Source organism: Cavia porcellus, unplaced genomic scaffold (assembly GCF_034190915.1).
Source record: "Cavia porcellus strain 051 isolate PalLab524CR breed Dunkin Hartley unplaced genomic scaffold, mCavPor4.1 scaffold_23, whole genome shotgun sequence".
Lineage (NCBI taxonomy): Eukaryota > Metazoa > Chordata > Mammalia > Rodentia > Caviidae > Cavia > Cavia porcellus.
Genome location: NW_026947506.1, coordinates 58,721,372 through 58,793,460, shown reverse-complemented (window position 1 = coordinate 58,793,460; position 72,089 = coordinate 58,721,372). Strand labels below are relative to the sequence as shown.

Below are 72,089 nucleotides of genomic sequence, written 5' to 3'. Positions count from 1 at the left end.
GACTAAGACCAGTGGTGATGCAGTAGGCCCCCACATGCTCATTCTGTTCTTCTAGGGGAACTTGAGGAGTTTATTTCCATTTCTGTGTACTGCTTCATGTAGCAATCACTAACACGGACAGGAGGCTGAGGACGGTATGCACCCAGGGCTGTTTTGGAAGCCTCACACTGAGGCCTCCGCTCCACCCACAAAAGGTGCAAGCAGTACTGCTTTACAAGTACTTTGAATCTGAAAAGTGCTTCACTTTCACTCTTTACAGACTATTTTACTATAACTAAAGGGATCTTCTATTGAATGCAGGGCTGACATAGCAGCCTGGGCCAACTCGAACAGGTATAATAGGTGTGTGTGCATCACCTAAGTGATTTTAATGTTTTCCCCCACCTCTAACTCTACAAACACTGCTTAGGATGATCATCTGAGTAAAATAAGAGCAACAATGGTGGTGTGATGACTAATCTGGATTTTCAGTTTAACTGGATTAGAGACTTGGAAAGGAGATGGGATTGGCAGGGCACTAACTCATCATGAATTTACCCATTAACCAGGCCATAGCTAAATGGGCTGACAAGGGGTGGGGCCGCCTGGAGCAGTAGGGTGATAATGATGTGACCTTGGGAACTGCACCTGCCCCCTGGCCTCTTACTCTCTGGCTCTTTCCAAACCGCTCTATTTTCTTTTTTCTTTTTTTTTTTTTTTTTTTTTTTTTTTTTTCCCCACTACAAGTTGAGCAACTTTTCCCCACCGTGCCCTTCTGCCACGATGTTTCTGCCTTTGACCCGGATGGCCATGCACTGAAATCTCTCAACCTCTTTCTCCTTTAGGTTATCTATGTTGGGTATTTGGTCCTAGCAGCAAAAAACTGACTAATACAAATCTTAATAAAGACACCTGTGCTTTAGCTGTGTGATTTATCACTTTTAAAACCTCCATTTGTTTATATATTTTTACAGTTGATCTTCGTGAAAATTCTTATAGAAAAAAGAAAACAACTACTCTCATATTTCAGTTGATAAAGTGTGTCTCCAAAAAAGTTGACAAAGAACTTGAAAGGAAGTCTCCTGACTTGTACCCTTTTGCATAGCATGCTGTCTACCGGCTAACTCATTTTGGGGGTGATATATTCACAATAAGTGGGACATTTTGGCTGATTTGCTCTCTCTAATGTGAAATTCAACTTGATGCAATTCTTCCATCTAGCTAGAATGATTTTCTATTGTCTTCAAATACATTGCTTCTATACTAAATATCCTTATCTCCAGAAGCAAAACATTAAAATGATTGCTTTTATGTATAATGCATATAATTAGTGGTAATTGACCCCTGATTCTCTTTGGTATTAACACTTCACTTACCTGTAAGTTGGGACAGCCATAGTGGGATAACTGGTGTGTCCCCCAATAACCAGAAAGCGCATTTATGGCAAATCCTTGCAGGGCAGTTCTTTTCCACATAAAGAACTATGGGAAGGAAGATTTCAGACCTCTCATAAGTATCCCCTCCCTCAGGTCATATTTCCCTGTGTGTTCACAGCCAGCAAATCCTTCCTCAAATCCCAGTAAATCCCACTTTCTCTCCTCTAAGCCCTCATCTTGTTCCATTTTCCATGGGGAAGAGGAACAGCTGGTTTTTCCCAGGAGAAGCAGCAGTGCCTGAACTCTATCCACTCTAGCATGTTGTGGATTCCAACTATTTCAGTGTCAGACATCTGAGTGTTAATTACCTCCCTGTGCAAAGCCAAGCTGGCCAGGCTCTGCATCCCAAGAAGAGAAAGCAGAAAGCAGTCTGATGACTCCCTGGAGTGTCCTAACCTCACACCACAGATTCTCATACACTGCCCATTACCACTCTGTATCCCTGCACTCAGGGTCCACCCACCACCGGCCTCCCAGGTGCCCACACAGCCACAGACTCCTCCCACACGCACATAGAAACCCTTGGCGTTGCCTTTTACCCCTTCTCAGTTATCTGCCCCACTGCTCCTCCCTGTCCTCAGTCCTCAATCCACTTATTTCCTCTTGGGTGCATTAGAATGCCTCCACCCCTCTTAGTACAGAGCTAAAGCCTCTCCATTACAGCGGCCTCTCTTATCTGTTCCCTTGTCCATAGCCAGGGTTTCTCAGGACAGCTTTCCACAATAAATCCTTTCTCATACCGTCTGTGTTCTTTTTCCCTGGTTCAGAGTGACTGATAGAGGCAGAATCTGCATCCCTTCTTATTGCCACAAACCCAGTGAGGCTGAGGGAGTAATAAATACAGTGTGAGGGTTCTGGGTAGTCGCTGGCCAGGAATCCAAAAGTAAACCTGAGGAGCCAGCACTGGCCCTGAGTCTCTTCTCAAAAAATCTGCTTAGGTTAGTGAGGCATTTAGCTGGAAGCATATCCCAACTGTGATCACAATAATATAAACACATCAAAATGAATATATGACCCCAAGTGGTGGTTCATTTACTGTTGCTATAACAAAATACCTGAGGCTGGGTAATTTATAAAGAATAAAACTTTATTTAGCTTGAAGTTTTGGGGCTGAGAAATCCAAGAGCATGGTGCCATCTGCTTAACATCTGGCAAAGTTGTCTTGCTGCAGTGTAAGAGAGCAGAGGATATCTTATGATGAGGAAGAGCAAGCATGCCAGCTTGGATCCATCTTCCGGTCCTTAAAAAACCACAAATACCACCCTGAGGTCCCACCCTCATGACCTAATCATAATCACCTAATCATCTAATCATAATCATAATCACCTACCAAAGGCCCCTCCTCCAAATGCCATCAACACATGACTTGGGGATTTAGTTTCAACACATGAAATTTTGGGGGACACATTCAAATCATAGCATCTAATTATATACAAAATAAGGAATCATCAAGAAGCACCAAGAGTGTTGAGCTTTTCTAACATATTTATTGTAGTAAAAGATAAATTGCCATGAGTCTCCCTCCCCCTTGCTTCCAACAGACTTTGCTCATTCTGACCACCTTCTGAAACAGTTGCCAGAAGATCTCATTGTGAACATCATTTTTTTCCTTTCCCATAGCTTTACTTATTTACTAGTTTACTTTTTTATTTATCATGTTTATTAGTACATGTTTATAGCACACAATGATTATATTCACTCTAGGAGTTGGTGTATATACACAATGCACCTTAATGTTTTTTCATCTTCTTCCCCTCCCCTCTCCTCTCCCTTAAAAGGTAGGACCAAAATTTTGGCAAATGCTTCTTCCAAGTGCCATCTAATGGAAAGGTAATAAATAAAGAAGAAATTTGTATCTATACATAGTAGAATACTTTATCATAAAGTGGACAACCTTGAGTTACTTGTAGGAAAAAGGATGCACACTACAGTAAGTGAAATTAGGCAAACAAATAAACTTAATTATCACATGACTTCTTCTATATGATGAACACAAAATGTAAATTATAGAACAAAATAAAACATAATACAAAACAAGAAGATCGATCTTTTGCAAAAGGGAACAGAACAAAAAGACACAGGGAGACAAATGGAAGGAGGGAGAGAGTTAGAAGAGAGGAGGGTAAAAGAAAAAAATTAGTATGTGTCCCATACATTAACAACTCCCCATAACAAACATAATCATTATGTACTACAAATACACAACAAACATATGTTATGGATTATGCTTAGATGTCCCCCCAAAGCTTCGTGTGCTTATAGGTGGGAATTTCCAAAGATAACTAGATCTATCATTATGTAATTTCTGGCTCTTCCTTGAAGTTGAAATGACCATGAAAGAGAAATGTTCTGAAATGATTCAGGTTATCAAGGAAGGCACAGCAGTACAACTAAAGACAGTCAAGGAAAGAACTTCCAAATCTACTTCAAAAAGAGGCAAAATAATGGAATAAGTATATCTGAACTGAGGTGTAATGAAGAGGATTAATAGTAATGTCTCATACTGTAATAATTTTTAAAATTTAAATATATATGATGTTTTCAATCAGATCTTATACCATGGTTTAATAGACATAGTTCATGAATTTTCAGAACAAAATTATGAAAAACTGTCTGCTAACCAGATCATTCTGGGTCCCAATTCATTCATTATCACTGCTGGGATACTAAAGTCTTTTGAGGACTTGAATCTACATAACCTTGTGGGTTAGCTAACCTTGTTTTTCATTATCCCTATAGGCCCTTCATGAACCTTACAAAGTCTCCATTCATCTTGTATCACTTAGGTTTTAGTAGATAAACAGATAAAACACAAGATATATAAATGTATAATAAATTACACGGTTGGCTTACAATGATCAGCCACAGATTCGGATGAGGAAGTGTGCGGAGGGTGTCTGCACACTGGATGCTGAAGAGTTAAGTCCAAGGTCTGGAGTTCAACACAGTGCTCCATGCAAGTCTGCATCAGGAGGTAGATGGATCTGTAGTAGAAGGCTGAAGAGTCTCAGGCAGAAGCCAGTCTTCACCAGAAGCCACGAAATGTTGTGCAAGCTGAAGGCGAATGTCATGGCTCCTCCAAAAAACCAGCAATCAGTCCTTCCTCATTTCTCTTTTTATTGTATGCAGGCTACTTGCCCTAGAAGCGGAGGTTCTTTACATCCATGCCATCTCCATGCCTGTGCCTTCTTCTTGCACAGGCTGAGAATGTTTCCAAAGTGAAGACCCTAGTCCCCTGATGAATCACTTAAACTTCTAAACTTCTCAAGCTGACACAATGGACAACATCCCAGAATAGTAAATGCATGTCCTCTACATTCTAGGATAAGAGTGGCTGAGTTACTAAGTTAAGCTTCCAGACTTCTCAAGTTCACACAATGTATCAACCAGTACACAGTTCCTTTGGCAAATGGAACATCTTCAGGAATGCCAGAATACAGTCTCTAGGCTCACCTTACCTGGTCCCCATGTGGGAGATCTGTGATCCTCAGTGATGAGTTTAGAGCTGAAAACTGGCAAATAGGACCTCAGAAAAGATTTTGACCATTCCATAACTGATAGAGAGCGTAACCTCATATTCTCATATACAACATCTCTTAACAGCATGGGGAGAGGCCCCAGTGAGCCACCAAAGCTTTTCTATGTCATCAGCTTGGGCAGTTACTTACTGTTCTGCAATTAAATTAGCTCAGGAAAATGGAATCTTACTGTGAGGAGTAGCTAACCAGCAAAGGGTGAAAGTGATGTCAACAGAAAATTGCACATGAGTAACTGCGAGGCAAGCCTCATCCCTGGGAGAGGCCACGAAGTTTTCCTGTCAAAAGGAGAAGTGGGGAAGTGTACGAATAAAGTGAGGCTGTGTAAAGCCATCATTTTCATGCAAACATGGCAGACCTTCTGAGTCAAGTTGACCAATACCACAAAGTTCATAGAACTGATCGTCCCATTCTTTCTTAGCCAATATATTAAGGATGTGTGAATAGATTTTTAAATCAAAAAACCAAATTTTATTGAAAAAATATAAGAGCAATACTTTCAATTATCTGATAAAATATATACCTGTAGAATTGAAGGTGTACTAGGGCATCTTACTAGTAGAGTTATCTGGCCTTGAGGTCCCAGTTAGCAAGCTCAGTCACAGGCATAAAAAAAGGTATATCTTGAGTAGTGACTCTTCGATAGCATCTACCACATTTGATTCCTATAACAGCTCCAGCACAGCCACACTGGGACAGGGACACAGAAAGTGACTTATCCATGCTCATATCCCTGGGAATCAGTTGAGCCCTGGTCATTGAATGCACCATTGAAGCTCAGACTGTTTCCCCCCAACTCAAATTCCTTCTATACACACAAGACTCCTTACCTGCTGCCTAGATTACACTGCACTTAAACCATTTCTATTTCCCACTTTGAGCATAAACAACCATACTCCAGGCTGGCACTGAATGAAGGTGCAGCCAGTGAGTGCTCCCCACTGCATAGTGCATGCTTAGGAAAGAGAGGGCTATTTTTACAGTGAGCTATAGTAGTTGATGTATGGCAGCAAGAAGAAAAAGCAGGGTTACCAGGATCAAAGGCATCAACCCCCAGGTTGGACAAGAATCATGTCATCAAACTGAAAGGAATGACCCAGGAGAACACCAGTTCTGTGCCTAAGTCACAGAAGACAGGTCATGAATCAGTGGATTGGGATGAATCAAAGGTGTGTCCTTCCAATGGCCCACCACATCCATGGCTTCAACCTCGACTGAGCTTTAGCTTGGGTCCTCATAGTGAGCAGCCCACCAGCAAGCAACTTTACTGTATCATTACAAAACTCTTTTGGTTGCTCTAGCTCCCAGCATTACAGATAACAAACTTGAGCTTCACATGGAGGGTTATCCATTTGGATAACCAAGATTCATCTCAGTATTTTTTTCTCCAACACTAACTGTTACCATTTTATCTAGATGCCTCCCAAGAGTTTCACATGATCAAAGATGGGGTTTTGGAGGGTGATTGGATTATGTGGGATTATAGTCAACATATGTTAGGAGATGGGGTCCAGTCAGAAGAGGCAGGTCCCTGGGAGTGTGGCCTAGAAGGGTTTATTTCCCTCCCCAGCTCCTCCTTCAGTCTCTCTGCTTCTTGCTTACTGCTTCTTGAGCAGTTCTCATGTGCCATGCCAATCTAGTCTGGAGCCAGTCAACTGTGAAACTTCTACAAACATGAGCCCTAAAAAAGCCTTCCTCCTTTAACTTACGGGTGTTGGGTACTATGTCTCAGTGATGAGAAAGGTGACTAAGGCACTGTTGTTACCTTGATCCGATGTGGTATTATTCCCAAGGCCCTATCAGACTGCTCCCTTTAGTTCACTCCAAGGCCCTTTCCTGGAGGTCAGCCCCTTTAAGACTAATCCAAAGATTCTCAGTAAAAGCTCCCCTCAGCAATGTGTCATGCCTTTCTCTGTTTCACCTGAGACACCTGAGGCCTTGTTAAACTCTCTGGGCCCATGAATATTTCACTTTCTAAGGTCCTCACCAGTCGGGAAAGGACTTCATCCCGGTTCTACCAAAAGAGAGGCCGAAGGTCTAATGATGTTTTAGTGTCACTAAGAATGAGAAATTCTTTTGGTTAATTTTTCTAAAGTTAAGCAAGTGACAGAACTCTCAAACAAGGGGACAGAAAAGTGTTTCAGAGGTGGCAGCTGGAAGGGTGACAGCTAAATTGGCAAGGGCAGGGTGTCAACAGCAACTCCTCTTCACAGCCTGAGTTCTCCATGCAGTGCATTTGAAGCTTGTTTCCTGGTAAGAAGAGAACGTTGAAAACCCAAATTCGACAAGGACTTTAGCTATATGGTCACATAAAGTTTGTGAGAACAGAATCCAGAGCTCAGTTTAAAGTGAGGAGAGAGCAACAAATGCCACTGGGGAACTTGTGACCTTCCTTCATGAAAAGCATTGTGGTTTTATAGAGTGGACACGTGCAATAAATTGATGATCAATTTTCAAATCGTTTGCCTCTTTTTAAATGCACTCACCACTTGAAACCTCCTTAACCTAATTTAATCATGTGTTGGCACTTCAAAAGGCACTTCAGAATCTAGCATGGCTTAAGCTCTTCACTTGGAATTAGAAGTCTAATTTCACCGGACACTTGTCTCTCCGCTTCTCCCTTACCTCCCAGTGGGCTTTCTTCAAGCTGCCAGTCTGAGTGGTCCTTTCAAAAGTGACAGGTCACACCATTCTTGCTCCAAATCATCCCAGGGTTTCTCTGGACGAGTCAAAGCCAACTCACAAGTTGAGTGTGACTTTCCCAGGCCATCCAACCTCCTGGTCCCCTCCTATCTGACCTCAATTCCTACCTTGTTTTTTCTCCCTGCACACAGGCCACCTCACAGTTCTGGAAGCAAACCAGCACATATTCTGTTTGCACTGGGTGATCCCTCTGCAGAGGATGCTCACCCCTCCTGTTAGCACTGAAGAAGTTTGCTCCTTTGCTTCTTTCAGATCTGAACATCAAGGTCCCCTTAGTAGTGAGACCTATACCATTTCCACTACAATATCAATCAAACTCCACTCTGAAACACACACACACACACACACACACACACACACACACACACACTCCTTATCTCCTCTATCCTGAGTTCTTTTCTTTTTAGCACATATGTACTTCTCATTCCATGTATTCTCTGCATGAGGGCGGGAGTTTTGTTTTCTCTGATTCATTACTGAATCCTCAGAGAAGTGCAAGTAGCTAGAAATATTCAAATTCTGGCTTGTCTTGCATGATTGATCTGGGGTCTAGAACTTGACTGATTGTCTTGGGGAGCAGCATCAAGCAGTCACTAACCTGCTGTGTGAACCCTGGAACCTAGTCCCATCCCTGCTGTCAGCATCAGCCAGCTTATATTTTAACTGTGTCTCTACTGATCAGCTCCTCCTTAGATGATGAGCTCCTTGCTGGCAAGAATGGTATCTTCTATATTCAACATGTATTTCGTAAATGGTTATCGTATATCAACCACTAGGCCAGAGACACTCACAGAACCAAATGCACTGTTGATTCAGGGATGCAGCACACCTTGTGGGAAGCTGAGCCGCTCACATAAAGTTGTGCCCTGAACAGCTTGCACAATGGTAGAGAGCACCCTATAATGATGATCAGGTAAGTACTGATTCCAGTTGAGTGTAGCTTCCAATATTGTTCATATCTTTTTGCTGTACTGCTGATGACTGGTTAGTCTAATGAAGTTGCCTTCCTAGATCATTACTTTTACATTTCTATGATAGCTATGAGAATGTGCATTGTAGTCATCCAACTATAGGAAAAGTAATTAGCGAAGGTCCCTAAATGCTGGACCTTGAAATCCACTGTCTAACCCACACTTCCTGCCAATAATAGCACAGGGTAGAAAGAGACAACGAGGGGTTCAAGTCGTGAAAGATACACACTCTCCAGTGACACTGTCATCCCAACTGCCTTCTCTCTCTCCTTTGACTTTGGGCAACCTGGCATTATGGTCTGATAGTCATGTCAGCCTTTCCTCACTTTCTCCCCTGATAAACTCCCTGGGTTTTACCTAATAGAACCCTTGCTAATCTAGTCTCCACTTGGCTCCTGCCTGTTAGAGGACTTGGACATGTACCTTTTTTCTCAACTCTCTAACTTTAGATTTAATTTCCTGTAACATGCAACCCTAGTGAAGCAATTGCCCCAACAAGTGAATTGGATGGTGCTTCTCCCTCCTCAAAGTTCTTTGCTAGATGCCCTCAGTCACAGATAAAATATAGCATGCTTATGCACATATGAGACTTTCCTATTCTAGTTTTTCCAGCTTTTCAATCTCCCTCTGCAACCTTGACAATATATAGCTTTGCATTTTATTCTTTACCAGCTACGGTTCCCAGAAGGGTGATGCTACTCTATGCTGTTTTAGTTTAGCATATTTCCCCAATGCCTGAAAATTCCCCTTATCCCAACCTTCAGCTGAGCATATAGACACACATGCACGCATGCACGTGGGTACACATGCATGCACATACACACATGTGTGTGAGCACATGCGTACTCTCCCTTTACTGCAGTCAAGACTCAAGCCCAGTGGGGTTTGCTACATGCAGCTTTCTGCACACCCCTTTGTCTGACTCAGATTCTGGCACCTGGCAAAGCCTCCTGTGCAGAACCCTTCACAGCACAGCAGATTAGGCTCCTCTCTCTTTCAGACAAGCTCCACAAAAACAGCAACCATGAAGGTTACCCTAAGGCCCAATATGCTCAGCCCTTCTTTTCTCTGGGATCCTCCACCATCTCAGTCCATGGATGATGCCCTGAGCCATGCATAGCCTTCTCATTCAGCTTTGTCTGTCTCCCCTACCACTGCTCAGTGAGCCACATTTGATTACATAGCATTTGGGCTAGTCTCAGCTTCCTTTCTAGGAATGCAGGCTTTGAAGGAAAAAGTCAGGCTGTGTTTCAGAAGGTGGGCAGAATCATCTCCCATCATTCTGCAAACAGGAGAAAACCGATTCAGTAGACAGAAAGGAGGAGAAAGGAAAAGGAGGATCTAATACCTTGTTTCTCTTTGCTAAGATGAGACATTCCAAATTCTTTCTAAGAAACTTCTGTGTTCTGTTAAGCTAGCTTGGAAAAGATAAGCTGTACATTTCTTCTCAGCATGCAAAGCATGTAGCATATTTAAGGGAAAATGAGTGAGTGAGTGAATGGATGAATGAATGGATGAATGAATGAGCAGAAAGACTGTGAGTGAGGACAGTGATGTGAGATTCACCACTAAGAAAACTAGGAAACAGACTGAAAGACATTTGAAGGCAGCTCTGTGTGATAAGATGGCGACAGTGACACTAATAGGAAGCCAGGTGTGGTATAATCCTAGCTTTCTGGAAGGCAGGGGCAGGAACATCATGAATTTGAGCCCAGTGTGAGCAAGTGAGCAATGTAACAAGACCTTGCCTCAAAATACAAAATAAAAAAGGGTAGGGGATGTAGCCCAGCACAAAGGCCTTGGGTTTGACCCCCAGAAGAAAAGGATCCCTGGGAAAGAGTACACCACAAATGTAACAACAGGCACCCACATTCATGAGAGAGGAGACAGCAGCTCAGCCTAATCAGGAAGTAACAAGTACTGGCCCAGCCCCATGCCCTTGAAGCAACCTTACTTTTGACCAGGAAGCAGCCTTGCTACTCTGAATCAGGCCTCCCTGACTGATAAAGAGGTCTGTTGTGGATCTCTAGGATGCTTGTCACTTGACCCAGTGCCCAGGCCTTCAAATTCAACCGCATGGTCCTTCTGGGACAGGTGGCTTAGCAGCACAGAGACTGAAAGGTCTCCTAGGCCTCTTGGTATGCCTTCTTGATGATCCATCGCCCCCACAGAGGGACACAATACAAGAGGGACTGCTTGCAGAGGCAGTGTTTGCAAAGTGCCCATGCAGAGCCGGCCCCTAATAGGTGCTCAGCGAAGAGCACTTAGCCTGCTTCAGCCTGTTTTCTCTCCGCAGAATGAATTAAATAGGACCTGATGCTTTCCGAGGTTTTTTCCACTTCGAATTGAGTTTGATTTTTAGCAGTCATAGCACAATTGAGGGGCATAGCTTTGGGGCATTTTTGGTGTCACCCCATCAAGCCTGTGCCAAAATCACAACCTGCCAATGGAACAAACATCCCACGAGGACAAAAGGAGAAACATCGGGCATGGTGACAGTGATGGCAATGTTCTTTGTGGAGTTAATGGTCGTTAGCTGGTCTTCCAGGGTCCCCTGAGTATCTCTGCTGCTAATTAGGAACAATACAGCACGAGGAGTCTGGATCCCCAGGGCTCCTTCTTCATAATTTCTCATGACTCCTACTTCTTTGTGGTTGATGCTCCATCCCATTAGTGCAGGCTGCTCTCCTTATCTCTGATTGATGGATATAAAGTGGGACAAAGGCAGCCAGAGGAGCCAGCAAGCCTGGGTCCCCCGGCAATGCCTCCAGCGCCTTCCCTGAAAAGTAAAAACCCCAGCAGAATCGAGACACTGGCTTGGAGCCCTGAACTTGGCTGCTTCATTCTTTTGGTATTTAGGGAGAGCCTTTCTATGTGCCAGGTATGCACAACAGGGCCGCAAACCTATCAAAAAGCAATTAATGTGGTCTTAAAAAGTACCTTCATATGTAGAAGGTGAGATCAAAATGTATGGAGGATGTTTAAAAATTTTATTACAGTAAAAGACACACTGACATTAATCACCCTCCAAATACGCCTCTTAGCTTGAAACCCTTGTCCTTGTCCACCTTGCTCACCAGGCGTGGCCCTGTAGGCTCCTGGCTCTTACCCAAAGTCAAAGTGACCATAAAAAGTAACTGTTTTGGATCAACTTAGGACACCAAGCAACCACAGCAGCACAAATAAAGATCCTTATTAAAGAAGACCTCCGGAACTGCTTCAGAGAGTGGCAAGAGCAATGAGATAAATGTGCTCACAGCAGGAGCAGCATTTCAAGAAGGACTAAGGCAATGTGTTTTTTACTATAATGCATTTTTTAAAAAATTTAAACACCCACTGTAGTTGTCAATGATGCCACACATAATTACAATGCATGCTCATAGCACCTGTGTCTACCGGAGGTCACATAAGTGGAAATTTCTCATCATGGCTGAACAACCTATCATAGAAGTTGACAAAGCCCAGCCCACATCTGACTCAGTTTCTCCAGTTCAAATCTAACTCCCTCCAACTCCTTGTCCTGCAGTCACTGTAAACTGTGGTTCCCAGTGGACCTGACACTTGAACCCAAACAGGAAATTTTTGGATCTCATTTTTTCCTCCATTTCCCCCTCTGCAAATATCCCCTGCTGTTGGGAGCCGCAGCCCCGAGCCCGGTCGCCTCACTTGGCGGACGTGAGGCCTGTAGTAAAAAATAAAGCCTGAGATAGATTACCCCTCCCATCGAGCACGTTAGTTTCCTGCTTACCGCGTAAGCAACCCGCTCAACAATATAGTCTGCCTGGCAACTGATGATGTTAGCCAATCAGCTTGCCTTGCTTACTTTAACATGATTGGACACTGTATCCGTATATATACTGGTGCCACCCCTGGGGGGGAAGAAGAAGCCCGGAAGTAGAAGCCTAGAAGGAGCCGCGGGGAGCGGACCAGAGGAGGCTTCGGCTGGGAGCGATCCCAGGGCAGGCTGTACGGAGAAGGAAAATAAAAGAAAAGGTTGTCCACTGCCAGACTTTGTCGTGTGTCCTTCCTGCCGGCCGGGAGCGACATCGACACCCTGCCTTCTTCTCTACCCTCTTCCCAGCAGTCAGGAGGTGGGTCACTATAGACACCACCACTGTGGTCTCTGACTCCCTTTGAGTTTGGGCCTCTGGGCAATTCAAGCAGGCTGAGACCACCTCGGGATTCACCCTCCACCTCCTTCCCTACTGGGCAGAAGTTGGGGACGCTGTGTTCCTCTGGGAGATGGCTCTTCCCATAGCACTAAGTCTTGCAGAGCTGACGGAAGGGCCAGCCCATGAACCAGGCCATTGGCTGCCTCTGTGGTTCCCTTCCCTGACCCACATCTGTGTAAATAGCCCTGTCTCTGCCTTCCTCTCAGCCTCTCCTTTGGAGTCAGCCATCTGTTTCCTGCCGGGACCATGGCTGAGACAGATGTTTACATAAATACTGTGAGACTAAAGGATTTAGATCAATCCCAGAATTATTTCCCCAGTGAATACAATATTTTATAAAGGGTCTCATTTGTAAACTTACAAAAGAATTTTATAAATGAATAGCTAAGACATCCTTTTTCCCTCTAGGAGGCTTTCAGGAAACCTAAAATCCCCTGGAATTCAACTTGCCTAGATTTTTGGTTTAGAATCACCATGCAGTGTTATTCAGTAGCTGCAAATCCTCCTGAAGCATTAAATGGGGTGTCACCACCCGACATCCAGAGCCCGTTGGAATTTGGCTCTGCCTCACCTCATCCTGCATTCTATCTCCCTGTCTACACTTCTGGAATCACAGTGCCCACAGTACTGCCACTGCCTGCTGGCAGATCCTAGCCCCTCTACATAGGAGCCTGAGCCAGACTTCCCTGTGGTCTGGAGGAGTTTGTAAACTGTAATCCCAGGGAAAAGTTACTGGAATTCTCACAAGTAAATTTCAGTCTACCACTTCCGATGCAACCCATGACAAGAATAAAGAGACAAAGACAAATCTGCAGTTGTGGGGAGTTAAGGGGGTCCAAGTCCAGTCGAAACAATAACTAAGTGGAACAAAGGCCATGACCCAGAGCCAAACCTGCATTTTATTAATTCATGAAGAGGGAACTGGCTCAGGGTTGAGTGACTGTGATCTGGGTTAGGCAGGAGGCACAATGGCACCTCTGCAATATGCAGAAAGAGTACCGGATTCCAGTAACAGGTACGCTCCAGATCTGGAAGTTTGAGGAAGTATCTTGTGTTTTGGGTCAGCCACTTCTCTTCTAATATGTGGCCTTTTCCACCCTGGGTCCTCACTTACTCTTTCTGGAAGTTTAATCCCGGACAATTTAGCTCACCTCAGTGGTGGGGAGCTATAGGCTTTCCTTCAAAGGTATGCATCAGTGCCTGGGCTGGACATTTGCATTGCTTAAAGCCAATCAAGAGGGTGGAGCATTTTGCTAGCCAGCTCTGTGCATATCAGTAAGTGGGAGCAGGGTAAAAGTGAACCAAATGGATGCAAATTGTCTTCTTTCTGGAGAGCCATCTCAGGGGACCTCCACACCTCTATACAAGTCTACACTCCATTTCTCTGGTTACTGGAGTCCTAGTGATTCTACAAGGCCCCATCCAAGTCTTAATTCCTCATAATTGCCTGCTACTCTCCTCTTCTTCCTCCTCCTTCTCCTCCTTGCCTTCAACCCATCTCCTATTCATATCTTTCTCTGCATTTCCAAAGTATTTTCATTTTATTTTTAAATTGGCATGTGTAGAGAGTGAACAAAGATTTGAATTTTAACATGTGTATATTCCTATAAACACTACCACAAACAGGTAGCAGCCTATCAAACACAAAAACTACCTTATGCTATCTCTTTAGAATATATATATATATATATATATATATATATATATATATGGAGAGAGAGGTGGGGGGAGAGAACTGACTCCTATTACTTAGTGAAAGAATCTTGCCCTAGGCCAAACACTGCAGCTGGGAGGAGGCTGGGAACCAGGGGGCTCTGTCTTCCCCACCCCTAGGAATTTACCTGTGGCACGAAATGAATACCAATGGGCTACCTGTGCATCCCTAATGCCCCTTAGGCACCACCCCAAACCTAAGCTACATGTATGCCCCCCACTCCACGTGTCTAATGGAGAGATTGCCAGACCCTGGAGACAATGCCAGACCCCAGAGGGTCAGGGGTCCCTCCCCACTTTCTTAAAATAAAGGTCATTTATATTTCATACTTCTTATCTTTTCAGCCACGCCAAAATTCTCACTTAGAAGGCTGAAAAGTCCCAAGATCTCAGATTACGTCACCAAGAAGTCCAAGTCTGAGGGTCTCACATGCAAAAGAAATGAGAATGAAGATTTTATCCAAAGGCCTACTGGCTCAAGACTCAGCAAGAGTGAAAGTTTCGGTTCAAACGCAGAGCTGGGGAAGACAAATGTCTCACCTCAGATCTCACACAGGTAGGATCCCATTTCTGTCACCCTTGAGGGTCAGCCTTTCCATCTGTTCAGCCTCCATGATTAGATGCACTGGGGGGAAACCTGGCAGAGCACATCCTCTTTTTATCTGAGTCTTACCTGACGTCTTTCATCAGCCTGTTGTAACTTCAGCAAGCCAACTATACGTGGTTTAAGTGTATACTCAATCTTTTCATTTTTGGAGCTATTTTAGGCTATGTTTTTGAAGTTCAAATATATAAAAAATAAGAATCTTTAGTACTGATTTTACAAATCTCATTTATTAGTTCTGGGAGGTTGTTGTAGATGTAGATGTTGTACCTGTCATCTGCAGGTACAGACAATTTTTATTAATTTCCAGTCTGTGTTCCTTTTACTTCTTTTCCTTGCTTATTGAACTAGCAAGAACTTCTAATAGAGGCAGAATAAGATTAGCGAGTTTGCACACCCTTGCCTTGGTCCCAAATTTAGGGAAAACCCACTGAGTCTTCCACCATTAAGTTTGATGCAAACTGTAATTTTTATCAGACTGAGAAAGTCCTCTTCTATCCTCAATTAATGCAAAAAGTTTTATGAATAGTTGTTGAATTTTGTCACATGTTTTTACTGTTTTTAATTGACACCAAGTGACGTTTCTTCTTTAGATTAGAAATGTGGTAGATTTCACTGATGGATTTTGAATGTTGAACTACCTTTATGTTCCTAAGAAAAAATTCCACTACACTATACTGCACACTTCTCTTTTAATATATTACTGGTTCTGACTTGGTAGTTTTCATTTCTGTAGTCATAAAAGATGATGATTTATAGCTTTCTTTTTTATATACTGTCTTTATCTGCTTTGAAACTGTTGGGGCACAATTATAATGTAGGAATACATTTATAAGATAGCAGACTTATAGATATTTCATGGTCAATTAGAGGTCTCTGATCAAGTTTCTGTTCTGCTGTTTCTGCTGAATTCAGTTGACCACGATACCTCTGATGAGCACTGAATCACAGTAACTGTCTTCACCTTACACGTGTGGGGCCCCTCCCCAGAGCAGAGCTTTTCTGTATTGTGGCGATGCCTTTAACTGTGCTCACTCTGTAAGGGTCCCTTCCCCTTGTTCCTGAGTGTTTCTATATCATGATAAAAAAAATTCCTTTGTTTCAAGACTAGCCTGCCTGTCAATATATGATTCAAAGTATGTAACCAATTACATAATGTTTTGTCACTTGCTTTGTACCTCCCACTTCTAAATTCTATGTGAACTAAACTTTTCCTGAATTCAGTTCCGTTGCTTTGAGGAATTATCCCACAATGGTCCACTGGTGTGAAGATCCAACCGTCACTGGTGTGAAGATTAAATGCTGTCTTCTTATCTCCTTGGTACAAAGTGTCTTCCTTGTGGTCCGATTTGGTTTGGCTTGGCTTCGGAAGTTTCCCACAACAGTATCAAGGTAATCTTGGTCTCATAAAAGAAACTGAAAAAAATTCTCTCTTTTCTATTTTCTGGGAAATTTTGGCTCAAATTTGCGACTTTTCTTATATAAATAAAATCTTCTGGTACTGGAGATTTCTTTTTCAGGAGACTTTGCACTCTGAATTCACTGTTTTTAATGATTCAAAGTTCTGGTTAACTCTTGCCCCTTAGTAGTGATTATTTTAGGAATTAGTCCATTTCCTCTAAGTTGTGGTGTTAACAGATTTGGAATATTTTATAGTTTTCCCTTATTTTCCTAATAAGAGGTAAATTCTCTTTCATCCTTGATATTAATTTGTGTTTCTCTGTTCTTTGTCTACCTTTCTGGGTTCATAGTAATTGATGTTTCCTCTGTCTTTTTGATGATTCTCATTTTTTGGAATGATGGCATTGTCATCCTGTAATATTTAATGCACATCTCCATCCCAAGGTCCATTTCAGGACCTAGGATAGAGCCTACACATTGTTGAGTGGGTGATTTTTGTTGTGTTGTGTTGTGTTGTGTTGTGTTGTGTTGTGTTGTGTTCTGTTCTGTTCTGTTCTGTTCTGTTCTGTTTTAACCTAGAAGCTCTCCCAGACTGTGCATGGTGCTTACTCCCTAAGCTGGACATAAGATGGTATCTCTGCTGCTGCCTCATCTACACAGTTAGGAGAAGCAGCACCCACTACTGGCTCTGGGCAGAGTTCATCACTCTTTCCTATCACCCCCTAGCCCTTCCCCTGCACAGGAGTCCTCAGGCTCATGGGTCAAATACAAAGCCATTCAGAACATGAAAATAGGTTTCCCTTCTCTTGTTCTCTCTGAATTGAATTTCTCCCCTTTCTTTGTTAAATCTGAGGAAGAAAAGGAAGCTCCAATTTAAGAAAAGCTGGATGCTGAGGTCTCTGGGTTTCTGTCTCTTTCTGAGTTCATTTCTCTCCTGCCCCAACATGCCCTAGGATAAGCAATCTGTTCTCCTTTTTAGCACAAGAGCAAATACTCTTTATTTTCTTCAATGATTTGCTACTGTTTCCCTAAATTGACCTTCTACAGCTGTTAGAGTAACAGAACACAGACAGCCAAAAGTTCAATCAATGGGACCTGGAGGATGAAAGGTTAATTGGAGTCTATCCCATAGTTAGAAAGAGCAACTCCATGTGATCCAGTCTAGATCATCAGGACACTGCACAGTAGTTTCAAGCCAAAGGTTCTTGGTATCAAGGAAAGCATTGGATACTCTGTGTATTCGGTGGAACTTCAGATTGTTTTAGGATTCCCTTGCAGATTCTGAACCCCACTGATGCTCAAGTCTCTTATAGAAAATGATATAGTATTTGAATACTACGCACATCCTCCCCATCTTTAACCATCTCTAGATTACTTATAATCTTTAATAATACAATGTAAGTGTTATATAATCATACTGCATTGTGTGTGGAGTAATAACAAGCTAGGGCAGTTGTCCCTATTCAGTGTATATACAATTTTTTAAGTATTATTTAAGTATATGCAATTTTTTAAGTATTCTGTCTGCAGTTGGTTAAATCCATGAATGTGGTATCCACAGGTCTTAAGAGTTAAGTAGATTTCATTTCAATACCTTGGCAGTTTGGGGGAGGTTATAGGAAAAGTTGGGGGGCCAAGATGTTCCCAACCATCTTCTAGAATTTCCTGGGGCTGGAGAGTAGCTGGAAGTAAAGAGGTCACCATGGAGCCTTTATGGCCCCTCAAGAGAGACTGAGATCTGGGCTACTCCACAGACAGAAAGGTGGAAGAACCCATGGTAACAGACTCCTCCACATAATTAAAGATCAAGGCTCTTCAGCTACAGAACAATTCAGCTGAAAATACTTTGGGGGCTCCCAGTGGTTTACACCATCTGTTAAGCAGACTTCCTGGTCACTGAGCCTATAAATATTGATTTCCAGATGATGCCAAAATCTTCAGAAATCATCAGCACAGCCTAGATCAAGGCCCTGGGTCTTGAACTCTGAACCCGGCCTCATCCATCTCACCAATTTGTGCCAGACCCTAAGCTGATTCAAACAATCCAGCCACAAACAGCTCAGCGAACCCCCAAATCCTACTGATCATACAGCTGTCCTAAAATTACCAACAAAATCCAAAAGCATGATCTTAAATTACTTCCCATATTAAACTCCAGCATTTCTGAAGGGGAGAAATTAAGCTTAAAATGAAGAGTCTTAGAAAGCATCCCTACAGTGCCCTTATTCAAAGACTTAATCAAGATTTATTAAGTTTTAATTACGTGTGAAACATATTGCCAGATACCCTGATGAATACAAAGCAAGAAACAGACATGGTCAAGTTTGAGAGCATTTCTGTGGTGTGAAGACAATTAGACTTGGGACTACAGCTGAAATTCAGGCCATTCACTGATTTGGTATATGATTCAGATTCTAGATTTGTGGGCAAATTATTTTAAAAACATAAGTTTCCAAAAAACCTATCCAACCATCATGGCAACTCTTCACAGTGTTTGGCTTGAGTCAAAGCTATTTGTGCAATTATGGCAGGTGCTTAGTCAATGCCAGACAGCCAAATGGTTAAATAATAAAGACGTGCTTCCTTTCTAGTTGAAGATCCAAGAAAAATAAAATAAAACCCCAAGGAAAAAACCTTCAAATTAGCTACCGGCAGTAATACAAACAGCATATTTGCAATCTGAGTGGACTAGAGTAAAATAGCATCACTTTGGAGCATATTTGCCCTAAAATCACTTTTGGGAAGTTGGGAAGGAAGGAGGAATCAACTGAGTCTCTAGTGGTGTAGGTCAGTAGAGGGAGAGGGGGAGAGAGAGAGAGAGAGAGAGAGAGAGAGAGAGAGAGAGAGAGAGAAACAAAAAGAGAGAGACAGAGAGAGAAAAGGAGAAGGAAGAAGAGAAGGAGGCGGAGAAGAGGAGGAGGAAGAACAGGAGAAGAAGAGGAGGAGGAGGAGGGAAGAGGAGGAGGAGAAAGAACTGTGAATTTTTTAAAAATGAAGTAATCAAAAAAGGATGTGCACAGCATCCAACATCTGTCTCCCTGGAAGCCCTTGGGTGCCATCATCAGTGGAACCTAGCAAAACTTAAACCCTGTGGAAACTTCATATTACAGGCACCTGAATTAGACAGAAATGTTATAGGCAGTCAGACAGGGCTAGGCCCTTGAAGGAGCCAGTGCAGAAGCTGAGGTGTCTTGTAACTCTGCTGTGGGCCAGATCTCAAAAAAAGATATAAAACAAATGCACCCACATACTTCCTAAGGATAAACATCAAGGATTGATATTCTAAATAGGTCTCTATCACTCTGAGGAAGCCAGAAGGAGCCACTAACCCAACCCCTTACAAGAAGAACCCCTGTTCTATATTCATGCCCACTTACTACATGACTTGATTGCGCATTTCCCCCAATGGAATGCATTTTACCTGAGCAATTATACTTGTAATGTTTTTGACTGACCATAGCTTGGTCCCACCTCATGCACACCACTTTTTCCCACCTTGACCTCACCTTGAAGTTTTCCTCTGTAAATATCCCTGGAAAAGGCAGGGTCCTCAGCCCCCCACTCAGACCCATTCTGTTTCTCTCTCAGACAGATGCTTTCTTTCAATTAATATTTTCTGCTTTTAACCTAAAATTGTTCCTAAAATTCATTCTTCAGTTTTAGAGAACTCAAACTCATACTGGACATCTAGTAGGCTGGAAGTTTCTTTCCCATATATCATGAAGCCCCACTTGGCTAGTAGCTGGTCCCTTAACTAAGCTGAGGCTCATCACACCAGACATAGCACATTCTCATGACTGCCAGTGCTAGTGTTTCTGCCCAGTCCTCTCAGTCCTTCCAAGCAGAGCAACGCATCTCAAATTGGGCCACAGTAGCCATCTATATTCTGCTGCCTTCCAGGACCGCGGGTTTCCTTGCGTCTCACCCTCTTATGTTCTCCAAAGGGCAGGCAGGTATCGTTCTCCTTTCAACATAAGTGAAGTCAGTAGTCTGAGTGAGTGGACTGAGAAGGTGTGCGAGTGAGGCCCCCTGGGAAAGCACCTCCATTAGCACTGAGCCTCCTCTTTATGCCTCTCTGCTAATGGTGGGAGTGGAAGGAAGTACGAAACCGATTCTTAATAAATTCTAGTCACCAAGCTAGAAAATCTATCTCCTTTAGAAGAGAAGAACTCTTAATAGGAGAAGGCAACCCAAAAAAGACTTGACATTTTCAAGAGCATAGTCCCAGCATTTCATAGCAGGCAGCACACTAGAGACTGTGAGGTACCCCTCTGACTTTGGGAGGGTGATAAACATGTCCTTCGCTTACAGATGGTGAAAGCTATTTCACTTAAAAAGATGGGGTAACTTGAAGATCACAAAGGTGGAAATGATAAAGTCAGAATTTGAATTTACCCTTTGAATTTACCTAAAAGTGTTAAATGCTGTGACAAATTAAGTGATCTGAGGAGGAATAAGTTACACTGTCAAATCCCTCTCTCAACTATGTCCATGAAAGTTAGAGTACTGATTTGTAAGACATGAAGGGCAAATAAATAAATGAAAATGATGTGCAAATGGAAACGCAGAGAGGTGTGGAGGAAAAGAATTTGATACACATGCGGTTTGGTGAAAGGGTTGCGTGATATCATTACTTAACATTATTACAGTTCATTATTGATGCTTCACAGTCCTAAACTTTATATTTATTCGTAGCTTTTTTTAAAAAACAGCCTCTTTTTGATATGAAAGTCATGCTGACAAAACAAGATTGATTAAAGTTTCTAATTATCTGTCATCACAGCATGACCAGTGGCAAATGAAATGCATTTCCTTGTTTCTTCCAGCAAAAATAGAGCTCACCAATGCAAAACACAAGGCTCTTCTGATTTACTCTAGGCTCAGTAAAAAACCTGCATAGTAGGGCAATAAAATGGGTGGGTGACAGCCCCAAGCAATGTTGACTTCCCATTGAAAAGACAACTAATTAGCAACAAAAGAACAAACTCCACAGTGAGTCTCCAGTACAGATATCTTATAGAATAATTATTTTCCTGCCTTTAATTTTAGTTTCAGATATAAGTGAGTTTTATCTACCATTTGTAACACTATTGGAATTCTATGTGAACAGCAACACTAGCTGTTATAAGAAGTCCTTAATTTAGCAATGATTTAACACAAAGAAAACACATTTCTTATCCAAGTAACAACCCATTAAGGTGTTCTCTGTTGGTCAGCAATCTTCCACAAGGTGATTCAGGGATCCGAGCGCCTTCCGCCTTGGGTTTTTGCCATTCTTTCAGGTCCAAGAAATTTCTCAGTCCAGCCAGTGGATGAGGTGAAAGAGGATAGAGAAAGCACAGGCACTTTTTAATCTCCCTAGTCTGGAAATGGTTCTTTACTGATGGATCATTGTCAAGCATAGCCTCCTTGATGCAGTGCAGACCGTGGGCAGGGGCTTGGTGAGCTGGCCACTGATACTTCTTTTAGCCATCAATATCCATTTATCTATTTCCACCTTTCCCCACACGTACAGTATACTCACTCCCTCATTGGAAGAGAAATCCTGGAGTCTTGCTCAGGGTAAAGTTAGGGAATTCAGAACAAAACCTATTAATATTCTGTGTTTATGATACATATCATAGTATGATAGGATATGCAATTTTTAAAAGAAGTTATTTTCCTTCCACATATGTAATGTACACAGTGGTGATAAAACAGAGACCAGGTTACCATTTAAAAAAAAAAAACTAGCAATAACAAAAGCACCTCCTTTCTCTGTGCAGAAAGGAAATCTGGTACACAAAAGTAGCATCTTGTCTCACTTCTTCCAGCAGAGCTGAGGCCTTAGAGGCACTCAGTCTACCTTCCAATGCGTTATAAACAGCACTTTTAATTGACAGATTATAATCACCTTCATTTGGGGGGAGATGTGATGCTCTGACATGTCTATGCAGCATGGAGTGACTGAATCAACCTTGTTAACACACCCATGACCTCAAAAACTTATCTTTTATTCTCCCCTTTAATTGAAACTTTAAAATGTCTTTTAACCATCATCTCTCCATTCCCCCAATCTCTGTCCCTGGTAACTACCACCCTATGCTACACTTGTATAAGTCAGATTATTTTAAATTTCACATACAAGTGAGAACATATGGTATTTGTCTTTCTGTGCCTGGCTTAGCTCATAATATCTTCTTGGTTCATCGATGTCGGATGACATCACTTTTGTCATTTTTGTGTCCACTTTTTTTGTCCATTGTATAACCTGAGTCCTCACCTTTTCAGTCTTTCATGTCAGGATCCTCTGTGCTCACCAACCAAATATCAAGTCATGTCACATAAAGTAGGTAGGTTTTTCTTATGACAGTGCCCTTCATGGCAATAGAGCTAAAATGGGACTGCTCCACAGAGGAAAGCCTCCGTTCTTGAAGCACAGTCCTGAAAATATTCCAAATTGTTATCAAAAGATCATTCTAGAGATGTTCCCTGAATTTGGCAGGCCAACTTGAAAGATTTCTGCACAGTGGTTTTTATCAACTTCTTAGAAATAAAGAGGTTAAGAAACTGTATTCTTTTCTTCTAATCTGCAGTTTGATAATTTTATATGCACTCAAGAATTAGTTGTAAACAAATACCAGTTTGCTAACAAATTTCCCAGGCTAAATACATTTATGTATTCTATTCAAAGTACTCTCACAGAGCTAGTGTTTGTATGCAAACTATCTTCCTCTTTATAAACCATGAGCAGAGCATGTGAGAGTTTCTTTTGACTTTCTTAATTGTGAAGTTCTTTGTTACTACCCATTTCCAAAAACTTAATTTGTTTTCAAAGGTATCCATTACCAAGTACGATGATCAAAACTCCAGAGAATTTCCAACAGTGCTGCAGTAAACACTGACACTTAAGTATCTCGGATATAACGATTTCATGTCCTTGGGCTCTAAACCTAGTAGTGGGAATTGCTGGATCTTGTGTCCATCTTTTTAAGGAAACTCCATACTGATTGTCACAATAGTTACACATCTTTTAGTTCCCACCAACAGTCTTTAAGAGTTCTTGTTTCTTCACATCATTGCCAGCATTTTTTATTTTTGTCTTAGTGACGATAGCCATTTTAACTAGGATGTAGTGACATGTCTTTGTGGCATTGATTTGAATTTCTCTGATGATTAGTGAAGTGAAACCTTTTTTTGTATGCTTTTGGCTAAGAATGTGCCTTGAGGGTTGTCTATTCAGGTCGCTTGCCCATTTTTACATCTATTTAATATTTTTGATTTCAGGTCCAAAAATATTTAATGGGATATATTTCACCAGGGACATATATTTAATCTATACATAGCAAGACACAGATGGAGTTTTGGAAAAGCAAGCACCCCTAGGTGGGAATTTAGGAATAAATTTATTATTTCTCATGTTTTGAAAGGGATTGAAGAGTAGTATAACGTATGTCCCTCATTTTAGGAAGACAGCCTCACATATAAATTTTAAGTTCTTCTTGTGTCACCGTCCAGTACGGCCTCACCCTTGTCTTTTCCCACTTCCACCCCCACCCACCCTGACTTAGTCTATTTTGATTCAGAGTCATTAGTGCTCTTCACCGAGGGTTATGGTTCCCACAGATGTCTTCATAATTTTTCTATCTCTAGGCATTAGATAACATATATTCTGTATTTTCTGGAAACTTAAACAAATGAGATACCATATTCATCCCTGTGTAGCTGTCTTTTTATGCACTCTTGCATTTGTAAGACTCACCCAATTTGATACATACACGCTCTAGTTCCTTCATTTTTCACTTTCCTGGGGTGATCCACTGTACTAACATATTGCCATTGATTTATCTGTCCTCCTGCTGTTGGAGATTCAGTTCGTTTCTAATTTGTCACAATTACCACCACATCTGCGATGGATCTGCTCCGACGTTTTCCTCACGGTGTCGGTGATGGGGCCTGTTGTCTCCCACATGCTAGCTAGTGCTCTGCCGTGAGCCACACCTCAGCCACTGTGGTGACATGTCTGTATGTGCTTCTTTATGCTATTTATGTAGCTTAAGAGTTTCATGTGTAGGTTGCTGTACAGTGAGGGGCAAAAATTAATGCCACATGCAGGAGTTCTCGAAGGGTGTTCCCAGGACCACCAACAATCATAGAGGTGTAAACTTATCTGAAATGCACATTACAAGGCCCACACCAGACTGACTGAATCAGAATTTGGAGTGAAGGGAGTGATCTACATTTTAAAAAGTTTTCTCCTTTTTTCTGGTACTGACGATTGAACCTAGGGCCTTTGCATGGACCTACATCCCCAGGCTGCTTATTTATTTATTTATTTATTTAGTCCTAGTGATATGATCTCACTAAGTCACTAAGTGGCCTGGGGAAAGATTTGAATTTGAGATCCTCTCCCTTCAGCCTCCACTGTTTCCAGTGTTTCACAGACTTGTGATGCTCACCAGTATTTAAGTACATACCACCATTCTAGCTAGTGCAGGGGCACCTATGTTTTCATCTTATGAACAAATCAAAACTTCCAGAAAGTCTGTACAGCAGTCACAACGGGGACCAAATGCAGAAGTTTCCACTGACTGCTTCAAAGCACTGTTATATCTTAATGGAATAGATTAAGGTGTAGGAAAGAGCTTTGAAGACCATAGAGAGCAACACAAATCAGTAATTATGAATATGGTAAATTTGTTTTAAAACAGTGCTGTGTTTACTTCATAAGTCACAACTCATGCATCCGAAGACAACAGCCAGAGAGCATAGAAAACACAGAAGCATAAAGTGATAAAAATATTTCAAGGGCATCAAAGCATTAAATATATTTCTGAATGGGTTTCAGTATCATTATCCATATGGCATGGAATCATTTTCTTTTGTCTGTCAGTGTGTGATCCTCTTACATTTTGGCTGTCTGGACTACTTAAAATTCCAAGCTCTTGAAGCAAACAGAGCATCAGGATTATCATGATTTGTTGGTAAGGTGCAGCAGCTCTCTGGAAGATGCTTAAGCAATGAGGAGCATGGGCTGAGGATTGTCCCTTCACTATACATTGGGGAAAGGATGCTAGCCTCTGTAATAGCAAAAGGTCAGCAATCCAGGCATGGTCCAGGGCTGAGGAGCTTTGCAATTTCTTACCACAGTTCAGGAAAATACTTAATGCTAAAGATGTCCCATAGAACAGAAGGTCCCAGTAGATGGATAAATACTTGTAGTCTCAGACCATATAAATGAAATATTCATAGGCAAACCCAAAAAAACCACCAATGCTTCGTATCTAGAGTAGAGTCTAGATACTCCAAAGGGCAGGGAGGAAATTGTCAAGAGTAAAGTATCTCTCTCTCCATTTTCACTGAGTCTAGGGTGGCTAGAAAGACTGAGGACAAGAAGCCAGTGGAAGCCCAAGTCCAGGAAAGTAGAAGGGGAGATTTCAAACTCAGGAACTACATTTACAAAAGAGGGGTGACGGGACCCTGAGTCAAGCAGAACCAGGGAGGCCACTGTCATGGTTTATGTCTGTGGCCCCCAGGCCTCATGAGTTTGAATTATGCATTTGTTATTCATTCATTGTCTAGTGCTTGGATTGATGGTGTCGGTGCTCCACCCACAAAGGGGTGGAGCCATGATGTGATGTAATGGCAGGAAGAAGGTGTGTCTTGCTCTTTGCTGGTTCGAGCTTGCTGTCGGCAGCTGCCATGAACTGCAGTCCAGCCATGCCCGCCTGCCTGGGAGCCAACTGAGTGTGGACTGAAACCTCCAAAAACTGTGAGAAATAAACCTTTCCTTTCCCAATTTTGGGCTTCAGGTATTTTGTCTCAGCAATGAGCATAAAGTAACTAAGATAGAATTTGGTACCGGGAGTTGGGCTGTTTGCTGTGACTATACCTGACCATATTTTTCAAGAGGCTTTGAAAATGGCTTGTGGGCGGAGTTTGGAAAGGTTTGGACATGTCACCTGGATGCATAGAGCTGGAGCAGCTTAGGCTATTCTGTAGAGGAGATTCTGGTCAGAGGTCAGGAGACCAGAAGGCTGATAGAAAGCTGGATGGTAAAGACCAGGCTTGGGAAGTTTCTGCTGGGAAGGACTGCATTGGTCATTGGACTCCACATGATGTGTGTCATGGTTTGGCAGAAAGTTTGTCTGCATTTTGTTCCTGCCCAGAGACTTTGCCTGAGACTGAGACAAAGGGCAATGGACTGATTAATCTTGAAAAGGAAATTAAAAAGCAATCAAACATTGAGGCTATGGCATGGCTATTGTCGGGGGCTTTCAGCCAGCTTTATGTTTCAAATCAGGAGCAAAGAGCCCAGCAGGATAATGTACAATGCTGTGAGTTTGGCCCAAAGGAAAATTCCAGGAAGGCTGTGGATTGTAAAGACAGAGTTGAGATTTTGATTCCTGAGGAGAAACAGAGAGATAAGAAAGATGGCCCCGGGGCATCCCAGGAAGCGGGTCCCCACCCTGTGCAGCCCCACAGCAAAGATGAAAAACTTTGCTGAGGGGAAAGCTGCAGAGCGCCATGTTCCAGAATGGCGACAGCGGCCATGTGAGGTTCCAGAATGGCGGCAACATAGAGAAGCTTTTTCTCACAATCAGGTAAACAGAACCCTGCGATCCAGGCAACTGACCCCTACAGCCAAGAAAGAGAATAGCCTGGCTACTGCTTCAGCTAGCAGCAAACCTTGGCAGCATCCACAAGGTGCTGATTTTAGGTGCAAGGAAAATGCACAAATTCTGAGGGTAAAACGGCTTCCACCTCGATTGCAAAGGGCCTGGGAGGCCAAGCAGTGTGCCCCTGAGAGGGCAATTTGTGAAGATGTAAGTGTGAAGCCAAAGGTGCAGTGGAAACCCCAGAAGTTTGGAAAAGCCAGGAATATGGATGATCCAAGGGAAGCTGCAAAAAGCAAGCAGAGAAGATTTAAGAGAAAAGCTGCAGGAGTTGAAATCACTGGAAGTGCCCTGGGGGTGGAATCACCCAAACCTTTTGGAGCTTGCAACCAGATTGCTTCAGATGCTGAGTGTAGAACTCTAGGACTTAATGTTTGCCCCCACTGGATATTGGAATTGCTTTGTTTCAAATGCTTTCTATTCCCGTTTGTAACTTTTGGAAAGATAATGTTTATCTTGTGCCTTTGCATTTCAGAAATGTTTAACCTTGTTTCATTTATACAGGAGTTACAGTTAAGAGTTTGCCATAGATCTTGGAGGAGACTTTGGACTTGGACTTTTCAACAATGCAGAAGATGTTAGGACTTTGGCAACTCTTGGAGGTGGACTAAATGTCTTTTTTATAAAGGATGTACATGATTCCTGGGGGCCAGGGGTGGAATGTCATGGTTTATGTCTGTGTCCCCCAGGCATCATGAGTTTGAATTATGCATTTGTTATTCATTCATTGTCTAGTGCCTGGATTGATGGTGTCAGTGTTCCACCCACAAAGGGGTGGAGCCATGATGTGATGTAGTGGCAGGAAGAATGTGTGTCTTGCTCTTTGCTGGTTCGAGTTTGATGTTGGTGGCCTCCATGAACTGTAGCCCAGCCATGCCTGCCTGTCTTGGAGCCAACTGAGTGTGGACTGAAACCTCCAAAAATTGTAAGAAATAAACCTTTCCTTTCCCAACTTGGGCTTCAGGTATTTTGTCTCAGTGAGGAGCATAAAGTGACTAAGACAGCCACCTTGGTGCATCCTTGTAAGTGAAGAGACAGAACAAGCAGGTTTCAACTGGGTAAGGCTCTGGAACATGTTCAGAGGAAGCAACATGCACAAGACATAATTGAGGGCAGATGTGAAGAAGTGAGGGAGGCAGATGAGAAGACAAAATAAGTCAGATATTCAGTCTCCTAACTTCTGCTCCTTTTCCCAAGGATTGTTAATAGAGTCATCCAAGTTCTATTCTGTGAGGGAGTAAGATAAAAGACAGAGGGGTTCCACAATTCAGGGAGGCACCACTGGGAGGTAAGTGGCACCCTAAGTCCCATCAGGATGGGGCATCAGAGGGACAGCCAGGTGCACACCTTAGACAACAGCAGTGAATCATCTCACCAGCAGGCTAGAGGGAAAGATTGAAGCCAAAATAAGATGGGAGAAGGAAAGAGGAGCAAGTTAAAAGCACCCAGGGATCCAAGAGTGAGAAGCCAAAAAGCCAACCTGGAAATGTTTGGGATAAATTCAGGTCACCAAAGCTGCTGTCCTCAAGGTGACAGCTGAGATCACTCAGTGGAACCAGGCAGGAAGGACACGAACATCCCAGAGGCAATCAAAACGGAAGGAAGGAATAGGCTTAGTGATAATAATCCTGAGCTGAGTGAAACAAAGAGAAGAAAGAGTCCTTATAAGTCCTTCTGCCTCTATGGGGCTTTACCTCAGTAATCTAGACAGATATTGGACCTAGAAAACTGGATACTGCTGAAATTTGACAAGACTGGAAATTCCAAGCCTTCTTCAGGGAGTCCTAAATAAACAAAGATCTAACTCACAAAGCAGGCTTTCCTTCATTTGCAAGTCTAATTTATGCAAAACCACCAGAGGCCAGAAGTAGATTTTATTACCAACCTTCAAGCACTTTCCACTGTGAGGACTCCCAGATTTATGGGCTGCTGTGTTTGTTGAACTGAATTGAACCCACGTTGGAGACCGGTGTGCTGAGAACTTTCTGAGTGCCAGGTCATGTGCTCAACCCCAGGGAGAACAAAGGTGAGTTAGACCTAGTTCCTTTGCCTGGAAGAGCCAAGCAATGACAAGTGCACTAGTAAACCACCCCTGACTCCTGCGGCGGATGTTGTAAACATTTAAGTCAAGGTTAAGGTCATCTCCCTTTTCCCCTACCCACGCATATAAATACCTATAAATTTTTCATCAAAATGTCATATAGACATTTAAAAGCAGAGAAATTGCAAAAGGAATATTTATTACTGCCATGGAGTCATAGTATAATCCTATTTGTTTAAGAACAAAGCTGATCCTTAAGTTGGTACATTGTAGGCCAGATTTAATGAACTACTAAATAAACAGGTACACAGTTGCATTTTCATCCCAGAGCACTAGGCTGGCTACATTATAGTTTTTTCCTCTAATCTCCTCCCATTGCTTAGGTTTAGATTGTCACTGTGGACACTGAAATGTGAACATGTTCTGTGCCTTGATTTTTAAAAAATTCATTTTTGTTAGTTCACAACATTCTCTTTGGTACAGCTCTCTAAAAGTTTGCTTAAATTAATCAACTTTTGTTCTTTTTATTAAGTCAAACGAATCTGAAAACCGATGCCAGTGTATTTCCTACACACATTGTCTGGGTCTCTTATAGCTGAGACAAGAAATTGGTAAGAACCAGGCCCACTATGTGTCTAGGACCAGAAAACGAAGAGTGATCCCATGACTTCTGCTATCTTTTGACTTAAATATGTATATTTAAAATCATGTAGAAATGAAAAATACAGACGGCCATACTTCTGTACTTCCAAATCCTAAATGGACCTCCCTCCTGATTCTGAATTGTTATGTGTTTTATGAGGTGGGACTCAAAAATATGATGAACGTTTAAATTTGTTTTTATTTGTTACATTAAAAGATGCATTGCCATAAATATCCCTAAGAATAGTCCTCCTCATTTTTTCTACACTTATCCCCTCATTTTTCCACTTTCTGAAGCAGTTCTGTAAGTCCTCTTTCACAGGTGTCTATATTTGCAACAGGTCAGATTGTTTACCTGTCGCGATCTTTTTGACTTCAGGGAAGAGCCAGAAGTCACCCAGCCCCAGATCCTGTGAATAAGGTGAGTGAGGACACATCAGCATGGCTTTAAGAGCCTGCCTTTCCCCTCGATGGCACTCAGAGGCAGCAGTCACCACATTCATCACACCTCACCAAACAAGACTTCAGAACTGTCAGAAAGTGACAAGAATAAGACAGTAAGTATGTTAAAGGGGAGGGGAGTATTTTTGAGGGAGCATTTGAGGAGGATTCATGGCACTGTGTCTTTTACTGTACTAATTTTTTATTTTAATTTTAAAGGCTCACAATAGTTTTTCATCACCCTTGCCTGTAGACAGAGCCTCCCTGAACAAGTATAGCTGGCCTCTGAGCAGCCTGAGCAGAGACAAGTGTGGGCACAGATTTGTTCCCTGAGGCTGCTGAAACAAGTCACCACGAAGTCATTCCTGAAAAAAGGGCAAAAACCCATTCTCTCAGGGTTCCGGAGAAGAAGTCCATAGTATCAGGTTTGGGAGCTCTAGGAGAGGACCATGCCTTGCCGCGCCCAGCTTTTGGTCACCGACTACACGCCTTGGTCCATCCCCACATCACACCAATCTGCCTCCATCTTCAGCACATCTGTACTCTGCATGTGTTGAATCCCTCATAAGGACACTCAGTTTGCATTGGAGGCCCATCGAGGGACCGAGGATGTAGGTCAGTGGTACAGTCCTGTTTAGGATGTGTGAGGCCCTGGGTTCAACTCCTAGTCCTGCAGAATAATTGAAAACAAAAGAGAATTCATTGAGGTACTCCAACATCATGTGACCAGGAGAAGACCTTTAATGTAATAGCATCTGCAAAGGCTCAATTTCTGAGCAAAGTGAGAGTTACAGTTTCCAGTGATGATAGTCTGACACCTGTGGGAGCCTGTATTTTCTGTACCCCACTGGGATCCCCTGTGAGATTAGGCTGATGTTGGCATTTCAAAAATTAGACTCTTGCTCAGCTACTCTCCTTTCTCTATACATCGTCAATCCATTTCTTTTTTATCTTTGAGACAATTTTTGGACAACCTCACCTAAGAAGTTCTCCCTGAAGAGAAGGATGTGAAATCTGTTTTGAATTTTAAGCTCCCAAATTTGCAATTTGTTATGGCAGCAATTTGGAACAAATAAAGCTGGAATCTTGTTGATTCCGTAGGGTTTATTCTTCCTTGTGTTGTCTGTAGGAAGCCTCAGGAGAATAAAAATTCTCAGGGAGTTTCTGGTCTAGTGGGTCTTCGTGGAGCATCCGTAGCTCAAAGATAATCAGCTGAAGGAGGCTGCAGATATGAGCAGTTAGGAGAGAAGCACGCAAAACCTCGAGGAAGCCAGAGCCACAATAGGGCATCGCCCGCTTTAAGTTGCAGGTGTTTGGTATTTTGTCCCAGCAATAGATCTGGTTGATGCAACGTATAGGACATGAATACCACTGTCTAGAGGAGAGTTTGATTCTGACCCAGAAACTCGTATCTGTCTAATTTCCTCACTGTAGGGAGCTCAGTGCTCCTGAACTCAGCATTGAGATTCCTCAGCGCTGTTTCTGTTGACCTTGCCTTGTGATAGAGTACCTGTCTTCCTAGAGCCCGCAGCTTGCTTGGCTCCTACTGCTTTCACACTGTCTTGTTTCAGGGGCAGAAATCAGTCAGACAGTACCTGGGTTAGTCCTCAACAGCTGCTGTAGCAAAATATCATGCACTGGTATTTTGATGACAGAAACTTATCATCTTACAGTTCTGCATGTTAAAAATTCAAGGTGAAGATGTTGATGGGGTTGGTTCCCTCCGTGGACCAAGGGGGAGAATGGGTTCCATGCCTGTCCTTTAGCTTCTGTTGGTTTCTTGGCAACCTTTGGTGCTCCTTGGCTTGTAGATCTCTGGCTTTGTTACATGCAAATATCCCTAGCTTTATAAAGACACCAGTTATACCATAGTAAGAGGTCACCCTACTCCACTATGACTTCATGTTAACTAACTACATTTTCAAAAACAGAAAAAAACGTATTCTTAAGGAAGCTTACATTTCTTAGGTACTTGGGGACCAAGATTTCAACTTAAAAGTTTTGAAAAGATCAGTTCAATGTGGAATAAGTCTTAAGGGCTTGCTACCCTTCTTGCAGATATTTCTGACACTCTTTTTCTAGTTTATGTTGGGCTCCACATCCTGGACACTCAGCCTAACTTCCTGGCTACGAGTTCTCTGCCATTTGGTGCTGGATACACAGATAGAGACTATTTTCCCTGGCCTGCCACCGGCTGACTTCAGCCTTAGTTTAAGTAACTTGTCCTGACTATTGACCCAGAAATCCTCTCTGCACTTAATGGCTATCAAGCTAACACAGTGTGGGCATCCAATAAATAGCCATTGAATAAATTAACTGATTAATCATTATCCAACAGGTGGTGCACTCTTCCAGATCCTGAGCCAGCCAGGCTGCTGCTGGGATGTGCATTTAAGCCCCACTCAGCTACATCTCCAGACAAGACATGATCTGGCAGTGAGATATCAGATAAATGACTAAGAATCCATAATTCTTTAACTCCTGCCCTGCAAATCCAGGTTACACAATGCAGCAAAGGAAGAAATGCACACAGATTTCTGATAAGTCAGTAAAGAAGATAAGATCATTCCCAGTCTCCAACGGCTATCAACTATTCCTGTTAAGAAAAATAGACCTTATCTTTTTATAGCTTCCAAGGGTTAGAAGGCAAATGGGGAAAAACTTGAAAGAAAAATGCTTTGATGTAGGTATAGAATTCAGGCGAGTCTGGTTCCAGTGTCGCCTAATGTACATACCCACTTCGCCCCTAATCCTGCCTTCCTTCCTTTTAAGGAGTCCGTACTACCCACATTGCTCTTTCATCTGTAGCTGTTTCTATCAACCCTCTGCCTTCCAAACCCCTTCTTTTGCATTTAGCTTTAAGGCTACACTTTATGTTTACTGTATTTATAGCTCTTTTGTTTTAATCACTAAAAGACAATGGCTGGAACCTCCTTCCTAGAACTTCTCCTAAACCCTATCTTGTTTTTATTTTTATTGTTCCCACATAACTGAAACCTACAGGCTTATTCTTCTGTCTGTAGTGTCTACAGGGCCTAGAGGATCCTTACCCTGAATTGTTTTGCTCTATGACACCTAAGTGTGGCCCCAGTTAAGAGGGGATTTGGGAAATACTCATGTACTTCTATGCCTAACATGTTCAATCCATTCATGAGTAGTTCTTTGCAAAGAGAATTAAATAGCAAAACCCATTTGAAGAATATTTTAACCTTATCTTCAATAGGCATAAAAAGATGAGGAAGGCATTTTGGGGACAGTAAGGAAGTAGTAGTAGAAAACAAGGCTAAAATGTTCAATGTGGAACTACTTCTCTTTTTCAGAGCTCTCCCCAACCTAAAAGGAAGCACCTCATTGTTCATAAGAGCATTAGACATGGAACTGGGCCACTGCCTCCCAGTGTGGTAAACAGTCTGCAAAGTACAGGGAAGAGGTGTTACACCCACTCTTAGAAATACAGGACTAAGAGGACAAGGAGAATGGTACCAAATCAGTCACAAAACATAGTAGATAGTCTGTTCCTGCTATGCCATTTGTTTGTTTTTATTTGTCTGTTGGCTTGTTTGTTTCCATCCAGCATGATCTTTCACTTCTGTCGTAGCCAATTTTGTTAACTTGGTTAGCTTCATGGTGCCTAGGTATCTGGTTCACCAGTTTAGACACTGCTCTGAATGTGGGTGGTCCTCAGACAGTCCAGTTTGTTGAAGAGCTTGAGAACAGAGCAATATACCCTGAAGTAGAAGGAATTCTGCTTTAAAATGGCTACAAAGAAGCTCTGCTTGAGTTTCAAGGCTGTTGTACCATGGAATTTATGCTCAACAGTGCAATGTTAACTCTCACCCATGTTTCTAGCCTGATAGCCTGCCCACACTGAATTTGTTTACCTCACAGTCACTTGAATGAATTCTTAAAAATTACCTGTAAGATTATCAGTAAATGAAAGGATGGAAAGATGGATGGATGGATGGATGGATGGATGGATGGATGGACTGATAAATAGATTTATATTGCTTCTGATTGTCTAGGGGTCCATGACTAGCCTTCCTTGTAAGTCATGCTTCTGTAGGGTGAGCAAAGTCTGACAGTTAATTCAAGGCCAACAATAGCTCCATTCCAAGAGGCACAGGCAGGAAGCAAGGAAAGGACTCATAACATCAGACTTTCCATGAGTGGAGCTGCTTCTTGTATGGCTTAAATAGTCATCCCCTGAAAGATCCAGAAATCCCCTGAGGCAGGTCGCTGTAGTAGTGGGGGGCACAGAGAAATGCTGCTGAGGCCCAGAACTCCAGGGAAAAGTGCTCAAAGGAAGCTGTTCTTGGGTTTTCATTTTTTTTTTTAAGGGATGGAATGAGCCTTCAGGACCTGGAACTCTATTAGGCAAGAGCACCCAGGAACAGGGGAAATAATAGTAAAAAGAGAAAATGAAGTTACTTGGGCTGTATGTAGATTAAAAAAAAATCCACCGCTATCATGTGGGTCTGTCTGAATTTTCATGCATTCTCTGGGCTATCTTCTGCCTCCAAAGGGAATCTGAAACACAGTTCTGGAAGTCTGTGGGAATGTCCCAGGATTCTCTTTCCATGCCTCATCACGCACTCCAAACTGCATGCTTGATTGATTAGGACTTTTTTGGAGATCTCAGTGTCAAAAAAAAAAAAAATCTAGGAAAACATGGCCACAGAACCTCAGAAGTGTTGTCCAGGACACTTTGGAGTCATTTAAAACTTCCAAGAAGTACTATAAGATTAAACAGTCAAGAGTTTTTCTTCAGAGGAGCTCAGAAGATAGAGCAAAATTAAAGTGGATTGAGAATCATAAATCACATTTTTCAGGAAGGCTCCCATTTGGGTAATATGTGGACTGTGATAAAGGACACATCTTCAAGAAGAAAATGGAAGTATGTGGAGGAAGGACCAGGACAGAGAAGACAACCACCTACTAGACCATGGAGGGTGAGTCAAGAAGTTTTGGGAAATAAATATGGAATCAAGTGACGCTGGATCATATTTAGTATCTTCCTTATCTATGCATTCCACCCCACATATGAAGCACTGTGAAAGTGCAAAACACCTCCATGAGCAGATGCTTTTTAAACATTCCCCCTGAACCTCTCTTCATACTAATTCTGGTCACTCCTCCAAGCCAACCTTGCTGTCTGTCCCCAGGCTCCCAGCTCGTTGTGATGCTTGGCTTCAACCTCAGCTGCTCTTAATAAAAACTTTGCTTAATTGGCCTCAGTCTGGCTTGGAAATGCCCCTCCTGGATTGCTTGGTCCCTAAGGCCAAGCTTCCCTCCCTCTACCCAAGTGTGAGGAGAAGTCTCTGGGCCACAGCCAGTCCCAGCTGTTGCCTGACTTCTTCATTCAATGTTTCTTCCTGAGTTGCTGCCATCAACAGTTGTCATTGCAGCTCACATTTAAATGCTTATTATTTGCAGTTTTTAATAGAGATGCAAATCCAGATTATAAAAAGCACTTGTAAAAATAGAATGTCTTTGGCTATAGCGTAACACACACACACACACACGCACACACACAACTGATAGTTTGTGAAATGCCTGTTTGTAAAATAAAGCTGCCTCCTGCAAGCTGTGAATTATACTGTCCTCAGAAAGTGGAGCCACTTTTCTGTGACAGGGGACAGGGTCAGTAAATCAGACTGCTACAAGCCTGTCGAGGAACTGTGGACTTGCAGGGTGAATTAAATGGTCATTTCCTCCTGTCACTAATTCTCCTTTCTGGGTGAGCAACAGCTCTATTAACCAAGAAAGACCTTGATGGGCACAGCTTCTCTGTCTTCAAATTCAGGTGCACTTCAAGTGCCTTGCAGAGCGCGACAGGGTGGCCGGGTCACTGAATCTGATTATAGTGTTGCTTGGTCCAAAGTGTCTAGCTTTTCCCTCTCTTTCTCTTTTTTTCCTCTCCCTAAAAAGTGGTATGATTACTTTATGCCAAACCACTCAAGGATAATTCATACTGTCAGGAAACCCTTGTGTTTGCCCATTATCCAAGACTTTTGGGCTCACTTCATATTCCAGAGTGGCATGCTGTAATGTAACGCGATTTGAAATACTGTAAAGCAATAACCAAAGTAACACAGTTTGACATCGTGAATCTCAGAGGAGGCACACACACTGGCTACAAAGGATTTTCACTTATCCAGTACCTGCTACTTGATATTATTTGCCTTTTTAAAGCATTATCGGTTTTTAAATGTAATTAGAAGAAGGAGGTGTTGGTAAAGACAATTTCCTGTGCTTGAGAAGAGAAGTCAGTGGTATATAAAACTCAAACTGGGATCCCCAGAGGGACACCCTGGGCCCCTGCATATGACATACAGTAGACTATCACATGATGAGATATTACTACTCGCTTGTCGGGGCCCCCAAAGTTCTTTGTATATAGAATTCATTCAATCAAACTATTGCTATTTACTGTGTACCTACTATGTGTAAGGCTCTGAAGGAAGCAGCTGATATGCAAACTGGACATCAACAAGCTTACAATAGGACCCACCAATCAGATTCAAGTATGTTCATGAAGAAATTTCTGGGGCAAATACCAGTTTTGCTTTTGCAGTTGATTTGTTTGTTCTTTGTGTAGGCCAACAAAAACGGTATGAGGCCAAGTGCAAAACACCTGTTTTAACCTCAGCATCACAAAATCTGAAAAGTCAAGAAAATCTGCAACCTCAGCATGGAAGTCCAGGTTTAGCACAGAACCCATTCTAAGGGAAAGAATAAGTTTTTAAAAACAAAACCACCACCACCCCACACACAATTCTTTCTTCTTCTGAAGCCTATCGCTTCTTCCACTGCAAACATGGATACAACAGCGGCCAATTGATGAATTCATTTTCTTACTTCCTGTATTCATGTCTGCCCTCACAATCCAACTTCCCATGTTATCACTCAACTCTTTCTACCCTCCCCAACCCCTGCACTTGGCCTTCAAGCTACACCTGACAGGTGGACCACTTTGTTTCCTGTCACAGAGTCCCTCACAACAGCCTGACCCTCTCACTTTCTCTCCCACTTCTCAGATTGATTGTTCTTGATTTCCATCATGATTCATTCATTGTATTCTTTTCTGAAATCTGTGCTGAGTTCTTTTCTCTTTTATATCATATTCAAAGGCAAATGTGCCTGGGTCTCACTCATCTTCAGCCATATTTTTTTTTAAGATTCTCAAGTCCCGTTTTCCCCCATCTGATGTCCTCTCCAGCCTTGAGGTTCTGATCTACCTGCCGATATGTCTAGCTATGTGCTCTCTTCTCCTCCTAATTGGCATAAATGGTGGAGACTTCCTGTCTTAGTCACTTTTCCCTCATTGCTGAGACAAAAATACCACACACCCAAGGTTAAAGGAAAAAAGATTTGTTTAGCTCACAGTTTGCACAGATTTCAGTCCATAATTGGCTGGCTCCAAGACAGAGTGATACATGGCCGAGTGGCAACAGTGGTAGCATGGTAGCAGAAGACAGCAAAGCAACCAGAGAGAGAGGAAGAGCAAGCCTCCGTCCCTTCCTCAGATTGTATACAGTCTACCCATCCTAGGGTGAGTGTAGCATTCACACTCTTAATCCCAGCATCAGTCAATGAATCAGTCACAAACTCTAGACTGAGCTGCCTCCAAACACCCCTCACACAACGGCATGAAGATTTAGGGGTACATCCAACCACAAACCGTAACACCTCTCATACTGATTGGAGCTGTCCACTGTTTCAATTCTCCTGACACCTCAGCCTAGGGCTTCTTGGAGCAATTCACATATGCGCAGCTATTCCCCAGGCCTGGTTTTTCAACTTTGAGTTTCCTCCTCCTGAAATCCCTTCCACCCAAATGCTTCCATTATGTTCTCACTTCTCTGCTGAGGGGGCCTAGATAGCTCCCAATGCTTCCTGCATCTGATTGTTTATCAAACTCAATGCTTCTGTCTCTATGTGGTCTGTCTTCCAAGATTCATGAGCTGGAAGCTTGATCCCCAGTGTGGTGACACTAAGAGGTGATGAGACCTTAAGAAATGAGGACTGGTGAGAGGTGGTTAGGTCTTTAGGAGGGATTGATGCTTCTCTCACAGGAGTGCTTCCTCTCACAGGAAGTCCCATGAGACCAGATTGTTTAAGGAACACCTGGCATTGCTCCTGAATCTTCTTGTTTCTCCACTTGTACACTGGCTCCCGCATGCAGCCACTTAGTTCTCTTCTGGTTCCCCATTACACCGCAATGCAGCCAGGATGCATCGCCAGGGTGCCAGTGCTACAGTGTTTGGACCTTCCAATCAGCAGAAGTTTAAACCAATAAACTTCTTCAGTTAACAAAGTGCCTCACCTTGGGTATTGTCCCAAAATGGACTGCGATATTGTGTAACCGTTCTGTGTTTTTACTTTGTTTTCTGTCTCCATTACTAGACTGTAAGTTGCAAGATGGTAGGTACTTTTCTTATAGACTATTTTACTCCCAACACCTAATAGGGAACAGTAAATGCTCAATGAAAATGTTTCCATTAGTTCTTGCTGATGATTTCTTAAATTTAACTTCAGCAGACTTCTTGAGGTTCACATTCACTTGCATATTGCCTCTTGAAACATATCAAAACCCAGTCTTGATTTTCTGTTGTTGCTTCTTTTCATCACATTACATGAGTAAATCCAGCTATTCATTGCTCAGGCCACAAATCTGGGTGTCATTACTGATTATCCCCTCTCCTTCTTTCTCACATATACCTACATCAACACGAAGTCCTGTAAGTATCCCCTCCAAACTAGATCTACAATCTCCCTGCAGCTCTACCCTATGATACTACTTTTATTAGCCACCATGATTTCTACAAAGAAATAGTCTTTTAACTAGTGTTCCCAGGCACACATTTCCTTCACATAGAATCCAAAGTTTTGTCTTAGAATCTACATCCAGTGACTTCATATCTAAGTTTAAATACTTCTCTCTCTTTCTCTCTCTCTCTCTCTCTCTCTCTCTCTCTCTCTCATTCTCTCTTCTATAAGCCCCAGCATGTCCTGTCCTTATCCTTTTATCCTAGCTGTATCCCCATTTCTACATCAGCTGTTTACTTCCACCCTGACTTTCTTCACTTGTAAGACATGCAGGATCTTTTCCTACACTATTCTTTTATCAAAAAGGTTCTTCTCCACAGCGGTTAGCCCACACACCCCCACTTTGGCCTTCAGGCTAGGCTTAAGTGTCACCTTCCCAGAGACAGCAGTAAACATACTAAACAGCTTCTTGCCCCACTGCATTTATCCAGGTTTCCTGTTCTCCACGTGATTCACCCCTGCACTGAAAGATAAGCTCCCAAACAACAGCTTCTAAATTGATCCCACTGTATAATGTGCTCCTGGCATAATGTATAAGATGTGTCAAATTATTATGAACCACTGGAATAAAGGAAACTAGGGAGGAAGAAAGGGAAGAAAGAAAGTCTGGAAAGAAAACAAGATAGAAAGTAGAAAGAGGAAGATAAAGGAAGAGGGGAGACAGAGGGAGGAGAGAAAGAAGGAAATTTTAAACTAATAGGACCTCTTATGTTTTATATGTCCAGTTAAAGTATGTCTATGTAGAGGATTTAGTATGAACTAGTCTTTGTATGTTGGGTCTTTACATGCACCATACAAAACAGATTTGTCATTTCTTAGCATTCATAGAGTATTGGTTTCCAGTCCCCTTGTGAATCCCAAAATCCAAGAATGGTCACATCCCTGATATAAAATGCTCTAGTACTCACATATAACCCATACACATACCCCTATATTCTTTAAATCATCTCTAAGTCATTTACAATGCCTAAAACAATGTAAATAATTGTTATACTATACTTTTGGGAAAATGACAAGCAAAAAAGCCTATGTTTCCACTATAAATTTTTCTAAGTAATTTTGATCTGTGGTTCATTAAATTCAAAGTGCAACTATGCTCCTGTTGTTCCTACTTTTGCCAAATAAGAAATAAAACTTCATTACGTGGAATTATATTTGACCAAGGTTACCTAGTTAGTAAATAAGGGAGTGTAAGCTTGACTCCAGAGAGTGTTTTTATTTGAAACACTATCTGGTATGCCCTCAAAAGACAAAATTCTCATTTGATTTATCTTTAATGTTCAATATCTAGGCTACAGTAGACAATCAATAAGTGTTTGGTGATTGAAGGAGAGAGAATAGAAAATTATCAGACTTCCCAATGCTCACAAGGATTCCGGGAGACTCCTTGGTAATTTGGCTGAAGTAACTATTCAGTCAACATTGAATCAAATGTGAATTGAATTGAGTTACCCCTCAAGTAATAGAGTTAGATGTATCTCCCAAATTGAAGCCAGCAAACTCCCTTCTCTATGACTTTGCAACTTATCACTGTCAGAAAGCCTGAGCATGGAGAGAAGGGGCTGAGCTGGCATACACAGAAGAGTCTGGAAAATAATCAATTGAATTCAAACCGCCATACATCACGGGTGTTTAGAGCCAGAAAGGATCTGGGAGATCATCTGCTTCTCATCTTTCATTTCACAGAAGAATAAGAAGAAACAGCCCAGCAGGGGTTATAGCTTCTCCAAGTCACTCAGCTTAGTGAGATATTAGTATGAGGGATGCTGGCATTTGTCCCTGTCTGTTCCACAAACTAGCCCTATGTTGCATAATACAGCCCTTGGGTTACTTTTCTCATTGCTGGAACAAAACACCCAACACCCAAAGTTAAAGCAGGAGAGGTTTATTCAGCTCACGGTTTGTAGAGGTTTCAGTCTATAGTCAGCTGGCTCCACAGAGGACAGTAATTCATAATGGGTAAAATATAGTAAAAACTACAAGGAGGAAACAGTGAGACAAACTTCTTTCTGTCCCTTATATTGTATCCAGTCTACTGGGATTAGGGCGGTGTCAGTACAATCAGTGAATTGATCTAGTAGTCACTCACCATTTATCTTAGCATGCTTAATCCCCAAATTGCACTATGAGTCAATCACACATTCTAGGTTCTGTCATCACCAAAAATATCTTGAGGAACACGTGAGGCTTTGGGGGGATTCCAGACACAAATCATAATAGTTGTGAAGTGCCTGGCTATACTATTCTCTTTCTTTCTCAATAATCCTTCTATAAATATCCAAGTTCTTTTATTATTGTGTGTGCCTACTTAGCATTGCACTTGCTTTTTAAATTAATGTATGTTCCGTTACCCTTTAAAATGACTATCTGCTTAACTGCTTTGTTTAAACATTTGCAAAATTATAAGTATTGTGGCTTAGATCTACAATGTCTGCTAAGTCTCATGTGTTTGGAAGGTGACCAGATCCTGGGGGTGCTATGCTCATCAGTGGGTCAGTCCATGAATGAGTTCAGTCGCTAACTGCACTGTTAGGTGTGGGGCCTGGATAGACATGAATCACCAGGGCTGTGACCCGGGAGGGTGTCTTCCTGCTCCCGCTCCCTGCTTCCTATACAGTGAACAGCTTTTTTCCCTCACGCCACTCTGTCATTCTGTTTCTGTCTTGCAGCCATCTAGCCATGGAGTGAATCTACTGAAACTGTGGGCATAACTGAACCTCTCCTTCAAGTTGCAAGTGTTGGGTGTTTTGTCCCAGTGACAGAAAAGTTGCCAAAACAGAAAATTAGTAGTGACAGTGAGATCATTCTCTGTGACCTACCCAAACATGTGGCTTAGAAGCCTTTGAAACTCATTTTCAGGGGAAATTTGGAAAGCTTTGGAGATTTGGAGGGTCGAGAAGCCCTAGATTGCTGTAAACAGACTTTGATGGATGATTCAAAGTAAAGTTCAAAAGACAGGATGCTAACAGGAATATGAACTTTAAAGGCCAGTGTTAGGAGATTTTTATAGGGACTCCATTGGCAGTTGGGCAAGAGACCATGTACGTAACATTGTGGCAGAAAATTAGACTTTCATTTTTCCCATGTCCTGAGACATTACAGGACACTAAAACTAAGAATGGACTAATAGATCTGAGAGAGGATATTTAAAGGAGACCCAATATTCCAACTGTGGCACCCACAGTGCTATCTGTTTTTATCCAGATCTAAAGTGAGAATCAGGGTCAAAAGGCTAAACCAAAAGATATAAAATGTTTCAGTTTTTCCAGAAAAGAAGGATTTGCAAAGTTTGGGCAAAGGAGAACATACTGAAAAGATTAGGACTGAGAAATCTCAAGTACCTAGCAACAAGACAATTAGGAAAATGTGACTTGAAGGCATCTCACTGACCAGACCTCAGTGGTATAAAAGAGTAAACACTTTTGGAAAGACTTCAATTTAAGAAGAGAGTCCCAGGGTGTCTTATTCATCCAAGATCATAGAAGGAAATGTTTTCCCAAGTTCAGGCATGTAGGTGCTCAGAGGTTACTGCAGCTATGATCCAAGGGGATAAAGTTACTGCTCTGGCCAGTGGCAGACATCATCACTACATGAAGCTGGCTATACAGGCATGCAGAATGCAAGAGCTGTGGCATCAAGGAGCTTCCACCCAGATATTTTTGAAAAGACTAGAAGTCCAGGCAATGTGCCCCTAAGAGGGCAACGTGTAATACTGTAACAGTGAAGCCAAAGGTGCAGTGTAGAAGCCAGTACGTTATAGATGACAGCAACAGGGAACATCAGTTAAAGACAGCTGAAGGTAGTCAATGGGGCAATCCCAAGAAAGACCACATGAGCTTCAGACAGCAGGGGCATAGAAGCTGCCCAAGCCCTTTGGAGCTTACAAATCATTAACCTACTGCAGGTATAGGGCATGGAGACATAGGCATTAATATTTGTCCCCTGGTTTTTGGTCATGCTTCAGTCAGGATTCTTTCCATGCTATTTCTCCATTTTGGAATGGGAATGCTTACCCTGGGTCATTGTACGTTAGAAAGACATAACTTTCTTATTTTTACAGAGTGTCACAGCTATGAGTTTGGCTTGTGTCTCAGAAACTGGAGACTTGGACTTGTCAGCAATATTGGAATTGTTAAGACTTTGGCAATTCTTAGAATAAATGCATTTTGCATATGAGTGGACATAAGCCATTTTGAAGTCAAGAGTAGAATATTATTGCTCAGATCTAAAATATTTCCCCAAAAGTCTCATGTGTTTGGAAAATAATTATGTCATGGAGCCCTGTGGATTGTGGATGAGTTCGTTAGCTGAATATGCTGTTCGGAGGTGGGTCCTGAGTGGAGTGTTCTGAGAGATCTGAGAGGGGATGTGTATCAGACTGCACCTGACATGTCCACGAGTAGCACAGGAATGAGGTGAAGTGCGCTCTGACAGTACATTTGGTACATCTATGATGCAACTGCACTTTCTCTGCAACTGAGGTTATGTTTGATTTGGCTTGGTTTGTGTGTGCGTGCGTGCGTGTGTGTGTGTGTGTGTGTGTGTGTTTAAGACAAGATCTCACTCTGTATCTTAGGCTGGCACTGAATTCACTATGCAGCCCAGGGTGGCCTCAAACTCACAGCAATCCTCCTGCCTCATTTTCCTGAGTGCTGCAATTACAGGCATGTAGCACCACACCCAGTTATGCAACTGAGGTTATAAAGGCGGAACAAGCATAGGCTGCCATCCTTAAGGTTACGATACAACAAAGGAAACAGATATGTTATAGCCAACCCTTAGAAACAGTGGGCTGCACATGCAGCTCTACTTGTAAACTTTTCAGGTGCAAGATGATGTGTAATCCTGTTACTATTTGAGAGGTGCTTTGTGTGAATTGCGGCAGAGGGCATCCGCACTGATACGTTACTTTAGCACCGTTCTTCTCTAATTTGATTTCTGGGTCTCAGCCAATACCTCCATTGAAGTTGGTATTATTCATATTAACAGTAACAATATATATTACATATGGATTATAATTTTATATATTTTTTTTCTTTCAGAGATCAGATTTCTTCTCATCATCTGTAAACTGCCCATGTGACTCCATTCACATTTAGATCTGTATACCTAGAACCTCAAATCTACTTTTCTGTAAATTCTTAAAGGTCAGTTCATCTATGCTGTAACTCTTTATCCTGTATGTAAGGTTTTCTATCACCCATGATGTATTAGACATTTTCCATTATTGTAATAAAAAATCTGACATGATCAACTTACAAATAGAAAAGGGTTATTTTTTATCACTATTTTGAGGGTTTCAAATCTGGACCAATTGGCTCCCATTACTTTTGGGCATGTGGTAAGGTCAAGTATCCTGGCGGGCATGCCTGACAGAGGACACCCATGCACCTCCTGGCTGGGAACTGACAGAAGGCCAGCCTGGGCTACCTATCAAGTTCAACGCCACCCTGAACTACATAGTGAGACCCCGCCTCAGACACAATATCTAATGTTTAAGTAATAGAGTATATTTAAATGATATGATATATTTAAATGATATAATTTTAAGTAATTATCATGGGAGAGGGACATGAAAGGAAAGAACTAATATAGGCAACTTAGTTTTCACAGAAGATCAAATAATTCTTCAGCATGTCTACTTCCACTGAAGAAATTTTAATTTTCGTGTTTGTCAGTAGGTATGCTTTTATGGAAAAGGGCTCTAACATGTTCATCCTAAATTGAAAGAGGCCTGGGAAGAACATTCAGAGAGAAAGACGTGGAACACTCATCCTAAGAAACAGAGATCACTAGGAAATATGGGTCATTGTTGGTCTAAAAAAATCTATATCAGGGGGCCAGGGGTCTAGCTCAGCAGCACAAGCACCTATCTGGCAAACACAAGGTCATGAGTTCAATCTCTGGTACCAAAAAACAATTATAGCTGGGGGGAGGGATATAGCTCAGTGCACAGCCTGGCAAGCACAAGGTCCCCCCACCCACCCCCCAAAAAAAACAAGTACAGCAATAATAAGCATAAGGGGAGACTTCGACCTTACTATAAGGGATTGGAAGATTTACAGGAGATGAAAAAGTACAAAAAGCTTGCCCAGGCAAGTTATTTGTAGATATTTGCTCATAAGAAAGAAAAAAAGAAAAGATGGACAGTAACAAAAAGGGAATGCTGCTGCCTGCAGGGTGATCTTTCAGGCTACAGGATTCTGCATGACTTGAAGGGAAAGGATCAGTGAAGTAAGTACTGGAGAAATAAGTCAGAAGGGCTCTGTGGGCCCAGAACCCTGGGCAAATCGTTCCCAAACTAAAGGTAAGGCGTCTGCGCCCCACATTTGCCGGAAAGCATCCCATTACCACTCACCAGTGCTTTCTTCATGTTTAAAGAGAAGGCAACAAGTACCCTTCCATGTGTCACCCTGCTCAGGGGGCCTAAGGGAGACTTTCCCAAGTAAGATCCCAACGCATGCAAGACATCAGCAATCACAGCAGGCCGCACGGAGCGGAGCAGAGCAGAGCCGAAAGTGCAAGAGCCAGAGCCAGAGCAGAGCAGCCGGTGTCTTTATTGTATAATTCTTACTCAGGCTGCTGTCTCTTATTTACATTCTTATATAGTGCTTTAACCAGCTCCTGGTATTTGTCCACTGTTACATTGTGATTTTGTAACTGTATCCCACTGTGTGCCTGTGCTAGACAATCGGGGTCATGTCCTCAGTTGTCCTTAGAAGCCCCTGAGTTTTGCAGGAGTCTGAGTGGTTCTGCACACCATGCATTCACTCTTTGTCTCCCCCAGGGAAATCCTTTGTTACATAAAGGCCACCTGAGAAGGCTGTTTGCAAAGCTCTAGTTCTCCCCTATGCCTTATGAGCAACAAAAACATATAGAAAATCAAAGATCCAATGTTTTACTGTAACAATAGGCACCACTGTGGACTAGCACGCTTTTTTCTTAAATTATATAGGCAAAACTTTTGTCTAACTTTAAAAATCCCAAATTGTTTTTCTTGATACTCCAAAAGTAAGCATTTAGCAAATGCCACATTTGGTTCCATGTTTTTAATTATCAGCTATTATTGCAATAGCTGTAACAAACTATCCCACAGGTCAGTTACTTGCAATAAACATTTATTTTTGTTTATTTATTTTTCAGGTATTGGAGTTAGAACCCAGGGACTTTGTGCTGAGTTACATCCCCAGTCCTTTCTTATTTTGACACAGCATCTCACTAAGTTATTAATTTGCCCAGGTTGGGCTTGAACTGTGATCCTCCAGTCTCAGCCCTCCAGAACACAGTGGGATTATAGGCATGCACCACGGTACTGAGGTAATAAACATTTATTTTTTATAAGGTTGTGTAGGTTGATGGTGGGTTGCCTGATGTAGTCTAGGCTCAACTAGACTGTCTTTTCCACAAGAGACAAGTTAGGTTCCAAAGGCCTGAGTGTGCGATCTCTCTGGGATGCAGAGAAAAAAGAAATGTCATCCCAGAACAGGAGCATTAGTAGAGTATGCAAGACTTCTGAAGACCTCCTTCCAGCACTGATCATCCTAACTTCTGCTCACCTTCCATCAGCAGGAGCAAGTCAGGTGGCAAAACCCATGTGACTTCTAGGAGGAGCTGTTACAGTGGCAGATGGCAAAGACGGAGATGTGTCATACTAAGGCGAGGAGGGCCGCATAATTCTGAACGGTGATTCAGTGTGCTGCACTAGAAACTGTAGAGGATTTGGGAAGAAAGAATGTGAGTCTCATACATGTTACGGACCAGCTTTTGTATTCCTCAACATGCAGTACATAATGAAATCAACTGCCATGATAACATACACACACATACATGCATATGCACCCTTAATGATGATCATTTTCACAAACCTGTTCCTTGATATGAACATAGCAAAAACAATTTGAAGAAATGGTGTAGAAGAATGCTTTTTTTTGTTTTGTTTTGTTTTGTTTTGTTTTTGAGACAAGGTCTCACTGTGTAACCCAGGCTGGCCTCAAACTCATGGTGATCCTTCTGCCTGAGCCTCCCAAGCGCTGAGATTACAGGGATGCACCACTATTGCCCAGCTGGTGTGATACAATGGAAACAGCCTTGAATTAGTTCATTGTTCCATCACTGGAACACAATGCCTGACACCCACAATTTAAAGAAGAAGAGGTTCTTGGCTCATGGTTTCAGACTGCAGTCCACCTCTCGGTGCAGCAAACCTGCTCAATTCATGCAGCCGGGAAGCAGAGCAAGGGAACAGCCCTAGCGAGGAAGGTGTCGGGGCTGTGTAGCCTCTCAAGGTCACGCCTCCACCACCCACCCAGGCACACCCTGAAAGTGTACTTCACTAATCCCCTATGTGGCTGCCAGGCTGATCAAGTTGACACAGTTAAGCTTAACCATCACAAGCCCTCTATTAGATGTCCCAAAAACTGGGTTCTGCCACCAACTTAACGTGTACTCTTCTGCTTAACAGAGAAAGGCTTTAATAAATCAGGAAACCAGCTTCCATAGCCAGGGCTAAAGGCGGAATAAGAAACTCTTCCTAGATTAACAGTAACAGTTGCAACCCCACACACCCAGGAATTCTAGGCTTTGGGTTTAATAATATGACAGCTCCCCAAATAGTAAGGAACTTGTGATTTTTCCCCCAGTGCACGTGCATGAGGGATGTAATGACAGTAGGTTTATAGCACCAGGAACCACACTCCCTCGGGAAAGGAATACTAATGCAGACAGCCCCCAAGCAGGCACATCTCTAGCAGGTTGTACTGATGATAGTAGTACAGGCCCAACCAAGTACAGCATTCACCTGCGTCTTAGGGAAATATTTCACACATGCATGCAAGAAAAAGCCAGAGTCCCAGAACAGAGACATATAGAGAGATCTCAGCATATTCCAGGGCACAAATATGTCTTTCTGACCATCTCACTCATGTTCAGAGATAATCTAGACTTTCTCTTTTCCAATAAGCTGCCCTGACTTTTAGTATTTAAAAAACTCCCAGCCTAAGTGAAAAATAAAAGTGTTGAGATGCATTAACCTATACATGCACAAAGCATAGGGACTTCAAAGGTTAATCCTTACATTAACTGAAAACCAGTAGGATCCTCAGTCTAGGTGCCTCCAGAGGATTAATCCAAAAAACCCTAAGGTGTAATACATTAAAGTCTTCTTCTGGGGTCATCATGAAAGGCCTTGCTCTTGGAAGAATTGAGAAAAACCATCACTTGGGTCAGTTCCTGTGTGTTTCATGGTCCCAATGAGAAGCCCAGCTGAAAATCACAGCATGACTGCATGCTATTGATTTCCTTGCAGTCTGACTTATGTAAGAAAAGTAAAACCTGTTGTTTGGCAAGTAGACATACAGCTTACTCAAATAATTTAACAAAATAAACATTGTACTAATACATAATGTGGCAGGAGTGTCATTACCCTCTTGAACAGATGAACATTCTTGCTGAAGGGTTCTTTTATCTGTACTAGGCAAAGGGGATCTTTCCATTTTTATGAAATGAGGAGATACTGGGTTTCGCAAGGGATCAGGGCTCACTCCATCGTACTGGCTTCCTGGCAGACATGAGCCAAGGACAGCAATTTCTTGATGTCTACTGGAACACTCTCTCCCTTCCTCTGCTCTTTTTCCTTCAGAAGCATGCTTTCCAATTATTCTCCATGAAGTGCTTTGTGCACATTCACTCTCCAGAGAGTACTTCTGAAGCATCCTTGTTCTTGTACCCAATCACTTAGCACGATGGCTCTGTGAATCTGTGGTTTGGAAACCTTCCTGTTGCTCCTAATTATTCCACTTCTTGGATTCCTAGGATGCATGCACCTGATAATCAAGAGTTATTCATTGGAAGTCTTCATTACATTGGATGCAGATAATGCAAATTTTATTCGTGAAATGCTACTCAGGGCCTCCTTTTCTGAATGAAGACGATGATTTACTTACAATTTCAGAACACACACAATAGGTGGAGAATTAAAATAATGGACAAAAACTAATAGAAAACAGGTGTGACTCTGAAACTTAAATTGTGCATTCTTCAGGCTTGAAGCAATGCTGGGAAAAGAATGGCGATAGCAAAAAAGAGAGAGAAATAAACAATAAATTCTCACTGAATGAGTGCAGCTTTGCAGCTGGAGCCCATTTCAGCATCTTACTGTGCAACCAAAAATGAACACGCAAAAATTGCTAAACTAGGTTCGTTTTATTTCCTCTAGAGACTGGGAAGAAGATGGTAAGAGTGTAATTAAATTTTTGTAAAATGTTTTCTAAATAAGTTCAGGAGCTGTATCATCTGGGTTGACAAATTGGTACCAGGTCTGAAGTTCTTGTAATAGTAAATGTCATGACGCCATAAGAGAAACTCATCACTCAAATCCACAGTTGGGAAGACAACAAATTTAAGGGAGATGCAGAGAGCAACTGAAGGCCAAGCATCCATGCGGGCTCGTGATGCGTGGTAAGTTACAGGAGGAGTGGAGATAACCTGCTGGCCCTCAGGGCCCAGCATATCTTGAAACTGCAAACGACTAACACAAGCGCTTAATTTTGACACCCTGTGCCCACTCATGCCCTAATGCTGAGTAGTTCCACCAACTGGTTTTAGCCAAGTGGTGTCCTGTTTTAAACAACTCTTTTCCTTCTGTTCTAAGATCTGAATCACACTCTGCTAAAGTAGACTAATTCATTCCTGCTGCATTTCGGCAGATGTCCTTGATCAGATGCATTGAAATAGTTGAGGGGAACAAGATGGGGCACAGATCAATCAGGTTTCTTTTGAAAAATGCTGTACTCATTAGGTTTCTCCAGAGGAACAGAATACAGTATATGCAAGAGGATTTATTGAGTGTGTTTGCAGGATCAAAGGCCAGAGTGTCCACAATGGCTGTCTGTGTGCTAGAGAGTCAGAAGGTCCAATAGGTGTTCAGTCAAAGAAGCTGGAATCTACAAAACAAAAGGGATGAGGGATGTAGTACCAGGCTGAGACCAAAGATGGGAAGCTCCCTGCAGATTCACTCGTATGAGTCTGCACTGGAAGGCTGGAGAACCTGCAGTCTGATGTCCACAGATGATGGCAGCAAAAGATACAGCTTACAAGGCATAACGCAATTCTTTAAAATAAGTGACAATTTCCTTTCTCTCTCCCTTTACCCAGCTACAAGCCTATTGGTTGGTGCTCCCCACAACCAGCACAGGTCTTCTCCCCTCACTTTGTTGAACTATATGCCAGTCATCTCTGAAAGCACCCCCAAAGATGCCCCCAGGGCTGTACATTCCTAAACCACTAGACAAGTTTAACCCAGTAAGGTAGGCATGATTAATGGCCACAACTGCTATAGTTTGGACCTGTATTATGCCACTGCACACACACCATGTTTGCTATTGGGAGCTGGTAGAAGTTTTAAAATGTGAAGTCTTTTGAGAGGTCTTCAGGCCATTGGAAATGTAGCTTGGAAGGAGATAGTGGTTTTCTCTCTGTGTCTGTGTCTGTGTGACTCTTTCTGCCTGTCTGTCTCTTTCTTCCTCTCTCTCTGCTTCTCTGTCTCTCCTTCTCTCCTATGTCCTGACCAGATGATAACGTTTGCTTCATTAGACACACCCACCACAACATTTTGCCACTGTTCACCCAACCATGGGCTAAATCTTCAAAAACAATAATTTAAAATAAAACTTTTTTCTTTATAACTTGACTATCTCAAGTATTATGTAACAATAGCAGAAAACTGATGAACACAAAAACTAAACACACTGTAAATCCAGACCTAAGTAATGAAAGAGGAGTAAGCAGCTAATGTGACAGAAAGGAAGGGCCTCAGAAATAAAGGTGGTCATTCACATCTCCCATTTGTGATAACTTCCCCCTCCCCAAAGGGGTCATGCCATAGGTCCTCAGCATCCTCTTCTAAGGCCAATTGGAACCAAACATTTGGAGGCCACTTTAGAGCGATCTAATCCAAGAACCCATGGAAAGTAGTACCCACTGCAGCTTTTGGTTTAAAAATGTATAAGTAATTTGTTTCAAATGCATATCCCTGAGCCTTGTCCCAAATATTCTGATTCAGCAGTGCTAAGGATGGGCCCAAGAATCTTCATTATTACAAGTTCCCAGATGGTCCCAGTGTTGGCAAATGCACTTAAAGAAATGTTAGCCAAAGTTTCCGTGCCATGCTAATGCTTCAGAATGTTTCGGGGAGTGGTTCTCACTTCCAAGCAGGCAGACAAATTTGGTTATTAAAAAGAATTCGCTGTTCCTTAGTGTTGCTGCCAGCTCTGCATTCTGGAACCACCTGCTGTATCTCTTCTCCTGTAATGATGTTCCAAGATGAGAAGACATTTCTCAGTCCCTCATCCAAGGCTTCTCTCCTCCATTTCGTTTCTTTCAGACTTCATACCTCACTCGGAATAAAGTCCAAACTTGTGAACTTGTAGGGGTCTCCATGATGTGGCCCATGCTGCCTCTCTCCAGCCTTGTCTCCCTGCAGTGTTTGACTCACATATTAGATTTGCACAGAGCCCAAGAACCATTGCTCATACACATGCTTGCCTCTGCTCTCAGTTCTTCCTGTGGAAAATGTGTCGATGACATTGCTTCCTTTCCCACTCTCGCCTTGAGGTGTTAGATCTTCAAGACTCACCCAGGCTCATGGCCTCTAAGAAACCATCATCACTGCTGCAGACTAGGCCATTTATACTTTTCACATGAGTTGTGATTTGGGCCACAGAGTCTCCTAGCTTTCATCAAATATGTCATTGTTCATACTTTCATTAGAATTATTTTTTCTATCTTCATTTGGATGCCTAAAGACAGAAATATTGTCTTATTAATTTTTATGCCCCTAGCTGACGTCTGACCTATAAAGATTAATCAGCAGATGCTTGGTGAGCTGAACTGGATCCTCCAAGGCTTAGCACAGAAGACCAGTCTTTAGCCAAACTGCCTGTCTTAATCACATCTTGTCAAGGAAGTGAGTCTGTGTTGATCTTCTTCTGTGCGCAAGCATCATGCGATGCTGAAAGGCCGCCAAATAAACAAATATACTTATCCTGTCGTTAAGGAGTACGTGGTCATATCAGGACAAGACTATATAATATGATGTAAAAATGCAGAAGTGTAATAAAATGGTATGGAAACTCTGAGAATCATACTTGAAGACAGAAACATTTTTCACTCAACCACCAAACCAAGTATTAACTAAAAAGATTCTATCTCTGTGAAAATTTTAAGTATTGAGTAATATGGTAGTAAACAAAGTAGATATAAGAATCTTCCCCCATGGAGCTTCCATATAATAGGTGAAATACAAAGCGATACATCATTCAAATCTTTTCAGTAGTAATAAGGCTTCTGGGAAATTTTAGGGACAGGAAGGCAGACAGAAAATACAGTAGAAAGAGGTGGACAGAGACAGTTCACCATAAAAGTGACATCTGAACAATCATATGAGGAAAGTGGGGAATCAAGGCTTGCAGACGCGGGGGCCAGTGGCTGTGCTGGACACCTGCTACAACATACTACAGTGGATGTGATTCCCAGGTAGGCCAGGAACAGAAGGAGGAAACTATAGTGGAAACAGGGAGATGGTAGCAGGGTGAAAAGTTTTGAAGTCATTACATGGCTTTGCCTTTCACCTTGAGGGTCCTGAGAGCCAGTACAGTCCAGCATCCTGAGGGGAGTGATATGACCCTGATTAACTGGGAGAGAATTACCAGAGTCATGTGCTAGAAAAAGAAGGAGGGCATGCCCACTCCTCGGGTTATGCAGGTTGTTCAAGGACAACTTACGTAAGTTAATGAGCTTTATTGTCTTTACTTTTGATTCTAGACTCTGACAATATTTTACGTAATAAAATAGAGTAATCTGATGGGCTGAGCAGAGGAGGCTGGTTTTAGAGACAGAGAAGGGCTGAAAAACTCAGACCCAAAGAACAAAGAACAAACTGATCACCTTACATTTATTTTCCATGTGAGACGGGCACAGGGAACAAATAATAGAAGAATAACTTATTGGTTAACAACATGTCACTTCTTTTGTGAAAGAATTAAAGCAGACGGACTTCAGTAACATGAGCTTTGGAAATAGCCTGTTTGGAAAATTTGGCTGCCACTTCTCTTTCTCCTGATTTCTCCAAAATTCAGACAACACCTTAGTTCTGTTTGGTGACCTGGAAATTTAGCATTGGTGACTCCATTTTGATATTTAGTCTGGTCTATGGGAGCCAGGAACCTAGTCTGAAACAATGACCTCTTACTGTTTTTGTGACCTACTAATGTGCCTCTTGGCCTCCGAAAGGGTAAGGAAGGCGCTCAGGGATACACAGCTGACAGCGGCAGTCCTGGAATTCACTCCAGGTCACCAAGTTCAAATCCACACAGCAGCACTGCCATCCAGAAGACCCAGAGAGAAAAAGCTCATTCCCCCGAAGGGACAAGGACAGCAGTCAGGAGTGGGGAATGAGAGCAGAAAATCCACAGCATCCAAGATATAGGAGCCAGAGAGGAAGCTTTCAAGCCCTTGACTCTGGGGTCCCATCTGGCTCAGCTCTTATCCTAAGCATCCATGTCCCCACCGAGCCTCTCCTCTCTCCTTCATTCCAAATATAGACTCCCCTGAAGTTTCATTTTTCATTTCCATTTTAGCACCCAAGATGAGCTGGTGTTTCCAAATTGAAATCTACCCTGGCATAAGAAAGGAAATAATTATAGAAGCTACAAACCTCATCCAAATAGGTAGGTCTGCACGTGCTCTGGACTGCTGGGGCCTCCGCAGCCTCTCAGACGCACATGCTCTGGACATCTCGTGCCCACCTGTCCTCTACCTGCTCCTTGCTGAGCCCTGGGCTCTGCCTGCTCTGCCTATCCTGCCAGCTTCTGTTGCTGTGGCCCCTTTAGCTCTCTCCAGGCCCTCATGGCTTTCGATATCCCTGCAATTCTGTCACACTTGCTCGCCTTTGGATTCTTTTAGGTAGAAAATAAGTTGTAGGAGGTCAAGGTCAGGTATGCCTTGTTCACTGGTACATGTTAGGCTTTCCATAAATATGTGTTGTTTGGTGCCATTTTCGCAAACCACCAGACAAATGCAAAAGATGTTTCCTAATCAAAACATGTTTTCCTTACTTCCCAGGAGTTCTAACAAATCTTTCTAGTCTTTGCTGAAAATTTAACTAAAATCCAGAAAATGCTTCATTCCCTGAGGGCTGAATACCCATTCAGCCCGCTTTTGGAGCCAATATGCAACTTCCTTTCAGTGCCACCAGGGATAGGAACAGGAGAAGCTAGGATGAATTATTGAAGCCCCGATGGAAGGCTGAGGGGAGCTGATTCTGATGCAGATTAACACAAATACACAGGGGTCCCACACCCCTCTCTGTGACCTAGTATGAATAGACATAGTACAAGGATCAAATAGCACAAGAATCGCCCAGCTCACCCAACCCTTGTGTGCATTCACAAAATCAAGAAAAAGCTGATATTCAAGGCAAAACTATTCCTCTACTCAACACTGCTGATAGCAAATGTCTGGATTTTTTCCATACCAACAACAAATTCACCAATTCTCTGAATACCACTGGGTGTTGTCTCATTCACTTCAGTTTCACTTCTGACACTGCCCATCTGGAGCCAGCATCTGACCCCAAGTTTAGGGGCTCAGTGCCACAAGACTGCTTCCACTCCAGGGGCAGTCGCTAGTCCCAGGCCTCTAGAACTTCTGTCTGTACTAGCTAAAAATCAGAAGTGTCTGTGAGCTCCTTAACAGTTTTTACTTCAGCTCACAGAACACAAGAAAGCACTTTGCTTATATTTACTGGCTTACTATACAGCGTATTATGGATACGAATAGTCAGCTAGATGAAAATGTACAGAGATGAAGTCCAGAAGGGTTCAAATCACAGGAGCTTCTGTCCCATGTGGAGTTTGGGGTGCACCAACCTCCTGGCATGTGGATGAACTTAACAATCAGAAAATCTTTGAACCCCATTGTTTAGAGGTTTTATAGAGAATCCATTCCATAGACATGACTGATTATTTGTTGGTTATTGATGATTAACGCAGTCTCCAGCCCCCTTGTCCTGGAGGTTGGAGGATGGAGCTGTAAGTTCTGAATCTCTAATCACATGTTTGCTTGATTCCTCTGGTGACCAGCCCCATCCTCCTTGTGGCATCTCATCAACACAAACTCACAGACACTTGAAAGAGGCATGTTATGTGATGAGTTCTGCCCATATGGTACTCAGAATGGCACCTGCCCAACCTGGTGCTGGGCCCTAGCATTCTTCTGCCAAACCCAAAATTGAACTTCCCGATTTTTGTGCATGCCAACATTCATCCAATCAGCTATCGACACGTTATTCTGCCCGCCCCTTCAAACTCCATCCCCTGTCAAATCCAATAATAGCCCCACCGATTTTTGTCTGCCTGGGAGGGAACTCGCACTCTTCTGCAGCCTTAGAGTGCTAACAATGAAGGCCTTTTTCCTTTTTTCTTTTTTTGTCTTTGTCTGTTTGCCACACTAAGGAAAAACCTAAAATTATGGGTAACAGAGCATACTCCTATCACTCAGAAAGTTCCAAGGGTTTTAGTAGCTTTGGGAACCAGAGATGAAGAAATATGTAATTTCATTGCAGGGGGTAAAAGACAGAGAAGGGGGGAAGATATATAATCACTTAACAGGTATGGGTAGGAACCAAGGGAAAACTTCTCCACATTGTTAAATATATGCTGAAATCTTGACTCAAAACCCCAGGTGGTCAAATACCAAGATACTGTTGTATTCAGCTTATGAATGAACTTTCTAGATTATTATCACCAGTCTAGAAGCTTCTTGTCTCCAAGTATCTTCGTATCTCAAAACTTTCCCTACCTGCCTCACTTATCCAGAGCTAACGTAGTTTCAATGTAAACAATGTATTTCTTCCCCTAAATTTCATTATTAAAGTACTCTTGATTCTTAGGTCCAGTGGATTTTTTTCCAAGTGCTCTTTAATGTTCAGAACATCTTGGGCTCCTAGTCCTATTCTGACAACTATTTTCTAAAGACTCAATAAACCCTTTTATTTCAAAGAGCTTCATTCTCAGGAGTATTGGGTTAATATAACCAATTCCACCTTTTATAGAAAAAGAGACCAGAAAGACCGTGTTTTGTTTGGGATCTTGCTGGTTCAGTATCTCAGCACCTATACAGCCTTATAGTAGACTCTGTCATGGACACACACACACACACACACACACACACACACACACACCGGCAGTACTGCCAGCTGTCCAGTGGCTGGAGCATTCTCAGCACATAGCTCCCTGCTCTCTCCACAACAGGTCACCTGTCAGGAGGTCAGTGCTCATGGTCACATCAAAGCCCATCTCCCAATCCCAAATGAAGGTGAGAGTCAACAGATCTGGACATTTCTGGGTGACATGGGCAGCCTGTGAGCAGTGTTGATCCTGCTTTCCTGTGTCATGAGCTAGAGCTCTGTGGGTTCATCCACAGCTCTCCTTCACTGGCCCACGCCTATTTACTGCCTCTTATCTTCTCAAGGGATGGCCAATAAACATCTTTAGCCCTCAACTCTATATAGTATCTGCTCCTAGAGAACCCAACCCGTGACCCTGCAGGTTCTCCACTCCCAATCCACTGCTTACTTCCCTGAGAATCACAGATAGGCTTTTTAAAGCCTGAAGAATAGACCCTCAACACATCTTTGCCTGAGGCAAAACAGGGCAGAGATCACAGGGTTTCTATTATGCCAAAATCTCTCCAAGGTAAATGCTGCTGCGTGCAGGCATCTAAGGCCCTGGAGTTGCTGCTATTTATATTTAATGTGCAAACACTTGGAGGAGGGCTGCGTGTGGAAATCAGATCAAAACATTTATCCTCACTGTGTCTTGGAAAAAAAACTTATTAGCTGGCTGTATAGTGATATTCAAGAGAGTGAAAAAATGGAGGGAAAGTAAAAGGAGGGAAATAATCGTTTGCTGCTAGATAGAATAAAGCAAGCCCCTCAGAGAGCCAGGGCAGCTGGTGGCCACTATAATATATTGTTATGCATCACCACCAAAGCACTTGTAGAGCAACTGCAGACCATGTCTGACATTGCCTCCACTGACCTTTTCAATATTGCCCAAGCGCAGTGGAGCTGGTGTTTCTGGAGGAATTCAAATCGAAATGTACTCAGGCAGAAAGGATTTGGCTGTGGGCAAACCCTATCAGTCTCGTCACGTTTAGACTTGTCATTCTCATGTAAATTGCAATTCTTTATTAGCATGGCGAGTCTTCCGCCCAGGTGCAGGATGCACTCCTCTCAATGCAGCGAGGCTGCATCTGCCTGCACTGCAAAGCTGGGTTGCTCTAGGGATGATACCAACACAGATCCCGTGTCCCCAGATGGGGAGAGAAGAGGAACCTGCCAGGGCCCCACTTCAAATCACAAAAGGAGGATTTGACATTCAGAAAGAAAGGGAGGGCTAAAGTTTGCCATTTTGTAAGTTTTAGAGCTTCTTTTTATAAGTTCCCAAGTACACCATCCTCCTCATTCCTCACCTCCACATGTTCCTTGGCAGAGGAGAGGAACAGAGAGCTGCCCCGGGAGGCAGAGGCAACCTGAGGGAGCCTGGGAGTTCAAGGTGGTGATGCCATCCATGGGTTACATAATTCTTCTCTTCCACTGAAGGCAGAGCCAGAAGGATGAGGGGATCCAGCTTGAGAGTGCCTGTCTGTGAAGAGCCGGGTACTCCAGGTCTCCTTCCAAAGGCTTTGCTTATTCCTATCCCCTGCTTCCCCTGCTGCAATATGGTGCTTCTCCAAGAGTGGTTCCCAGGCCAGTAGCACCTGTAACACCAGAGGACTCAGCATAAGTGCAAAGCAAACTCTCAGGTCATACACACACACACACACACACACACACACACAGAGAGAGAGAGAGAGAGAGAGAGAGAGAGAGAGAGAGAGAGAGAGAACCCAGCAATCTGAGTTTGGCAGGCTTTCTAAGTAATTCTGTTAAGCGCCAAAGTGGAAGAATCACTGCATCAGTGAAAGCTTCTTTCCTCTCTCTCTCTAACACAATCTGTGTTTAGCTCAGGGAATTTTAGCCAAGTAAGGAGGTGGAACAGACGTAACTCACCACTGTCACTACCTTAGAGGCTCTCTAGCAGCAGATACTACATAGAGTTGAGGGGTAAAGTGTTTATGGAGATCCCTTGTGAAAAAAAGAGGCAGTAAATAACCGTGGGCCAGTGAAGGAGAGCAGTGGATGAACACACAGAGCTCTAGCTCATGACACAGGAAAGCAGGATCAACAGTACCCACAGGCTGCCCGTGTCACCCAGAAATGTCTGGGTTAATTGACCCTCACTTTCATTTGGGATTGGGAGGTGGGCTGTGAGCCCCTTAGAGCCTGCCTTAAAACATGCAACAGAATACTTGAGATTAGGTGATTTGTATACAATATAAATATGTTTGCCTTATAGTTTGGAGTCTGAGAAGTCCAAAAGTGTGGTGCTGGCAACTGGCAAAGGCCTTTGTGCTGAGTTATAAAATAACAGAAAAACAAAGGAGCATGCACAAGGCAGGAAATGGGACCATACTCACCTTTTGTAGCAGGAACCCACTCCTGCAATATCTAATCCACTTCTTCAGTAGTAGCATTGATTTCTTCCTGAGAGTGGTGCCATCATGACCTAATCATCTTTTAAAGATTGCACCACTTAATACTGTTCTGATGACAAATTTCAACCTGGAGGAGACATTCAAACCACAGCAGAGGTGTCTCAGGGGTAGAGTGAATGGTGTGTTTCAGAAAACAATCAACAACTTAGTTTCAGAATGAGAACCAAGGAATAAGAAGAAAAAGATTCAAGATACTGAATTCCAGAATCAGATTTTCAAAGATGAATGATAGGCAGAGCTCAGAATTACAGACAAACCAGAATCACAGCCTCGCTGGGATGCTTAAAGGCAGATGAGCCTCCTGGGGAAGTATTCACATGAAGGGAATCTGAGCACTGTGATCTTGAAGGTCTTGATCTTGTTCTACATGGAACATTCTTGCCTGGCCATTTGCTACATAAAACAAAGCTGTCCCTGCTTGGCATGGGTCCTTGCTTTGGTAGAAATGGAAATCAAAAGTAAAACACAGATTTCCAAAGGGGAAAAGCTTAAACTGGAACATCAGTGGAAAGATAAGAAAGGACTCCAGCTAAATAGGACACACTTGGATATGGGAGTTCAGCCGAGCACACCCACAAAGACAGGAGGCCAGCCGCTCAAGGGTCAGCTGGAGGGCTGGAGAGGGGCCAACCACCACTTCACTCCCAGCATCACAGCTCTGGAATCCTCATGGCTAAGGAATGGCCCATTTCACAGGAAAGGATCATCTCTCTCTGGTGGACCCAGTCTTGGAGGGCTCCCTCCCACCCCAAATTCAGGTGATCACAGATTCCAGGCAATGGCTGGAGACTTCTACCAAATGTCCCCACAGATCTCCCATTCCTGTGCCCTCAGTCCTGAAGGAAGATGAAATCATGCAAATGCAGGGCCAGTCAACCCCATCCAGCCAGCTCCTAAACAGACACCCCTCAAATGATCAACACAACCCTTGAAAAGCTGAAAAGAGACTTGACCAAGATCCATAGCAACAATGATACAAAATGAAATCGAACCTCACTCTGTGCCTAGTTACCCATTAAGTATCCACAACCCAAGGGAAAAGCCGTGACCCATAGCAAAAATGACTCTCACTTGCCAGAAGAAAACACAAACCATGTTTCCAATGAAGAGTAGCAGAGATTCTAGGATTCTGCCTATTCCTCATCCTCACTGTGGTCCCCAACCATGTTGTGACTGTCCCAGCTGGAGATGGACAGCAGCTGCCAAGGGTCTGCAGGAACAGACTAGGAGAGATGGATACCCTTGCCAGGTGGGTACCAGGGCCTAGTCTCATCAAGAGCATGGAAGCAGCAGCTCAGCAGAGAGACAGGACACAGAGCAGGTAACCCACTGCAGCTGACTGAGGTCTGATTGACACATCCTGTACCCATTCGTGTTGGCTCAGGATCTAGTGAGATTCTTTTTGGTAGAAAAAAGCATCAGACACCCTCATAAGTAACAGCGATAAGAACAAGAGTGGATAGCTCCAACACAGCCTGGAGGAATTTACCCACGGCCAGGCATGGTGACCCACACCTGTAATTCTAGCACTCGGAAGGCTGAGGCAGGAGGATGGCAGCGAGTTTGAGGCCAGCCTGTGATACATAGTGATGCAAGGCCAGCCTGAACTATACAGTGAGACCTTGACTCAAAAAAAAAAAAAAGAAAAAAAAAAAAGATTAAACCTAATTCAAGGATTTTTCCCCCCAAATGAGGAGACTCAGGAGTTCACTGAGGTAAATACAAGAAATTCCCTCTGCTTTAACAGTGCTTATAAACAAAGCAGAAAAGATTTCCAAGACATGAAAAAAAAAAAAACAGGAAAACAACATTTTGTCAACTTCAGTGTAAATTAATAAAAAATGCATGAACACATTTCTCTAAAAATGTACACAGCTCTGAAAACCAAAGGGAGAAGAAGCTGTAAGGTCTGACTGGGGTTTGGCAGAATTCCACATGTTTGGGAATGAGATGCAGATTCAGGAAACAGGTTTTTCCTATTATCTTTCTTTTTTTCCACTCATATTCCTTGGAATTCAGAGTAGAGGGGAAAGACTTAACAGACATCTCCTGACCACTCTCATTTAAGATACTGAAAAAGCAGAGCCTGGGGAAGTGAAGTAATGGTGTAGTTTCACAAATAAGTAACAGCAAACTTTAGAGAACTTGGGGGCCAGAGCAGTATATGGGGACAGTCTAAATCGAGGACATGCCTTTTCTTCTTTGTGTCTCCCAGCAACACTCCAGAGACCATGGCCACAAACCCACTGATCTTTTGGTGCACTCAGACAAGCCTTTAGCACCCTGTAAAAAAGAACACAGTGGATTCGTGCTGGTATCAGGCCAGGCACAGCTTGGCTACACTAGGACAACCGTCCCACACTACAGGGACTGTGCCTTCCACCTCTGTAACATGAAACACAAAAAGTCTGGGAGGGAGAGTCATTGACAAGACACTTCACAGTTCCTCAAGGAAATGCTAAGAGAAATTCACGGATGATTTTGAAATGGTGAAAGGATCAGTTCTTCAGAACCCGTAATCCAAAATACAGACTTACCAAACAGCAGAGCCTCAAGACACGTAAATCAGAAAGATCACACAGCAAAGAGAAATAGACAGTCCACAGTTATAGCCGCAAACTTCAACAGCCATCAGCCTCTGGCATTGGTGCAACTACTGAAAACAGAATCTGCAAGAATATAGGAGAATTAAACAACACGATTAAGGAGCAGGATTTAGTTGAACATGCAGACCTTCTACCATTAGCAGAACATCCAATTTTTAAAGTCAAGGACACAATCTGAGTAATTCTTTTCAAGATAATCATGCAAAATAACAACCTTAGTTATGTTCCTATCACCTTGTTTTGAAAGCCGACATTGTTATTGTTTTGGGTCTTTGTTATTATTTGTCTTTTTTTGCTTCTTATTTTTCTTGTATTTTGTTTTGTTTTGTTTTTCCCTCTAATACAGAAAGGATAGATATACATGCATAGCTTATACATGCCTAGATCTTCTCCTAAATAATTTAAAATTACTGATTTTATTATGTGTAATGGTATGTAAAGGCTACTTAGAAGAAAACAAGACATTATGGTAGCCATTGCTGATTTTCTGTCATCTTGTTTTGAACTCCAATAATGCTTTTATTCTTTGTTTTGATTATTTTAGTCTGTTTTCTATTATTTGGTTTCAGTATGTGTGAAGGTGTGGACAGTTATTTTGGAGAGAACAGGAGACATTCTGATAGCCGTTGTTGATTATCCTATTGTCTGGTTTTGAAGGCTGGTAATGCCTTCATTCTCTAGTTTTGATCAGTTGTATACTGCTTTGTTTTGTTTGAACTCACTGTGTATGAAGATGACAACTACTTCCGGGAGAACAGGAGGCGTTGTGGGAGCCATGGTTGATTTCTTATTGTCTTGTTTTGAAATCCTACGTTGCTTGCATTGTTTTATTCTGATCTGCTATGTTCTCTTTTGTTTTGTTGTGGTTGCATTTAAGTCTATCACTTCTGCCTCTGCCATTTGTTTTGCATTTTTTCCTTTTTTTTTTTTTTTTTTTTTTTTTTGGTGGTGGGGTGCTACAGTCGGAACCCAAGCCTTCACACTGAGCTACATCTCCACCTTTTTTAAATTTTCGAGTCAATGTTTTACTAAGTTGTTAATGGTCCATTCTGGGCTTAAATCTAATTCTTTTGCCTCAATTTCCCAGAGTGCTGTGATTACAGGTGCGTGCCACCACACCTGGCCCATTTTTGTTTTCCTATTCTCCTATCATTTACTTTCCTTTATTAACTTCTTGTAACTTAACTTAGTACTTTATTATTCCATTTTAGATCTTGTATTTTTTCATCTTAGCATCATATATTTTCCCATATTTATGACTTCGATTTGGAACTTTTGAAGCATATTTAATCATTCTACTTAACTTTCCAAAATGTGTAATAGAATTACAAAATCTAGGTTAGTAACCTTATCTGCTAATTCTAACATTTGTGTCATTTTGGGATTATTTTGATTGATTGATTAATTGATTGATCAATCGATTGATCTCTTCAGATATAAACCATGTTTCCCTGCTTCCTTGTGTGCCTCGTGATATTTATTGCATGACAGACTAAATTTTCCTGTTGGATGATGAGATCTTTAGAATCATATGACTATTTTTGAGCCTTGTTCTAGGATGCAATTAAATTATTGGGACTCATCTGATCTTTTGGGGTCTTAATTGTAAGATCTGTTAGTCAGGTCAGGAGGCAGACTCAAGCAAAAGTGAATTAACCCCAAATACTGAGGCAAAACCTTCCAAATGTCCTACCTATGTCCAGTGAATTATAAAACTTTTCAATCTGATTCGTGGAAATAGGCATTTTTCCTGACCTTACGTGAACTATTTTTCCACCTCATGATGCCTTCTGGGTTTCTCCTGGGTTCCCTTTCCCTGCACTGCACCCTAAAAACTCAAGCTAGTATACTGAAGCAAATGTAGATTCACCTCACAATCTTGTCTCCCAGTGATCACTGTCCTTTTAAAACCATTGTTTTATGTATTAGGTCTGAGTTCATTTTACTTGTTTCTGGCAGGACTGCAAATCCCATCTTTGTCACCCCATCTTGGGCGAAAGTCCTACGAGAAGTTTAACTTGGGGTCACAGACCAGCTGCAGAAATCTAAGCAAAGAGGTCAGAGCTCAGAAAGCATACAGAACCCAGCACGAATGTCCTCTATGGAAGGCTTGTCTAGTGCCATGATGAGCAATCAGCAGTTTGTTTGTTTTGTTCTCTAATACTGGGAATTAAATCTAGGACATTTTGCTACAAGGTCTTTCTAAATCACCCAAGCCAGCCTGAAGCTTTACAGTCTCCTGTCTCAGCCTCCCAGAGTGCTGAGATTGCAGATGAGCAAAACTATACCATGTATAAATAGCAATTTTATCAGTCATGTTTAATCGCACCTGTGATGTGAAAGTGAAAATCAATATCTTCTCTTTATACTCATACTGGCTCAAGAGAGGGGAGGGAAAAAAGTTCAAATTTTTATTTACTATAGAGTTTGTTTATTTTTATTGCATGTAGTTCATTGATTCAGTATTTTAATTTCAATAATTTATTATGACCAGCATAGAACAATAACATCACTTTCAAAATAACTTTTAAAATAAAAATATTGAGAATAACTGAGACTATCTAGCCCTTATAATTTGCAAAGCTATTTTATATGCATTTCCATATTCATTAGCATTACTAATTCTGAGACAAAATACCCAACACCCACAATTTAAAGGAGGAGAGATTTATTTTGGTTCACAGTTTTAACGGGTTCCATTCATGGTCAGTTGGCTTCAAGTAGGAAACAGTGTAGTGGAAGAGTCTGGTGGGGAAAGCTGCTCACATTGTAGAAGCTGGGAATCAGAGAAAAAGAGACAGACAGACAGACTGACAGACAGACAGACAGACATCAGAAAAGAATAAACCCGTCCAGCTCACTCCCCCAGTGTCCCACCTCCTCTGACCAGGCCCCACTTGATAAAAACCATAACAACATTCTAATAACTTTCCTAGCCACATATAGATACATATGTTACGTTTACGTATACATATACTAAGGTTTTTAATAGTTACTGGACCTCAAATCTGCCAGCTAGAAGTAGGCCTCCAGTGCAGACTGATGTCACAAATAAAAGATTGGGATCAATTCTAAATTAGAGAAATTCAAGTAGACAAAATAACAAAATGTAAAACTTTTGATTGGATCTTAGTTTAAAAAAATAAAAGATATTTTAGGATAAAAATTAAATATTATAAATATCAGAGGTTAGATAATATCAGAAGATTACTATAAATGCCACAGATGTGATAATGATAATGCCATTTGTATGAAAATATTCTTTTACTAGGACATATTTAGTGAAGTAATTTGGGAGAAAATGTCATGAACATTACAATTTAAGCATGGTTCAGGAAAATGATATGTATATATTCATACATATGTAAAAATGCAAATATGAGAAAATATAACTATTATTGAGTCAAAGTGGTAGGTATCTCGGAATTTCACATATGATTCACTCAACATTTCTATGTATCTAAAAATTATAATAATAAAGATTAGGAAATGAAATAATCATGTTAGACTTTAAGATGGAAGAAAAAAGTCTTAATAGATAGGGTCTGGCTGTACCTTATTCCAACAGAAAAAGAGGAATCACAGAAGTCTGAACATTCCTTCCATACATTAGCCATGCACACAATCTCAAGTGCAGGTATATGGAATGCAAAATGCATTTCCTTTCAATCAAAAACCTATTTGGATTAAAATGTTGTTAAAATGAGTGAGCCAGTATTTGTGCAAATGCATTTGAATGCTTTAAGCCCTCGTGGTACATCAATAGGAATTCAGATATGTTTCGTTGTAGAGACTCACTTCGCAATAGCCAGAAAATGAGAAAAAGAGTTAATAACAACCTTAACATGTAATTATGTTTTAAAATGTACAGTCAGTTCTCATTATTCCTGGTAGTTAGGTTCTATAAAGTTGCCAAGAGCACTGAATTAGCACATACTGAACCACTGTTCCCAGAAGAAATACATACATATAGATACACATCTCATAAAGATTACAATCCATCCTGGAAGATTGTATTTTCTTTATTTTGCAAGACAGACATTGCGATTTAGAAGTGTACAACAATTTGCCTACAGCCACCCACTAACAAATACTAAATTTTACATTCACGCCCTGTCCATCCAGCCTCAGCGTGTGATCTTCTCACCCAACTCTGTATTTCCTGTCTCCATCCTTGGTCAGCGCTGTGCACTAGCTAGAACAAGGAGGTGGAGCACTGCCCTTCTTGACCTCAGCTGGGAGCTGTACATCAGGTGGCTCCAGCTTTTTGCTGCTCTATGCATGTCTTAAAAGGACCACAGAGTGCAGGAAGTATTGATTTGGGGGATTACCAATAAATTTTAGCATCCTGGCGTATTTGCAAATACAGAATCTACAAGTAAAGAGGAGTGACTACAATTTACAATCTTGAACTTCACTATTAAATTTTAATGGCTTGTATCTACATTAAATTCATTTTTGTAAGCTCAACCCTGCTTACCCCAGGGAAAGTGCTCAATATATCTTTAATAAATAACTGAATAAAGGTAGTTAGAACCTCAGACCTAATAGTCAGTGGTTTATAGATAAAACAACTTAGAACTAAAATAAACAAGGCCAGAAAAAGTTCACCTCTAACACCCACCAGGCTTCACCCATTCAAACCAAGGAAGAGTCAGCCTTTTGCACAAATGCCCACGCTCCGATCTAGGGGAGGAGGACTGGCAAGGTGTGTACTGAATCTTGCCAACAAGTTCCTAAGTTATAAAATGAGCTGTATACATAACAAAATAGTAAATAACTGCTTAAGCACCTGAATAGTGCTAGTTTCCTTTCCACAAAAGAAAAGATTATCAAAATGCAGCTCATTAGTGCTACATATTAACTGTGACTAAGCATGTTAAAGTACAAATGTTACTGCTCCATTTCAGAGCAGACTGCACATCAGTGAACAATCATTCCTCTTCTTTCAGAGCCCGTAAGTGGCCCATCACTGTCACCTGTATTCACTGCATACTCAGAGAGCTACGGGGTGGTCATGTTGCCTTCTTATCTCCCATGATAAACCTGGGTGACATTTTATAAAAATGGATCAGCAAAAGAGGGAGGAGGCAGTGAAGATCAAAATGCACCAAAGAAACAAAAAGTGATGGATGGAAGTGAAATTTAATTCTAACATAAATGGAGTTTTAAAAAATGTGGCTGCCTAGTAGAAGCAGCCAGAAAATTGAGTGAAAGTGAAGTCACCAATGGACATGAGGATTTACAGAAAGGATCAAAAGGTCTCAGGGGAAGTGACACTGCTGTGTGTGTGTGTGTGTGTGTGTGTGTGTGTGTGTGTGTGTGTGTATCCATGTGTTCATTCAATAAATATAGTCAATGATTAATTTAAAAGAAAAAAACATTACAGTAAAATATACATTGCCAACAACAATCGAAAAAATGCTAGAAGCAAGAGGAAGTATTTTGAGTATTTTTAGGGGTACTAATGGCCATGTGTCTTTTACTGTAATAAATTAAAGGAACTCAGAGATTTCAAACGTTGAATGCACAGAGAATAAAATGCTGGCAGCTGACTCAGCAAACTGAGAAAGCGTCACACCTTGCGTCCTCAGTTCACCACAAGGCTCACCACGTATCATAATTTACACAGAAAGAAAGAAAGCACTGCTCACACAACTCCTGAGACAGTTTTAGCAAAAGTGTACAACATATTCACTCTCAAAATTTAAACAGTTTTAAAGGGTGATGTACCAAGCAAATATGTTTTTCTCTCTGCATTTACAACTGGCAGTAAGAAAGTGTTTAAAATTCTGACACAAATTTTTCAAGTTCCTTAAACAATCATAATTTTTCCCACTGATTCTGGAGATGGCTTTGCCTGGTCTCAGCTTGCTTAATGTTCACTGGTTGTTTCATGGTCCCCACTCTAAAGCAGGGACTGTCAGCATCTGCAATGATAAAACTTCACGCTATTCCATTGCAATGCTGGCCACTGAACAAACAGAATAATAATAAAATAAGACAATTCCCTTTTCAAAACCTAGCATATTTTCCAGGACAAATTTTAGTGTATTTCTGTAAAACAAGTAGCATAGCAATGAATTAAATGCAGAATTAAATTTCGCTTGAAAACTGTACTTTTCTTAAAAATAAATTCATAGCTCTGGCATCAGTTAAAGAAAAAAAGCTGTTTAACTATTTACATTTAGGAAAGAAAGAATTGAGTCCAGGCTCCATGATGCATACCCGCAACCTGAGCATTTGGGAAACTGAGGCAAGAGGATTATAGCAAGTTCAAGGCCAGCCTGAATTACATAGAGAGATCCTCTCTCAAAAAACAAAAAAGAAAGAAAGAAAGAAGAGAGAGTTGGTCAATAGATTTCAGGATCCAGGGAGTTACAGTTCCTGGAGTCCATTTTAAAATTATTTCCTCCTCAGTGTTATGATTTCCCTGCTGCCAAATTAATGGACGGTGGTTGGGTGGTATTAGGAGACTAAGAGGAAGTGTATGAGTCAGCTTCCTAGCACTGTGACAAAGCACCTAAGAAAATCAACAGAGAAAGGGAAGATTTGTTTTGGCTCTTCGTTTCAGAGTTTTAGTGCGCCATCAGTTGGCTCTATTGTTTTGGGTCCAGTTTGTGATGCAGGACATCAAGGCCAGAAGCACAGGGTGGAACAGAGCTGCTCAGCTCATGGTGGCCAGGAATCAAAAAGAGAAAGAGGGCAGGACTATGTCCGCTTCAAGAAAACAGCCAGTACTTAACTACTACGCATAAGCCCTCCTCCTAAGCATTTCACAACTTCCTAAGGACGCCACAGGCTGGGGACCAAGCCTTTGACACCTGGGTCTTTGGAAGACATACAAGACCCCAAACACGACAGGAAATGAGTCTTCATATTTTATCAACTCCATGAGGTATATTTCACATATACAATCTGCCCAATTAAAGTGACAACCAATGGCTTTTGTATGTCTAGAGTTGCAGCCACCACCACAGCCTACATCAGAACAAAAGCAACACCATAGCTGTTGGTAATCACTCCCCACTTCTCGCTTGCCCCCCCGCCTGTCGCCCCGACACCAGGCCACAGGCAATCATTTACCTACTTTCTGTCTCCATATATTTGCCTATTCTGCCATTTCAAAAAATTCACCTTATCTACTTGTAACTATCGATCCTTTGACCAACACCTCTTCACTTCACTCTTGCCATTACCACCTGAGCCTCTGGTAACCACACTTCTGCTCTCTCCTATGAGACCAACTCTTCATTCTTACATGAGTAGGGTTTATCTTTTTGTGCTTGAGTTAATTAACATAATGTCCTCCAAGTGCATTCAGGTTGTAACAAACAGTACTGCCCCACTCATTTTGTGGCTGAGTAGTACTCCATGGTGTGTTCACGTAACACTTTTTCCTTATCTATTCACAAGTTGACTGACACTAGGTTTATTCCATGTCTTGGCCATCGTTACAGGTGACACAGTGAATGTGGGCATGTAAATACATCTTCAATGCACTGATTTATTTTTCTGTGGGCTGTCCCAGGGGTGGGATTGCTGGGTCACATGGTGTGAAGTCACAAGGAAGGGACAGCACCTGTGACAACCAGCAATGTTCTGGGGAAGCAGCATCACAGTCACCACCAGCATTCCCTGCAGAAAAGTAGGGGAAATACAGGACTTACCACACACCCCAGATAGGGAACTTTTATCACTTGGTTAATAAAGGACACTGTGACCTCGGAAAGGTGGAAAAAGTGGAAACACTTTGCTGCTTGCTGTCCTCCCCGTAAGACACCTCTTGGCTCTAAAGTGCTCATGTCTGAGCCCCCAGACATGTGCTAGGAAACCGTGTGTGCTCTGGGCAGACTCACACCAGCTCTGCTGCTTAAATATCGCATCTGCCACCTGCCACCTGCCAAAGCCAACTGCCTCTTTCCTGTCCAGATTCCCTGCCACAGCCACCAAATGGGACAACTGCGCTCAGCTTTTGCATTAGGCAAGAAAACACTCACTAACTGTCTCTCCAACTCCAGTCGACAGGAATCAGAAAATCCCACTTGATTGCCCCTCCTGTCTCATCCCTTTAAAAAGCTCCAAATTCCTCAGACTCAACCAAATCTCTTTTCCATCAGAAGATTGCGCCCAATAGAATAAGCAAATTATCCTGAAGAAAGAAATTCTAAATGTAATATGAGGAGGTCCATTCCTTCCCTCACTCATTCATTTAACAAAGATCTCTGAGCATCTACTTAGTGAGAAGAGTAGAGGACACACTGTGGGTTTAAATGGGCACATGGAGCATGGTCATATTTTTTGAGCTGTCTTGTGGAGTACACATTCATTAACCAAAGTATCTTGTGGCTGACTTAAGCACAGCTGAGCACACATAAGTCAAAATTCTGGAATCAAAAAGTTCCAAAATATGGAGCTTTTAAATCACCGATAGGATGACACAAGTAGAAATTTTCACACCTTTGGGTCAGGCATGGTGGTATACACCTGTAACCCTGGAATTCAGGAGGCCAAGGCAGAAGGATCACTGTCAGTTTGAGGCCATCTTGGGCTATATTGTAAGTTCAAGGACAGCCTGAACACTGGAGCAAGACCCTGACTCAGATAATGAGGGGTGGGGCGGGAAGAGACATTTCCACCTCTAACTTTCCATGACAGATCACAGTCAAAATGTTGGTTCACTAAAAATACCACATGAAATTACCTTCAAGCTCTGAGCATAAAGTGTATATAAAAAAGTAAAGAATTCATGTTTAGACCTCGACCCCATCCTAAATGTTTACATTATATATATACAAATTATTATACATATACGAGTATTCTCAATTCAAGAAAAAAACTCAAAATCTGAAATACTGCTCATCTCAGGCATTATGAAAAGAATACTCAACCAAATGGCCATTGGTGCCCCAGAAAGAAGGAAATCACCTCTTCAAGAGTTTTTAAGAGAAGCGCAGGTCTGGCCTGGGCAGCCATGATCTGTTCCCTGAAGGAGTGCTGTGTCTGTGACATCAGGGTGTCAGTTACCTAGGCTAAGGAGCAGGGTGGGGAGAGTGAGGGGGCTGAGCAAGGCAGACAAGTGCATGGGGCTCCCGGGAATGAGGCAAGCGTGACGCACTAGGAGGGGAGTACAGAGCATGCAAGCTGGGCAGCTGCTCAGAAGAGGCTTAGCACACTCCACCTCCAAAAGGCCCCCCTGATGAGCAAACCACCTGATACCCACAACTTGTGGGATCATCATTGATCACAGCTGGCTCTGTCACTTCCTTTCAACTAAGAAGTGACTTACAGCCTCTGAGCCTAAGCCATAAGAAGCACTGTGGCCCTGTAATCCCAGCACCGTGGGAGGCTGCCTGGGGGAGCATAAATTCATGCTCAGCCTGAGCAACCTAGCATCTTAAACCCTGTTCCAAAATGAAAAATAAAAGAAAAGGGTTAGGGATATGGCTCGGTGCCAAGGTCCTTGCACTGTGGTATCTGCACTCCCCCATGCTACAAAAAGGAAGGAAAAAGGGGAGGAGGAAAAGGAAGTGGAGAGCAAAAGAGAAGCAGCAGCAGCGCTGTGGCTTCTACCGGGGAATCTTGGAAAGCTTGCAGGAGCCTGGAGCTGCCATGTCACGGGGAAGCCATTTAATCCCACAGAAAAGCCTCCTACAAAGATAGGCTCACTTAGCCCAGCTACTGCCATGGAGACACCAGGCAAAAAAGCAAAGAGCCACCTGTGATGTCAGTCTTGACTGCCAATTGGAATGGATTTAAACGCTCAGGAAATGAGCGCACACCCGGGTATGTACATGAGGAATTTCCAGAGATAACTGTTACAAGGGACAGGAAACAGGGTGAGACCTGTCTGATATGGACAGCACCGTCCAACAGCCAGGGTCCAGATGGAAGGAAAGGGAAGGTGAAGGAAGCCCACCACGCTGGGCTGTCTCCCTCTTTCCATCCTTCCCGGCTCTCATGAGATGAGCACATTTCCCCACCACCCCTTCTGCCATGATGTTCTGCCTCCCCAACAGGCCAAGAAGGAAACCACCAAGGGACCACGGGCTTAACTCCTGAGGCAAAGTAAACCTTTCTCTTTTAAATGGACTTTGTCACAGTTACAGAAAAGTGGCTAACATCCTATTTCAGACATCCATCGCTGGTGAACCTGGTGATGACTCCAACCACAGCCAGTACCTGACTGATCTAACTGAAAGGCTCCAAGTGAGAGCCACTGGCTGAGCCCACCCCACCCCGGGAACTGTGGGAGATAAATAAATGGCTGTTTCAAGTTTTAGGCTGGTTTGTTCTGCAAACATAGGGAAACAGAAATTGATGCTTAGATGTTAATATTGCCTCTACCAGCAAAACAAAGAAGAAGGAAGAGGAGGAGGAGCAAAGAAAATACTAAACTTACCCTGAAGGTCTGAAGCCATCCCAGTGGATGAATAAGGCGGTCAGTTCTGTGGCTTCAGTGCTGTCCAGACAAGCTCAAGGGCACAGCGCCTGCCAGACTGAGGTCTGGATGCTGTCCACCTGTTGAGTTTCTACCATGTTTAATTCGTCTGAGTCCTATGTTTTCCTGACTGACACTGATAGTTCACTGTGTCCTGCTGGGCACAGTGCTATAAAATTGTAACTGAGTTGATTAATAGGGTGTCTCTGTACCCTCTCTTTCATTCACTCCCATTTATAAGAAAACAGCAAAAGTGGGTGGCAAAA

At 42.3% G+C, this 72,089-nt stretch overlaps 2 long non-coding RNA genes across 7 annotated transcripts; one reads left to right on the top strand and one right to left on the bottom strand.

The window, feature by feature from the left end:
* The first annotated feature begins 12,340 nt into the window (after nt 1–12,340).
* Nucleotides 12,341–46,818, top strand: LOC106026759 (uncharacterized). Of its 5 annotated transcripts, XR_010042435.1 has the most exons (8): nt 12,341–12,716; nt 14,856–15,066; nt 16,339–16,506; nt 30,233–30,410; nt 35,124–35,243; nt 44,166–44,270; nt 46,267–46,440; nt 46,690–46,818. It is a non-coding gene; the product is annotated as an uncharacterized LOC106026759 (long non-coding RNA). The 5 variants fall into 5 exon arrangements; XR_010042436.1 differs by lacking the exons at nt 46,267–46,440; nt 46,690–46,818 and having other exon boundaries at nt 30,233–30,274; nt 44,166–44,392; XR_010042433.1 differs by lacking the exons at nt 46,267–46,440; nt 46,690–46,818 and having other exon boundaries at nt 44,166–44,392.
* Nucleotides 46,644–61,479, bottom strand: LOC134472558 (uncharacterized). 2 transcript variants are annotated; one of them, XR_010042438.1, is made up of 3 exons: nt 61,314–61,479; nt 57,652–57,939; nt 46,644–46,831 (listed from the first exon to the last, which is right to left on the bottom strand). It is a non-coding gene; the product is annotated as an uncharacterized LOC134472558 (long non-coding RNA). The 2 variants fall into 2 exon arrangements; XR_010042437.1 differs by lacking the exon at nt 61,314–61,479 and adding an exon at nt 58,699–59,069.
* Between the last annotated feature and the right edge of the window lie 10,610 nt (nt 61,480–72,089).